At 48.0% G+C, this 71,909-nt stretch overlaps 2 protein-coding genes across 2 annotated transcripts; both read right to left on the minus strand.

Moving 5' to 3' along the window:
• Positions 1-12,316: 12,316 nt before the first annotated feature.
• Positions 12,317-15,738, minus strand: LOC136521577 (calcium-dependent protein kinase 9-like). Its single transcript, XM_066515327.1, has 5 exons — positions 14,573-15,738; positions 13,284-13,580; positions 12,918-13,201; positions 12,597-12,827; positions 12,317-12,512 (listed from the first exon to the last, which is right to left on the minus strand). The coding sequence occupies exons 1-5, from the start codon at positions 15,381-15,383 to the stop codon at positions 12,366-12,368; spliced, it is 1,770 nt and encodes a 589-aa protein (XP_066371424.1). The 5' UTR covers positions 15,384-15,738; the 3' UTR covers positions 12,317-12,365.
• Positions 15,739-18,949: 3,211 nt separating this feature from the next.
• On the minus strand, positions 18,950-24,805 carry LOC136521586 (uncharacterized). Its single transcript, XM_066515338.1, has 4 exons — positions 24,036-24,805; positions 23,749-23,945; positions 19,854-19,931; positions 18,950-19,772 (listed from the first exon to the last, which is right to left on the minus strand). Exons 1-4 carry the CDS (start codon positions 24,718-24,720, stop codon positions 19,344-19,346), a joined length of 1,389 nt encoding a protein of 462 aa, XP_066371435.1. The 5' UTR covers positions 24,721-24,805; the 3' UTR covers positions 18,950-19,343.
• Positions 24,806-71,909: the final 47,104 nt, after the last annotated feature.

Below are 71,909 nucleotides of genomic sequence, written 5' to 3' on the forward strand. Positions count from 1 at the left end.
TGGAGCTCGCGTCGCCAAGACAATGACCTCCCTGCCTGCTGTGCCACCGCATGCTCGAGCAGCGTGCAAATCTCATGGTGGGCCTGATGATCCTCGGGCGTCGTGGCCTCTGGAAGGCCATGGAGCAAGGCCATCGCGGCGGTGATGTTCTGGCTCACCCAGGTGAAGCGAGGAAGGGCTTCATCGTCGGTGATGATCCTTCGGTTTACATCATGGGCCATGGCGCGTGTGCGCCCACCGTCTTCGCGGCGCTCGATCTCCCGATCGAGCTCTGTGCATTCCTGCACAAGCTAGAGTCGTGCTTCCTTGATCTCCCACTGTCGGGCTTTCAGCTGCTCCACCCCTATGCGAGGTGGGGCGGCTGTCTCCACTTCGGTTTTGTCACCGAGGTTGCCCACCGGGGTAGCCTCCTCCACGGGGATGCTTTTGATGTGTCCCTTGGGGGTTCCCATCATGAAGCATTCCCGGGAGGGGTGGTGGCTCCCCCTACTAGAGTTAGAGCCAGAGGATGACCCTGGCTCCTCTATGAGGAGGTTGTGGAGAGATTTCATGACGTGTTCGATCACCCCCACAAACTCATTGTTCATGGGAGGTAGGACCATGCGTCGTGCCACAAAGTGGCTAACGGTCGCTGCAGCGTTGCGGAGACTGAACGGAAGTGTTGTCGGGGCGCTCCGTATGTGGTGTTCCAGAGAGAGGGATGCTCCTCCAGAAAACCACACCATGTCGTTGGCATCAGAAAGGGTGTGGCGGTGCTGGTCCTACCTAGACTATTGGGTTCCTAGGGAGACACCGAGCCAGCGCTCAAGCCTCTCGTAGTTGAGGCCGATGGAGGGGAGAGATTGGATCATGGCGTGAGCCAATGCCAACTCTCCTCCGACCGTGATGATGAAGTATAGGTTCTCGAAGCTCACGTGTGTGCCTGGGACCCAGCTGATTCCATGGCTAGTCATCCGTGGCCTGATGTTTAATGTCGGAACGCATAAAGGTCCCCTACCTAGCGCGCCAACTGTCGGTGTTTTGAGTAAGCACCAACTATTAAATTTGTATTTGTTGCGCGTTAGGCCCGGATGGTGTGCTAAAAGACATGAGGTTTATACGGGTTTAGGCAGAATGTCCCTACGTCCAGTCTACTATTGCTGCTCATGTTATTAACACTGAAAGGTTTGTTGTAGGGGGTACAAACGGTCGAGAGAGGGACAGATCCCAAGTCTCTGATGGAAAGGTCGAAAGGATGCCGAGAGCTTGGTGGCTGCTTGGCTGTGTGTTATGTGATGTGTGGCATGTGGAATCAATCCGTCCTCTTAGTGGGGTGTCCTGCCCTTCCTTTTATAGACCAAGGGGGAGCAAGGATTATAGACAGGAGAAAGAGCGAAAACTAGAGGCAGAGAAGGTCCTTTGAAGGTGCTGGGTCTTCCTTTTCCTTTGAGTCTACCCCGCTGACATGGTAGATGATGTCAGAGGTAGCATGTTCGCTGATCTCGATAGGGCCGTGCTTTGGCCTCGTTCAGTAAGTGGTCACGTCCCATCCTACTCTAGCGGACGGCGAGGCACGCTAGGACGCCGAGCCACCACCCTATGGGGAGCAGATGGCATAGAGGCCCCCACGTTCCTTACTGTAGATGACATGAGTTTCCTCTTAGACCATAGCCATTGTCGTATGCTTATGTTAGGATCCACATCCGAGGGCTGATGGCGGCGCCCACAACATTATAAGACAAAAGTCGACGCCTACAACACAGTTCAGGCTCTGTCATGCCTGGAAGGGCTTAAAGCACCCGTCCAGTCATATCATGATGATACTTTCCTGCAGATGGGCAGAGTATGGTCCTCAGGACTATGGTTGACTTGAGTGTCCTGCCTTACCCTGTGCTCATCATTATGAAGGAGCAGGGCACAGACGTCGGGCGAGGCGAAGCCAGTCCCCGATCGTCAGGCGAGGCAGAGTCTGCCCCTAGACATCGACGCGAGGCAGAGCCAGCCCTCAGACGTCGATGCGAGGCAGAGCCTGCCCCTAGACATCGAGCGAGGTGGAGCCAGCCCTCAGATGTCAGGTGAGGTAGAGCCCACCCCTAGACATCAGACGAGGTGGAGCCAGCCCTCGAACGTCGGGCGAGGTAGAGCCAGCCCTCGGACGTCGGGCGAGATGGAGCCCGCCCCTAGACATTGGGTGAGGCAGAGCCAGCCCTCAGCCGTCGGGCAAGGCAGAGTCTGCCCCCAGACATCTGGCAAGACAGAGCCAGCTCTCAGGGGTCAGGTGAGGCGGAGCCAACCCTCAGGGGCTAGGCGAGGCACGGCCAACCTTCAGTCGTACGAGCAAGAAGTGCAGTTGCGTTCTTGTCTGTTCAGAAGTATCAACGTTTGACGGTTATTAGCTCCACCTCATTAGGTACCCCAGTATTAGGTCCCCAACACTGGTCCTCTCTCTCTTTTCTCTTCTCCAAGCCAGCGCCGCCACACCTCTATTCCATCGATTTGGCGACCGAGTGTTTCCAGCAAGAAAAAGAAGAGAGGGAGATTGGATCGGAGGAGGTTTGCATCAAGATTGAAGGCTCCGGGACTTAGATTTTGAATCTCATCTTCATCCTCTCTCTCAAGGTACCCTAATCCTAGAACCCGTCCGATCTAAGTGGTTAATGCATCAAAGTCAAATTCCTTTGGTAGAGATGCTACATTACCTATCTAGAAGCAATGCCTAGAGTTTGGATTGGATTGGTTGAAGATTGAGCCAAGGGCCCTGGTTAGGGTTGCTGTCCGCTCATACTACATACCGGACGTGTCCGGTATGAGGCAGCAGAGTAGTTTTTGCTCTCTTGTTTTGATCTTCTCAGTGGTTGATTCTTAGGACTAAGTTTAATTGTCTATTATGTTTTGTGAACCTTGTGACCTAGTTTGGTTGAGGTGATTGCAAAGGATAGGATAATTAATCTTATTTCTATATTTCAACCAAAATAAGCTATCTCTTGGGCATGTATCTAAAATTCTTTGCAAATTCATTTGGATACAGGGCAGCAGCCATGAGTGGAAGACAGGAGCCCAGATCCAAGCATAGGCATGATCCAGCATTAGAGAAATACAAGAAGGCAAGGCAGGACTTGCATCCCAGATTTAGTCAGCAGGAGCAGGGCAGCAGTAGGAGACTCTCCAGAGCTACTAGGGGTGCTCCACAGTACAGAGAGGGAGATAGCAGTTCTTCCTCTGACATAGATATAGAGGAGTATAGAGTGGAGCCCAGAGACAGAAAGAGGAAGAGCACTGACAGAGGTTCTAATGGTGGTAACTCAGATGATGAGCAAGAGAATGAGGAGAAGGCAGTACCTCTAGTTCAGCACCAGCCAGGTTAGGGTATGCGCTATGGCTTATTTGAGACACATCCACCTAGTGTACTCTCTTATGTTTCTAGAGTTGACTATCGAGGGAAAGGCATGACCAGAAGAGCTAGAGATGAGAGGAGAATTGATCCAAGGAGTTTGCCTAAGATTCAATTTGATCATCGATTTTAGACAGCCTTTCATATGGACTTCTACACTAGTGTGATCCTCACCAGAAACCCAGTGATTGCCAAATCTCAGTGGATTGACTGATAGTACATTAGAGATTTGTAGAAGTCCTCTATTGATCATGCTATTGCCATTTGTGAGCATACAGGGGTATATGAGATCATGGAGTTCCAGCTCAAGATGGCAACGGGTACGTACCCGATGGGTACTGGCCACCCGTACCTGCACCCGCCAGATCAAAATCTTACCTGTCGGGTTACCCATACCCATAGGCGGGTAGAAAATTCATTCCATACCCACACCCGACGGGTAATTCTTACCCGACAATATACCCGAGTTCACACACCAAAATATAATAGCTTCTAGCAAAACAAATCAACAATAGAGCAGCAAAATAGAAATATGGGCTAGTGGAGTGGAGTGAGGATGAGGATTAGGGTTTGAGGGAGTTCTGGAATATATATACTCATATGCTTATATGGGCCAAATATGGGCTATATGCTTATATGGGCTAAAATTGCAGAGGTTGGATATTATTTATGCGGGTTTTTTTTACCCGCGGGTATGCGGGTATGGGTAGTATACACCCACACCTGTACCCGCATACCCGATGGGTACAAGAATTTGTCCAATAACGTATCCGCGGGTGCAAAATGTCTTCCATACCCGCCTCCTTATCGGGTAAAACCCGTCGGGTACTCGGGTTTCGGGTACCCGTTGCCATCTTGAGTTCCAGCATGACTAGAACACAGATGTGATAGCTCAATTCTATGCCACTCTGTATGTTGAGGAGGATGAGAGGCGTATGCACTGGATGCTTGAGGGCCAGTGCTACAGTGTGGATTATGATGCTTTTGCAGCTCTACTTGGCTTCTCAGAGGATGATCTTTAGAGAGACAGGTCCACACAGAGCAGGTGTTGCCTCCAGAGCAGCTCGCCTACATGTACCCACCAGGAGGTGAGAGAGGAGTAGTGGGGAAGGTTCGAGGTCTTCACCCTACCTATAGATACCTAGATAGGATGTTCAGAAAGACCATTGACTGCAAGGGTGGAGACAAGGGGAACATAGCAGACTATTCCAGGAACTTGCTCCATAGGATGTCACTAGATGCACAACCATTCAGTGTTTTTGATTTTATTTGGTCAAAGATCAGGAGTGTGGGTGAGAGGCCCCTCAAGGGCTGTGGTTTTGCTCCCTACATTATGCAAATGATTGAGCAGGTCATAGGGCATACCTTTGAGTATGACAAGGTATATAAGGCCCTGAAGATAGTTGTAGATCTGCCTAAGATTGGAGTACCTCCAGTAGGTCCAGGGGGAGCAACAGCAGCAAAGGTAGATGCACCTACAGGTGGTGCAGTAGCAGGAAGAGCTTCGCCTCCGCCACATGCTTCTTCTCGTTCTACTTCATGTCGTGGCAGTCCTCCCTCACCCATCCATAGATTCTTCAGTTCTATCTTTGGGATGTGCAGGGACATACAGGTTAGGCAGCAGAAGAAGAGGGAGGCTAGGAGGAAGGACACTCAGACTCTGAAGCAGATTGATGCTAGACTTGAGCTTGATCCTCCTAGGTCTCTACTATCAGATGAGGCAGCCAGTGAGCCTGAGACTGAGGAGCAGCAGCAGGCCAGGTACGAAAGAGAGTTTGCTGAGTTTCTTCAGCGATAGGAGCAGCAGCAGCAGGCACTAGAGCACCCTGACACTTTACCGCTACAGGCTCATGTGCCTACTCACTCAGTCACATCCTAGTGCTGTAGACGAGTATGCTTCAGACTAGTGGGGTGACCTCACAGGCGGCTTTAGCTACTATGGGTCTAGTGGCTATGACCCATCTGGTGAGGGTGGTTCTCGCCCACCTAGTGCTCCACGCTCAGATGATGAAGGAGAAGGCAGAGACGGAGATGAAGATGGTGATGAGTGATCACAACTTTTAGAGACAGCTTGTAGCCCCTTTGTGCTTAGTATGTCATTGTTGGACCTTTGTGGTGACAGATGACAAAGGGAGAGAGAGACTGATTAAAGCTTCAGGATGTTTGTTTCATTTGCTTATCTTTGTACCTAGGGATATGTACTGCAGCTGTAGTTTTTGAGCTTCATTGATGTATCTTGAGTTTGAGATAGATTGTATCATGTGAGAGATGAGACTTATACTTATGCTTTATCTATGTATGTCTTGAGACATGATCTTTAATTATATTAGTGGCTTGTGGACTTGAGAAAATGTGTAATGAGTGCTATGTGTGACATACATATGTTGTATTTATTTTCGTAAGGACCATGCATGCTAGAATGAAAATGTTTGATGTGATGTTTTTATATTTATTCTTGTATGATATATCTTATCATATGCATCACGGTTTTATTTTGTCACACACACTTGCACCCCACGGATGCAATGATTTAGGGAGAGTCTCCTATATGTTTTAATATGTGCAATTGATATTTGAGGTCATTTTGTGAATTCTAATCATAAGCACATATTAAGGGGGAGCCTCTCATAAATCATTGAACCCAAAAATTTAAATGTTTATGTCCTTCAGTAAGCATTAACCAAGTTGTCATAAATCACCAAAAATGGGGAGATTGAAAGTGCATCTAGCCTTTTAGTGGGTTTTGGATGATTGAATGACAACATGATTAAAGGTCTAACCCGTTTGCTAAGTGTGGACAGTTAATAGGTTATCTCACAGGTACTTAATGAAAGCCAAAATAATGTGTTGTTGTATAAACAATCTAGTTCAAGCACAAGACAACAATGCAAATGGAATTCATGCAAAAGCTTATTTATTGTGGGATTTCTATGTACTATGTGAAAGCAAGCTCGGTAAGAAATAATTAATGAGACAAGAGGGATTGCATATGAAATGGTCTCATATTTAAAGCTTGCTAAATTGAAATGAAAAAGATAACAATACAAATGAATGGATGATTCAGCACAAGATGTGACTTGATGACTTGAGATGGTGAAGATAGCAAGGAAAGGCTTTGAGGTACTAAGCAAGGGTGAAGGGCAATCGACGGCTTGGTGGCCGAAGAACCTAGCTAGGGTGAAGAAGGAAGTACTTGCATTTAGTTGAGATACTAATCAAGCTATGATGGTCATGTTGATGTGGAGGATCAAATCACTATTGGAGTGTTTGATGGAAGTGACTTGATACATTTGGGATTATTCATATTTGATGAATAGAATCAAGTCACGTGCTCAAGATGGCTATGCTCGAGTAAAAATATCAATATCGACATGTTGGCATCCTCACTCGATGAAGATTGAAAGACATGGCATCAATTCAAAAGAGATTAACTCAAGCGGTATAAATTCATTTTTTCTTTGATCTTGAGTTTAATAGGTATGCCGTACTATTAAGAGGGATGCATCATGTTGATAGATAATCATTCATAAGTGCTCATGCCAACCCATGTGAGTTTTGAGTGTTTGAGAGACAAAAGAGCTAACTTGTTTGTCGTTGGTCTGGCAATACCATACGTGTCCGGTATTTGCCCATCCACGGCAAAATTCTTGGTGTTCTCAGGTTGGTTCGTCGGGAGTTCCGATGTGAGTCGGGAGTTCCGACGGTCGGGAGTTCCGACAATCGTCAGGAGTTCCGACGTCTCACGCTTCATTGACTTGGAGAGTTGACTGCCTAGTCACACCGGACATGTCCTGTATGATACCGGACGCGTCCGGTATAGCAGGCTAGAGCCGAATGGCTAGTTTTCAAATCAGCTGAGGGTCGGGAGTTTCGACGGTCGGGAGTTTCGACGCCTCACAACGATACTTTACTCAATTACCGTTGGCGCAGTGCAAGTTATACCGGACGTGTCCGGTATTCCAACGGCTAGAAAACGGCTAATTTTTCAAAGGGGCTATAAATACCCCCCAAGCCTTCACCTTTGGTGGCTGCTGATTCTGTTGATCCTCTAGCACGTTTTTGAGCTTTGCCAACTCTCCCAAACCCTCTCTTAGTGAGTGTGGGATCCAAATTGCCAAATTCATTAGTGGGTTGAGAGAAATTCAAAAAGAGAGCAATCCAACCGCTTGAGCACTTGTGCATATTGTCAATCTCGTGATTTGCATTTGTTACTCTTGGACTCTTCGGTCCTAGACGGCTAGGCGTCGTCGGAGAGCACCAGAGAGATTATGGTATGCCTTAGAAAGTTTGTAACGGTCTATTCCGCCGCCTTGGAGTGAACTAGTGGAAGGAGGAAAATGAGTTAGAAAAGACTTCGGCTAGAGTGACCTTCGTGGTACCTTATAGGGCTGACCTTCGCTGGGTCGCCCATAGCCCCCTCAACGGAGAGTAGGATTCGAACGAGTCCGAACTTCGGTAAAACAAATATCGTGTCTCAATTCATATTTTATTTGATATTTGTGTTGCTCTAGCTCTTGTGCAGGTTATCTGCGTGTGACACTATCTTTAGTGGGTGCCTATAGGTTGGTCTAAAGATTGAAATCAAAAGAAGCAAGTTTGGGGCTGTTCTGCAGAACACGTGTATACCGGACACCTACCGGACACGTCCGGTATTAGAGCCCAGTGCTGAATTTATTTGATCCATGTTCTAACTCTTGTGTTGCAGGTGCTAGGCTCCTATGATTATTTAATATTATTTATTTACTTGTAGGCTAACTTGTGAGGCGTGGTATTACTCTTAATTTGAAACTCCCATTACTAAATCATTTCCGTATTTAAAGGTGTTAATTTTCAGAAACGCCTATTCACCCCCCTCTAAACGGCATCCTAAGTCCTTTCAAACGGTGATATTGTAATCACCTTTCGAAGACGGTTACCTAGAGATCTTAGATTGCAATGGGAGCAAATTTGGTCTGATGTTTTAGCCTTTCACCTTGGTAATGATTATGATACGGTGTTGTGGTCTTTAGAAAAGAACAATAAATTTTCTGTAAAATCAATGTACAATGCTTTAACAAGAAGTGATGCTAGGACTTGTCATAAAATGCTTTGGAATGGAAAGATTCTAGCAAAGATCAAACTTTTTGTGTGGCTGCTAATGAATGATGCTATATTGACAAAAGACAATCTTCTTAAACGAAACTGGCAAGGAGACCCTGCTTGTTACTTCTGTGATGACTTTGAAAATATTTCACATCTTTTCTTTCAATGCCATGTAGCAAAATCAATTTGGGCAATCGTGGCTAAGTGTTTTGGAGCTGATACCATTCCTAGGAATCTGGAACAAAGCTGGAGGTGGTGTAACAGATGGTTGCCTTTTGGTAGGAAGTATCATGTTTTAGGAGTTTCAGCTATTTGTTTCAGCCATTTGGAAATCCCGCAATAAAGCTTGTTTCGACAAAATTGTCATCAAAAGTCCATTGGACATTATCTGTCATATATGTGCGCTTATGAAATACTGGTCAGGTCTCTATGCTGCGTCGGACAGAGAGCAGTTGATTGAAGGGATCAACACGATGCTGCGCGTGGCAAAAAGGATCTTGAAGCGCCAGAGGGAAGATCAAGAAGCTGCAGGACGACTTCTCGGCGGAGATCCGGATGAACAAGACGATGCTCCAGCCTAGGAGGCTCCTTCAGATTGAATGTCACTTCATGGAGATGGAAAACCAACTTCACTGCCTTTTGGACTTTGTGTCTCGTTATCTGTTTGGTTGCTGTTAAAGCCAGCTTTTGGTATTTCACAAACTTGTAAGGGTGATGTTCTGTTATTCCCTGGTGGTCGTAGGTTCTCTCTGTTGCTGGTTACCCTTAGCTCTAAGCCAGAGCCTTTAGTAGTCCTTTAGTCATGTCGGTGTGTAGAACTATGCTCTTCCTGCTTTTCTTTCTGTTATCCCTCAAACTCTGTAATTCCGTTATAAAAGTAATGGGAATGGGAAGGTTTCTTGGTTGGAAAAAATAGGGTTTGTTATTTTTGTTTCTCCACGTATAAGTTAAGTTTTAATATCAAGTTTTGTGACGTGATAAGGTACATCATAAGTTAGGTTAGAGGAATATATCTTAATTTTTTGTCACTATTTTGATAGCTTAGGATATGTAGTAATGAATTAACATTAGAGATACAATATCGTACAAAACATAATGATGAAAAATTCTATTTTTTCTAACTCAAAATATGATGTCATTTATCATCTCACAAAATTTGAAACTAAAATACGATCTGTATATAGAGAAATAAAAAAACTTTTTAAGGTGTAAATTAGACCAACTTAAATAGTTGGAGGGAATAAATTGAACCAAATGTTAGTTTTGGGGTTATCTAGACATAGGTGGGACTAATTTAGTTTTTTTTTTCTATTTTTTTTAACAAATGTCGATACCATTTCTAACATGAAGCCCTTTGAAAGCAAAAGGTCTAATTTATAACCTCAACTATCACGGTCATCTAATTTTTCTCCCTAAAATATAAAAGTAGTTTTTTTACTTAAGCATGAAAAGAAATAACAAAAAGAGTTGTATATCAAACATAAACTATATTTATGAAACATGGACTTATCTAATGCCTAATTGTAGTCCACACAAAAGAATATGTTGATGGATGGACCCGAGTTACTAGTGCTTGGATGTTCGGATGCCGCTCAGGACGGCTCCGTCAAATAACATCGCGCGTGTTCCTTCTTGTCCGTTTTGAGGGGTGAACAATGGGCGGTAGACCCCGGGTAAATTATTGTCTCTATTCCAGTAGATCAGTACACACCGCAAGATATGTGACTACGATACATTGAACGTAGTTTTTCTATCGTCTTGATACGTCATACGAAACAGAAGAGAAACTGCTGGAGGACACAACCCAATCCATATCCAAACAGAACATCAGCAAAAATCAGAATTTTCAAAGAACATTTTCAGTACCTATATATAGTTCCTTCCTACGACGCATAATTACAACCAACACGAGTTCACTTCAAAGACACTGATCCGAAACCCCAGCAGCTTTTGTTAACAATAAATATTCCTACCAAAAGTTCATTAGTTAAGGCTTTCTGGAATGAATATACAAACAAGCTGAAGAAAGAAATATATCCATCCAGCCATCCATGAAGTAATGTATTGAAAGCCTAGTTTTGCTTTGGTTAATCGATGAAACCTATTTGGGCTAACCATATGCTCTAAGTGTGAATTTGAGATAGGTTGGTCCAATCCAAGTGTTGGAGCTAGGTGGCACTCATAGATGGAGATGGCCACATGAAATATTGATCATGATGATAGTGATGGCCATAATGATGATCAAGTGCCCATGCTTGGAAAGAAGAAAGAGAAAAACAAATTGGACTGAAGGCAAAGATGATATTTATAGGGCCATTTTGTTTTGGTGATCAAGACACTTAGGGAGGATGATCACATTTAGGATATATGGTCATACTATTAAGAGAGGAACTCTTATCGGACAATTCGATCATCTAATGCCACTAGGTGTTGAATTACTTGCATTTGCACTTAAGGCCTAGTGAGAAGTGATTAACCTTTGAAAAATGATTATGAAAATGCTAATACACTTGCACGTGATGGTGAAACACTTGTGGTGTTGGCACATTTACAAAGGAATCGAAGAAAGGGATGAGGTGGTGCCTCTGGGGGCACCGTCACCCCCTGTCTGGTGCACCACCACCCCTAGGGCAATGACCGACTAGGCTCTGTCTCGAGCGTTGAAGTGAGGGCGGTCACCGTCAGTGACGGTGTACACCGCCAGGTGGACGACGGTGCACCGCCAAGGCTTGTCCGGTGCCACCACCGTTTTTATCCAGAGATTGAGGGAAGAGGGCTTGGTCACCTCCTATGCACCGCCATGCCAAGGACGATGCACCGCCCTAATTTTTCTAGAGGCTGGGGTTTTCGGTGGGTTGGCCTGGGTGGTCACCGTCACCCCTAGGGCGGTGCCACCGCCACTGTCCGGTACCCCAACGGAGTGACCGTTGGAGGGGCACTGCCACCCTCTGTCCGGTGGCGCACTGTCGTGTCCGGTGCCCCTGCAGAAAGCTGCTCCAAGGGGTAACGGCTCTATTTTCTTGCGGGCTTATAAATAGAGCTTGTGGCGGGCCTTGGCCACTCTCTTGGCACTTCTAACACCTGCATACACCCTTTGGGAGCTGAGCGAACACAATCCACTCACTTGCACACTTGATTTCATCATTGTGGCACTAGTTAAACGATTTGGGCTGATGGAGATCTTGTTACTCTTAGTGTTTGCCGACACCTAGACGGTCCGGTGATTGGTGAATTGTTGAGCGGTTGTTGGTGATTGTTGCCGGCTCCGATCGTTGAGCTTGTGAGGGGTTTTTGTGCCTTCCCCGTGGGAGATCGCGAAAGGCAACTCTAGTGGATTGCACGTGGCTTGTGTGATCCTTATCTTGTGTTGGTTGTGCGGCACCCGGTTGCGGGTTAGGTGTATGTTGCCTATTAGCACGTGAGCCACCAAGAGAGTGAATCGCTACAATGGGGACTAGCTTGTCGGCAAGCAAGTGAACTTTGGAGGAAAAATCATTGTGTCATTATTATCTCCTTGGTATTCTTAGGTATTTATTGATTGATCACTTGCCACGGCGATATATATTCTCTATCACTCTTTTACATTACTTTGTGTATTTACCTTGCGTAGAGCTTGTGGTAGTTATAGCTAGTTGAGTAGCTCAGTTTCTTAGCTGTAGTTGTTTTCTAGCTAGCTTAACTAGTGTAATGAGTAGTGACTTAGCCTTTGAGTGCTTAGTGATAATAATTAATTAGAATTATTGGCAGATGACTTGTATTTTTAGTAGTTTAGCGCAACACTCGTTTTGTTTTATATTTATCTAACAACTTAGCTTAAGTGTTGTTGTAGAAATTTTTATAGAGTATTCACCCCTTATTAAAAAAAGCATCTCATCGCATCGATCGTCTCTGAAGCACACACATCGTCATGTTGTCATCGCGCCATGCCGAGCGACCCGTCGTTGATGAGGCTGTTGCTTAGTGTCTTAAAGCGCTCCCTCGAGTACTGCCGGGACGCCTTCCTCCAGTCCGTCCCGGCCTTCATCATCGCCACGAACTCCTCGAAGCTGATCCGCCCATCCTGCGACCATATGGGCCGAGCTCAGATTGCAATTGCATCGTAAGATCTGAGCTGCCTGCAGGTGACACACACCGAGACACGTACCTTGTTGGTGTCGACTTCTTGCAGGACGTTGTTGAGCGCGGCCTCGTCGGTGTGCCCCGCATCGTCGGCGAGCGCGTCGGCCAGCTCGGCGCGCTCGATGTAGCCGCTGCTGTCCTTGTCGAAGAAGAGGAACGCCTTGCGGAGGTGGGCATCGTTGGAGAGCCGCTGCAAGTGTATGGTGATCGCCACGAACTCGCCGTAGTCCAGGTACCCGTTGCCGTTCACGTCGGCCTGGAATTGATTTTCAGTTCTGGGCTTTAAGGTTGAAATGTTCTAGGCCCGTGTCAACTGCACAATGAGATCAAGGAGAGTCATGCTTACGGCCTCCATGAGCAGCTCCATCTCGGGCTCGGCCAGCTTGGACCCGACCTTCCTGAGCCCGGCCTTGAGCTCCTCCAGCGTCACCCTGCCGTCCTTGTCCGTGTCCATGAGCGCGAACATGTCCCGGATCACCTCCACCTCCTCCACGGACAGGTGCTCCGCGATCACCCGCATGGCCTTCTTCTTGAACTTGTTCATGGCGGAGAACTGCTGCAGCCGCGCCCGGACGACGTCGCCCAGCGGCACGTTGGGCGCCTTCCGCGCGTTCTGCAGCCACGGGTGCTCTGCCGCGCCAACAAAGCATCAGCGATTCGGCGTTCACGAGGGACGAGCAAGCAACAGGACACACACACGTAGCGTACGTACCGAGCACTTGCTGCGCGGTGGGTCGCTTCTTGGGGTCCATCTGCAGCATCTGGCGGACGAGGCTCTTGGCGCCCTCGGAGATCCGCGGCCACGGCTCCCGCTGCAGGTCCAGGTTGCCGCGGAGGATGGCGCGCGCCACGCCCTGCTCCGTCTCGGCCCAGAAGGGCGGCACGCCGCAGAGGAGGATGTACAGGATCACGCCGGCGCTCCAGATGTCCACCTCCGGCCCGTAGCTCCGCCGCAGCACCTCCGGCGCCATGTAGTACGGGCTGCCCACGATCTCCGTGAACCGCTCGCCTGTTGTTGCCATTGCATCCACAAAATTTCGTGTAAGCGTCATGGGTCAGGGCGTGGCACCATGCATGCCTGATGCATGGACAGAACACGTAGAGGTGTGATCACCGTTCACGAACCAAGTCACGAACTAGTGTTTGTGTTTGACCTCATTATCCGGTGAAAATAGCGTTTTGCCCAAAAGCCAAAGAGTAGACTTTTTCGTCACTATTTTTTTCTAGAAAAAAATCGGATGATGCTGTCAACTTTCTGAATATACGAGCTGGATCCCTATCACTGTCCAACTGTCTTGATCGTTGCCTTAGCCGCTCGGACGCTTCCACGCGGAAATAAACGTCAGGCACGGCAAATTCAAGACAAAATAAAACGGGCGACAGGACTTGTTCCTCACTGCAGTCTCTTCCTCATGAAAACACACTTTCTTGCCTATAGTTCTCCGAAGCTTTCACAGGAAGTGTGCCAAAGTTCGGTGCAACAGAGTGTAGCGCTGGCAATAATGAAAAATTCCACGACCTAACAAGGTCCCGGTATCACACACTTTCACGTGTTTTATTTAAAAAAAATGAATGACTATTAGCTCTTTGAAGACTGGCAAAATTAAAGGCGCCCTTTTTTGCATATGTTTGGACAAGATTTAAAAATAATCATTTTCCTATACTAGAGAACATTCGCCAACCATCTAAGTATTTAACCCAAAAGGAACGAGTGAAAGAACCCAAAATAGGTTAAGATTATCGTAGAGGCCAAATTTGAGTATTTGACAACCACACGGACGCAAATAAAATAAAAGGAAAATGCTCTCTGTCCCCGAGAAATATGATAATCAGCCGGCCTAGAAGCTCAAAATTTTGACAAAAAAAATCTAACAGTTCGATCTTGAAGGATCTTGTGCTACTTGAATTAGGAGTGATGGATGATATACACTTTATGGAACTGAAGATATCGAATAGTAGAATTTTTTGAGACAGACCGACAACATCAGCAAGCAGGCTGACCTGGTTTGAAGAAGACGGAGAGTCCGAAATCGATGGCCTTGAGCTGCGCATCGTCGCTCTTGCCCGCGTAGAGGAAGTTCTCGGGCTTGAGGTCCCGGTGCATGACCCCGTGCGCGTGGCACGCCCTTACCACCTCGGCCACGGTCCTGGCGGCCGCCGCCGCGGCGCGCTCCGTGTACCTCCCGCGGGCCACGATCCGGTCGAACAGCTCCCCGCCGTCGCAGAGCTCCATGACGAGGTGCACGGCGTCGGCGTCCTCGTAGGCGGCCCGCAGGCGCACGAGCGCCGGGTGGTCGGGCAGCGACGCCATGATTGCCACCTCCCGGCGCACGTCGGCGACGTCCACCGCCGTGCGCAGGCGCCGCTTTGGGATGGACTTGCACGCCAGGCGCTCCCGCGTGGCGCGGTCCGTGGCGAGCCGCGTGACGCCGAACTCGCCCCGCCCCAGCTCCCGCCCGAGGTGGTACTTGTCCGTCACGCGCAGCCGCGGGTGGTGCGGCACCACGCCGTCTAGCACGCGCGGCGCCAAGGCCGACGCCCCGCCGACGCCGCGGGACGCGTGTGCCGGCGGCGGAGCCCGGTCGTACGGGTTGTTGGGCTTAGTAGCCGCCGCCTTGGGCCTCGCCTTCGGTCTGGGCTTGTTGGACCCCGGGCTTGGCTCTTGGCTGTTGCTGCCCTGCTGGCTGCTCGGAGGCGTCGCCGGTCTCTTGTGGCCACCTTGTGGATGTGGCGGCGCTTTGCTGGCTGTGGCGTCGGGTTCGGGCTGATCAGGAGACGTGGAGGTGGTGCCGCAGAAGCACACGTTGCCCATGGCGGCTAGCTAGCTAGCTAGTAGAAACTCAAGGCTGCTCTCTCTCGAGCTTGTATGTATAAACCTGCGGCGGTTGATGCTTCTTTCTCTCTCCTCTACCGGAGTGGTTGTGTTTGTGCATGGATGGAGAAGGGAAATATCTCTCTCCCGAGCTCTGCGTGTGACTGTCTACATATGAAAAGAAAAGATTTGGTTGCTGTGGTGTCGATTGTCTGAACAGTTGAAGCGAGGCGACCTGAGTTATTGAGGTAAGCTCGGGAGCCAGAAGTGGTCGCGGGAGGGAAGAAGTCCAGCTATCCAAAGTACGCAACGACGACAGGGACGACAAAGGGAAGAAGCAGCAGCAGCATATGCAGATGCAGCCTTCAATCATAAAAAAGTGTCAATAGAATATGGAGATGGATGATCGATTGATCCGGAAAGGGGAGGCTTTGCTTCACGCGTACGTTCTTTGCAGGAGAGAGAGAGAGGAGACGGAGACGGACGGATCATGGCCGGGTCGCGAAAAGGCGCGGGCGCGGGTACGGTTGGATCGGCAGTGAGACCGCGCGGAAAGCCGGGTTTGATTTCGGGGGCGTGGAGAGGCACACAGCCTAGCGACCGGCGGCATCCAGCACGCAGTGAAGGAGCGCAGACGCACGGCGCGGCGGCTTTCCGAGGCTGCTGGCCTGCTGCTGCTGCGGCCGCCAGGGGCTCTGGGCGCGGACACCATCACCGTGGCTGGGGGCGATCCAATGAGTTGGTCTGGGCCGGGGTCCGGGGGCCGCCACATCGTGTACGCCGCCCGGAGTGGCGCCTGCCGGGGTATAGCGACAGCTGCGTGTGCCGGAGGAGGGTCAGAAAACGACCCAGCGTTATGGCGCGAGAGTTGTGGAGGGAAACTGTCGGATATTATTAGTCACCACTCGGGGGAGCGTGACGGAGGATTATTGTGAGGTTCCATCTTCCGTCTCTTGTGAACTGGTAGTGCGAGAGTGTGGACACCCACGTTCAGACGTCCGTACTTCCACTGTTTTCCGCGCGTGCCTTCATTCTACGCCCGTGCTCGCGCTAGCACTCCACTGCCAGCGCCAGCACGCCCCCATCGGCGCCTGCGTTTCGCGCGTCCACACGGGCCTGTGCCGCCGGGGCGTCGCCCTCGCCACCACACCACGCACGGGGACCATTCGCGCCCCATCTGTTTCTCGTACACGTTACAACAAGTGCAACACCTGATCTATTTTTGCAAGATACAGATGATACACTTGCAACATATGTCTGAAGTAGATGGAAACACTTCAACATACATCCGAAAAACTTGCAAAACACCTGAAAACACTCGAAAACCATTGCAAGCATATACAACATCCAGATGAAATACCTACAACATATGTGTGAAACATATGCCATATCCAGATAAACATACTTGCAACTTATATCAGAAAAAATAGATGAAACGTTTGAAAAAGACGTTTGCAACATACATGTATAGCCATCGCAACATATGCAGTATCCCGATCTACTTTTGTATCATCTATATGAAGCACTTGCAACATACCTCTAAAAGATCTAAAACACTTGAAACATATTCTTACAACATGTCAGCGTGCGACACTCTAATAGGCGGCGACCACCATGCCAGGCGCGTTGAGGAACTCGATAACCGCCTCGATGGGCAAATCGAGGTTAGGAGGTAGCGGGGCGAAGAGAACCACGAACTTGGCCGCCGCGAGCTTCTTCTGTTGGGGCACTGGGGCGCGAGGAGCCTCGAGGTGGGCGTGAAGTATGGCACGGCCACGACGCCCTCACCGTCTCTGGCCGCAGGAGGAGGTGAGGGAACCGGCAATGAGGGCAGGTGCAGGTGGGAGGCGCTTACTCCGGCTGCGGAGCCTGGCGTCGTGGAGGCGGGTGAGGGTCAACACTGGTTATACGAGCACTCTTTGTTACGAGCACATATGCTTGTTCGTTCAAGGACCACAAGGCGGGCGTTGCGTCGTTGGTTGCTGGACTAATGATGTCGGCTGCGAAAGCAAAGACTACACAGAGCACCGTGCGAGCTGCGATGGAGGTAGTACCAGGAGAAAGAAAGGGAGGCCGCTGTGAGTTGTGACCCTTTCCGCTCTGGTCCTCTTCAAGGAAAGGCGACCGCGCCTTACACTACTATTATAGGCGCCGCCGTCGAGATTACACAGCGGGCTGCGGGCAGGAGCCACGAGGGGCAACCCGGCAAAGCGAGCAGCGGCCGTGGCCAGTCAAACCAGAGCACAAAAGGGATGGGAGCCAACATGATTGCGGCATGAAGCGACGTGCAGCGGCTAATCATGATTCTGCGCCCTGCGATGCCAAAGCGAGCCAGACAAAATTACATTACCGTGTCCTCTTTCTCACAGTACCTACTTAGTAGCCTTTCGTGCGCGATCATCAAATCAAAGGGCTTGAAAAACAAGGTTGTCTTACTTGCTACTCGAGAAATGTAGCATCAGCTAGGGGATAGGTGGGTAAGAAATGGTCAGGTGAGAGCTGGAACCAACCACGTTCCTGTCCGGTTGATCCTGCTGCTACGTCCTCTCTTCTGAGAAGACAAGGAACTTGTGGTTTTTTCTTTGGCATCTCTACTAGGGTACCGTTTAGTTCCATCCATTTTGCAAAATTTTTCAAGATTCTCCGTCACATCGAATCTTTAGACATATGTATGAAGCATTAAATATAAATAAAAAATAAAACCAATTACACAGTTTAGACGAAATTCACGAGACGAATCTTTTAAGCCTAATTAGACTATGATTGGACACTAATTGCCAAATAACAACGAAAGTGCTACAGTACCATTTCGTCAAAAATTTCACCAAATAAACAAGGCCTAGGTCAGCTGTCTGATCAAACCCTACCAAAACGCTAGGCAGACAAGCCAAGCAGGAGTAATAATATATTGACACGACCACGGGCAAGCCAAAGAAAAATAACACAATTGCTTCGTGTCGCCGTCGTTGAAAGCATGTAGCCTCAGCTCGACCTTGTACGAGCCGTTGTAGGTGACCTGGGCACTAGCGTCATACAAAAGTTAAAAACAGAACAACTCACCGGACTGCCACTGTTTAAACAAAGAGGACAAAGCAAGCGTGCAAGCAATCAGCCCGTTCATTTCGTCGTAAACGATGATGAATTATTTACTGTTGACTGGCTTAATATAAAAGAAAAATACTATTTTAACTTATAATCCACGAGTATACGTGGAACCAACAATACGACAATCTCTATAGGAGCCATCAAGCATCCGTGTACCGTCTTAACTCTTAATAACCAGCGTGGTTCGGTTTGGTATAAGCGTTTGCAACAAAAGACTTCGCGGCCAAGCAAAGGGTCAACAATCACCTTTTCATGCTGCGAAGATCCCACGGAACATATACTCCCTCCGTCCTTTAATATCTATCGCCATGTCCTTTAATATCTATCGCCGTACCCGTGCATGCCACAAATTTAACTCAATTTATAAAAAATACATATACTATTTGTACCTCCAAATAAATTTATTAAAAAACTAGATTCAAAAATATTTTTAATGATATTAATTATATACCATAAATATTAATATTTTTTAATATATATTTAGTGAAAGTTGTTTCTTGGAAAGAGCAAAAAACAGAAATTTAGATACAGAGGGAGTGGCAACCTGATGAAACGACAAGATCTGGTGACAACAACGACACCTCCACGGCTGCACTCCTCCAGCACTGAGTATAATAATGAAGAAATAGGGGCATATTAACACATAAAAGGCGTAACTTAGGAGAACGAATATGACCTGAAACTACTTTCCCGGAGTTTTTCCACATTACCGACCGACCATATGCAGTCACTCGAGTAGCAAAAAGAACTCACAGATGGGGCCAACGGTGGCGTAATAACAGGCTAAGTTAGCTCTATAATAACAAAATGGCTCCCCTCCCTCGCTCCACATCCTCAAACAAAACAGTCAGCGAGCTAGGCGTTTGCACCCAGCTCAACTCTCCCAGGATGCCCATGGCCGCCTCCCTGTGCACCTCCACCATGGTTGTTGTAGTAAGAGTTGCCACCGCCCGAGCGACCACCCCGGCCTCTGTTGTTGTAGTTCCTTGGCTGGTAGTATCCAGATTCATAGTAGTACCCACCGCCTCCGCCACGGCCGTTCTGGTATCCGCCACCCCCACGGCCATTCTGGTACCCGCCGCCTCGGCCACCACGCCCTCCACGGCCATTAGGATTGCCCCTCCTGCCGCCACCACGACCACCACCACGCTGGTTCTGGTAAGACCGCCGCTGGGTGAATTGTTGGTCTTTTTGTTCCTGATCTTCCACATCAGCATCAAATGTCTCCTGCTCTGCCTCAGCTGAAGGAACTTCATCAGTTGGATTCACCAGGCCTTCATCCTCCTGAAACAACATAGTTAGTACAGAGAGGAAACTCAAACCAGAGAGAGTTTGCCATCACATCATTTATCATAAAAGCAGTACCACGTGTTCAACGTCAACAACAGGAGGAGCCTGATGATCACTGTAGATTTCAGTTGCCTGAGAATCTTCCTTCTCATCCTGTTAATGTACACATACATCAGTAAAAAAATAAAGATGAAATCCAGAAAACAACGTAGTAAAACCAAAACAATGTACATATATCTCAAGAGAAACAAGAATGTTCACTTTTATAAAAGAAAAAAAAAGGATATGGTACAAACATCACAGTAAATCTCTTAGCATCACAAAAGAATATGCACAATGTCAAGGAAGATAAGACAGATTCCACTTTTTATATAGTTTACATTCTATACACATACGAGACTGGTTTAGTTTCTAAAATGATCAATCTTTGTAATGTGAGGATTAAGGTACCAATGCTATACAACCTTATATGATACTCATTCAAACAAAAAACACATAAAAAACCTTTTAAGTTAGCATGAACAAATAACAAATGTCACAAGTATCTAAAGACCAACCTTTTATGAAGCTCATTCAAGCAATAAATAAATAAATAATGAATAAATTAGCATGAACAATAACTAACATCACTGAACACTGATGTTTCTTTGTTCGGAAAAAACACTCCTGTTCTCTCACTGCACAAATATTCTACAACTAACAACACCCTAGAGTAACTGTTAAAATATTGAGAGAGAGGGAGTATAACTACAGTAACAATCCAAATGGCAAATTACAAGCTATTTTTTTTACTGTTTGTAGTGACTTTGCCAATGTCATAACAAGCTCGATATGAGCATATTCTAGTATGTATAGAATAATAAGGATGAATTTAAACTCTTTTTTACTTTGGCTATTGCTTTTTTTCTCCGACAACACGGCAGAGCTGCGGGTCATTTCATTGATATAGGACTTTGGTTATTGTTTGATGCATGTCCCAGATACCAACTAAAGAACATTCCTACATTCTCAAATAGATACATTCCACTAATCACTAAATATAAAGAATTAACTCATGAGGTATTGAATACTACAAACACTGTTCATCTAAATTGTTGTTTAAACGCCAAATGGTGGCATGCCGTTTTCATTTAATCATCCGTTTGACCCATTTAATTGGTCGCTTAGCTCGTTAAAATAGCCATTTTACCCAAATAATGTCTAAATGGTAGGCCACCAACTGTTTAACATCTAGCATTTAGGTAAACAGTCTACAAATGAATTTGTGCTACAAATTTTCCAGCCACATGGTTCTTAGGGTGTCACCTATCTAGGTCGTTACAAGGGTAGTTTAGCCCTGTTACGTAGCCACGGGATAACCTTGTCCCGTCCATAAGGGCCAAATTTGTCTAGCTCAGTTTCAATCCTACTTACTTATCTGGTACACTGAACACCACAAAAATGCTAGCTGCCTTTCGCCCTATCCACTCTGGCCACAATTTATAAGCTAAGTTTAAAACTATAAATATGCAAGCCAGCAAGGGAATAAAAGCAACAGGGATTGTTCTGACAATAAAACATACAGCAATGAGCAATCTAAGGTACAAATGAATGGGATTAACAAGAAGAATAATGAATTCACATGCTAAAAAATGTTCTACAAAAAATTACTGCTACAATGGTTCTTCTACTGTAATAGGGAGTGATGATGAAGCTAAGTCAAATTTCATGAACAAACTGATGAGCATTATTCTGTATACAAACTTCCAGTTAGATGGCTAAAGCTGATGCCTGATTGCGACATTTTCATCTATGGGTACAATGCTGCATATTTCAGAACTGAATAGATGTGTGTCTACTTTAACAGAAGATGAGAAAAGTGTTCTTGTTTTTTTTTGTCTATATGTTTTAGAACTAAATAAAATGCAAGGCTTACTGAAATGATCTTATATAACTACCATCAAGTTTCATTCCGCACATAAGTTGTTTTATTTATTGTTTACACACAGGTTTTATTCATCTAATTTGTGGACCTATCACGAGGATTAAATCGCATGATCATTGCAGATGAATTTCAGGCCGAAAAAGGAATAACTTTTTTCCTACTACGATGAATGGGCCAGTAAGTGTGTTTCATATACAAACTAAGATTTTGTTTAAAAAAAATACAAACTAAGATGAGCTCTAAATTTTATGACTTCCAGTTAGTTAAGACTGATGGTGGCATCTGACAGATAATTTGATCAGCCAATATCCTGTACCGTATACGAAAAAATTGTGTTTTTTATGAACCTGCCTGTCTCAATACAATGTCGGTGCTATCTAAAGGCAAATACATATATTAGGGATAACATGCCAAACATATTATGAAGGCAGTAGCTATGGGTGTTCAGGGAGTTGGCATGACTGGCAAATATGAATGTTAGGAAATGAACAGGAGGGATCAGTGAACCAAAAATTTCGTAATTTGATTGAACAGAGATAAAAGATGTTTTATTTCAGAACTTCTTGGACCACCAAGTTTCCAGTTGTATGAAACCCTGGTGCTTATGAAAAAAAAAATCCAATCTTTATTAAACAGTTTAGCTATGTCGTCATGGGAACCCAAAACTATGTCTAAAGCAACATGAGATAAGAGCACCAAACACTACAATTTCATTGTCAACAACAACAACAACAACAACAAAGCCTTTAAGTCCCAAACAAGTTGTCATGACATAAAATTGCTGCGGCAATGGAAACTAATGTTGCAAAAATTAAGAAAGTAAATTATCACAAAAAACACTAATCTCCAGAACAAAGATGCTCACTTTGAAGATGTAACCTAAATTTGCAACATCTAAACAAACAAGTGATATTGATTTTCCTGATGAACCCTAGAGCTTACATCACATTTTCAGCTAAAAACTATCATCATTTACGACACTTGACTATTGTAGCTTTGTAACATCCCCATACGTATGATGATACAAAACAGTATCCAAGATATTCCATCCATCCCAAAAAGAATGACACTCTAGTTTTGTCCGAATTCAAACTATTTTAACATTGACCAAGCTCATAGGGAAGATTATTGACATTCAAGACACTAAATAGGTCCACAATAGAACTATATTTCCTGATGAATCTATTTAACTTATTTAGTAATATATAAGTATGTTCTTTGTCAAACTTAAGATAGTGTAACAAATATCATTCTTTTTTGGCTGGAGTTGGAGGGAGTACAGTTTAAAGGATAAAATCAACAAAAACCAGCGTTATCAGCAAGATCATTGAAAATCATTAAACCATTGTATTAAACAAAACAAGTAACAACATGTTTTGTTCTGTGACAAACATATAATATAAAAGAAACTAGCTTCCTGGCATTGCAACTAGACAAAAAAGTAGCATCAAAGTCTTACAAGTGTAGTTCAGCGCTAAGATCCAGGAAACAAAAACACTGACATAGTAGCATGGCACCCTATTAATGAAACCGAACCACCCCCCGCCCCCCAAAAAAGGACTGGCCTAAGTTCCTCCACAGAATACAGGTCTAGAATACTTTAAAACAAACATATTGTTTGGTTCTGAAATCATTTCTTATAGGCTAAATACTCAGGGCATGAGACAAGAAACAAATGAACCTATAAACCATCTTCTAGGTTTCTTTCCAACCAAAGAAACTAACTTTCTGTTCAATGCATTACTATTTACAAAGCATCAAAGTAACATATTGTTTAGAAAAGAGCCCGGAGATGTATCTTCCTGTGGTGTTTTGGTAACAAAAAACCCAGATACTATGAATCAACAATGGATCACTAATCTGGAGTATGGACAGTCATACTAGAAAAGATATAATCTACAGGCAGCAGCCTCATAAATAATTGTATAGTAAAGCAAATCAATCATACATCCACAGCAAGACAAAGTTAATGGAACAGCAATCATTTGGACATGCCAACCATACATTGACGAAAGGACAAAAGCAAAATAACAAGTATGATTTCACCTTGTGCCCTTCAACAGCCAGGTTCTCCTCAACTGCTTCCGGTGCCTGAGGTGACACAACCATACTCTCCTGCACCTGCACACCTCCTCCAAAGCTTGCCACTGCAGCAGCCAGATCCAATGGTGGCCTCATTTCTAGCTGAGCTGTGTAGTAGCCCGATGCCATGATCCTATCCAGCTTTGCCCTCACCCCAGCATCTACAGCCAAAAGGAAATACAGATTAAGTCTAAGTCAGACTATCCTACCATCCAAACAAAATCAAGCGCACGCCCTGCAGAAATACCCACATGTGATGGTGGAGTCAGGGTGAATGGGTTCATCCGCACGGCGGAGCCAGAGGCGGGCGTGATGGGCACAAGCCTGAAGGGCGTCACGGTGCGAGACTCCGGCTGCAGCTGGAGGGCGCGACGCGGCGAGGGAGGCAAGGGCAGAAACCGCGTTCAGATCGGTCTCCGCGAGACTGTCCTCCGGATCATCCCCGACGTAGTCATAAGTGAGGCAGCTGCTCCGCTCGAGCTCGCTCGCGTAAACCAAAGAGACGAAGTCGCTTTGCTGCTTGACGTCGAAGAGGGAGCCGAAGTAGATGAGCGCGAGGAGGTCCTGGACTGACGAATCTGAGTCGGAGGAGGAAGCGGCGGCGGCGGCGGGGGCAGGGGCGGGGGCGGGGCGGGAGGAGAGCTCCTCCGCGACGGCGGATGCGAGCGGGGGACGGAGGCGCTCGAGCTCGTCGATCAGAGCGGCGACGACGGGCTTGGAGCGGAGAACCTCCTCCTGCTCTCGGTTGAGCGTCTTGCCGGCGGCGAGCGACTCCTCCATCTGCGTGATGCGGTTGTACTTCTTCCGCAGCGCGCGGAGACGCTTCGATACTACGCTGAGCACCGGCCCGTCGGTGGCCTCGGCAGCCATCGTGGCCGCAGCGGCGGCGGAGGCGGTCGGAGCGGAGGAGGACGAGGCGGATGGGGAGGTGGCCATGGCGGAAGGCTAGGGTTTTAGTGGCGATTTGTGGCAGGAATGGGGGGGCTCGGCTCGGGGGAGGCGACGAATCGAGGCGTCGGCGCGTCGGATTTTGTGGGACAGGGAAGGAGACGAGCCGGGTAGAGCAATCGGGCGATCGGGGTCGCCGGATGGTCACGCACGAATCGTAAAGCACTGGCTCGATTTTGCTCAGGGCTGGGGCTGGGGCTGGGGCTGGGCTGGGCTAGTCATGCCTACGGTCTTGGACTGACTGACCCCGGTACGTGAGCATTTCCCAGTTTTCCACAGCCTGGTCCGACCGGAAAATCACCTCAAACTCCAACCTTGGCTGAGAACTTGTTATAACTATTCACTGTCCTGAATAAATTATCTCATACTCCCTCCATCCCAAATTGTAAAGTGAAAATACAAAGATTGATGACATCAAATAGGTATAATATGAAAATATAACTAATGAAGAATCTAATGATACTTACTTGGTATGATAAATATTATTATTTTGTTATATAAATTTGGTCAAACTTGAAAAACTTTGACTCTCTAAGATTCTTGGAATGACTTACAATTTGGGATGGAGGGAGTACGAGTTAATATTTTTTATGTTAGACTAGATTTGTAAAAAAAGTACAAACATTTGTGATATCAAATAAGTATATTATGAAAATATAGTTTATGAACAAACTGATTTGGTGTCATAAATTTTACATTTTTTCTATAAGATCGGTTAAACATGAAAATATTTGATTTTGGACTACTTTAGGAATTTATTCATTGTGAAGGGAGTAAGTAAAGTGATGATGCGACATTAAAATTAAAGAAAAGAGAGGAGAAAATAAGAAAATATGTCTACAAGGGAACTAAGATATAAAGAAATGTGATAAGACATATGGTTGGACAAAAAAGATTTTAAAAAACTATATGTTGAAATATAGTTTCTATATGTAGTATCTATATGATTTTACAAGTATAGAAACTAGCTCACACTCCCCTTGTTATATAATATAGTTCATTCCAGAGATTTTAGGATAGGTTAAGAAAGAACAAAAAAAAGCATGTGGCATGTGCCCTCACATTATTTTACAAGATTAGTATCAATGGAGAGTTTCATGACATAGTTATCTAGACTGTCATGTCAGTTTTTGTGATGGTAACTATAACAATAGGTTTCATCCAGATGAAATTCTATGAAACTCTCTCTATCTCTCTCTTCATAATTAATTTGCTAAGTCATCAAATTTGCCGATGTATCAGAGGAGTAAGTGCAAATGAAACTTAAATAAAACTCCCAGAGATTGGTCTAACCAAACACTACCATCAACATGATTAGTGTTTGCTTGGTAAATGACAAGTAATATAATAACTACCAAATTTATACAGCTATTTAGTACAAAATTGTTTTTAACCCTTAGAATCCCTTATAGGTATAAATTTTAAATGCTTGTAAGTGCTATATTACATGATAGGTAGAGTAGTTTATAGGTTGAAATTACCCTTGCCACGTGAGCTCAACTCTTCCGCTCGATCTCTCCACTTCTTATCTACTCCCTGCATCTCAAATTATAAGTCATTTTAATTTTTTTAAATTCACTGATCTCTCGGACCCTAGTCAGGTGCATATAACGATTGTCTTTTAAGTTGTCCCACAGTAGCTAACAATTCTTTTTAAATTTAGGCATATAATAAAAGTAAAGTCGTGAGTTGCATGAGAATAATAATTCGTACAATGAGTACAATAGTTGTCTCATATTTCTAAATTTAATTTAGTTTACGAGGCGGTTTTTTTGCGAAACGGCATATTTCTCTCTCCTATCTCTCTTCTCTATATTATCGATAATTTTACGTGACACTACATGAGACAAAGTATAAGATCATGGATGTGTAGAACGTATTTACCCTAACTAAAAGGGCGCCGCTGTGCACGTGGAAATCTGAGGGGCGTAGGGACTTTTTTGGCAGCAACATTTTCCGTACTTTTTGTGTTTTTTGCAAAAGAAAAAACAAATCTGCGCAGGATCAGATTTAGCAACCTCAGATGCTCTATTAGCATCACTTTGTAGTTTGTACGCCGATCAGACGGACTAGTCATACTTGAAGCATTTTCGGATTCCGAGGACAATGCGCATAGTGCAGAGACTCGAATTAGTACACAAAAGCACTGCAATCAGAAAAATGATACTCCCTCCATCCAAAAAATAATAATATAATTATAGAATTCGTGTAGATCAAAATAACTCAAGTTTAACTAAATTTATAATAAATAGTATTAATATTTACGTATTTACATTATTTTACTATAAAAATATATTATATGGCTAATCTAATAATACTAATTTTACATCAGGAATATTAGTATTTTTATATAATTTTATTCAAAGTTTAAATTGATTGTACTTTTTTGGACGGAGGTAGTACTCCCGTAGTATGTTGTTGTTATTATTATTATTACTAGCTACCATATCCTTGCGTTGCTACAGGACAACTAAACTTTTGTACTAAAAACATATGGATCGCACGATAAGATAACAATACTGTGAAATTAAATACAGACATTAAAGTGATATTTAATCCAAAAAGCAAAGTTCATAAAATTAATATAGTTACGGAGAGCGTGGCGGCGCATGCTCACAAACACTATTGTATAGACCTTTTCATGATGCGGCTATGATAATGTTTTATATTGGCAGGAAAAAATCTCTGATATATGTTTCTTTCGTGCGTCAATAAATCCACGAACTCCATGTCATCCTATACACGTGTTTGAGTATATATGTAAATATTAGTGTCTCTCACATGAGTAATACTATGTGTCGGTGTTTTGGACCGGCGGATCCTCAACCAACTAGTGAAAGTGTACTGCGTGCCTCTAATCCCGGATGGTGATGCAAAGAGATACAAGGTTTATACTTGTTCGGGCAATAAGTGCCCTACGTCCAGTCTAAGAGAGCGATCTTGTATTCCTTGCACCGAGGTGCTTGTAGTAGGGGTTTACAAGCTGGGCGAGAGAGGAAGCTTGTCCTAGGTCTCTGCGTGGAACGGCGTGGGTTGCTTGAGATGTTGGTCTCAGGCAGCGGGGGAGCGTGTGTGTCTGAGTCTACGTGAGTCTATCTGTGCGTGAGCGTTCGTGGCCGTGTCTAGAAACGGCCCCGATCATTCCCTTTTATAGTTGAAGGGGGGACAGGGGCGATACATGTGTTCGCTACGTAGCGTTTTGTGAGCGGAGGCGGTATGTCTGAGCCCTGTAGCTCGTCACTGTGGCGGCATGGTCGATGGAGCGGTCTTGTCCTCGATGCACTGGAGCGACGCGCTGGTCACGCCCGATCCTGTGTGACGTGGGAGCTCCTGTGATGGCTTGACGCAGGGCATGGCGCATACTGTGGACGACATGCCGGTCGCTGTATGTTGGCAACGTAGAGAGCCGAGGCCTAGTTGGTGCAGAGGCTGAACCATCGTGGGGGGCTCGGCGGGCGCGAGTCCCAAGGCTACGGGGGTGCGGAAGCGGGTAGCCGAGGCTCGGAGGGAGCAGTTGGTCTTTTATGCTGATTCCGAGGCTACAGGGACCCGAACATGACTCTCCATGCCGTACTGTCCTCGAAGTAGGTGGGGTTAGGTAGCACAGTGCCGCATGGGTGTCGGTCGTGGGCACAGTGACGAGCACAGCGGTCGGTAACCCCTGCCTCGTCCTATCCCGAATGGCATGGCGTTGATGCGACTCCCACCTCGTCGGTCACTCCGCTGTGTCGAGTCGTCGTTCAGCTGACGTCGCGGGAGTGGTCGGTTGCGTTGGTTGGACGTGACATTTCGGTCAAGGCGGCGGTGACGGGGTAGCTGCCGAGCCGGCCTCGAGCGAGGCGGAGGATCGGTACCTCGTCCGAGGCCTTACGTGTGTGGTCTCGAGCGAGGCAGAGAATTGGTACCTCATCCGAGGCCTTACGTGCAGGGCCTCAAGCGACTCGGAGAATCGGCACCTCGTCCGAGGCCTTACGGGCGGGACCTCGAGCAAGGGGGCCTCAGGCGAGGCGGAGAGTTGGTACCTCGTTCGAGGCCTTACGGCGCGGGCCTCGGGCGAATTGGAGAATCGGTCGAGGCCTTGTGGTTGTCTCTTGGCTTCGATATTTACAAGGTCTAAGCAATTTTCCGATTCTTGCTAGGGTACCCCTTTTTATGGTATCCGACAGTAGCCCCCGAGCCTCAGGGGGAGTGCAAGCACTCTTCCTGAGGTTTTGACGAGACTTGGCTCGTAGCGGCTCCCGTCGGAATTGTGTTTTGTGCTCGAGGCCTCGGTGGGTGCGCGCGAGCGCACCCGCCGGGTGTAGCCCCTGAGGCCCTAGAGGAGTGGATTTACTCCTCCAGGGGCTTTTTCCCTGTTGAGTAAGGGGTTTTGTCGCGTTTGCCGAGCCTTTGAGTGCGAGTTTGGGTCGCTGGGTCTTGGCTTGGTTGCAGGAAGAGCCTCCAAGCCTCTACGTGGAGCATGAGGGTGATCAGGAGTTTCCCTATCTTTTTTGGGTGGCCCTCGCGCATCCTTTTCGTTCGGAAGGAGGGTGGAGTGTGCCAGGCTACCCTCGGTGGGCGCGAGCAGTGACACCTCCAGTGAGCTATTATCGGGTAAGTCCGAGTGGAGGCCCGTGCCCCATTCGATAGGGGTCGACTAGCGGTCCAGAGACGTGCTCCAAAGGTACCAGAGGGCTTCTCTAGTGGGTTCTAGGGCCGTTCGATTAGTCTCAGGGGCTCGAGGCCTCCCTACGGTGGGAACCCATTCAAAGACCTCCCTGCCGGTCTCGGACACGACTTAGGGCATCCCAAGCAATTGCTTGCTTGGGCCTCGGCCATGTACGGGCTCGCCCATAGTCATCCCTGACTCTGTTTGTCCTAGGGCGGCTGTCGAGACCTTTGGGGGCCCAGCCTTTGAACCCCTGGACCGTAACAGGCTCGGTGCCCAGTTCCTTAGTCTGAAAGGAATCGGGTGGGTTGCAGGAAGAGCCCTCGAGCCTCTGCCCAGAGCAAGAGGGCGATCAGGAGCTTCCCTATCTTTTTTGTGTGGCCCTCGCGCATTCTTTTCATTCAGAAGGAGGGGTTTTGTAGAGCCTTCGAGTGCGAGTTCAGGTCACTGGGCTTCGGCTTGGTTGCAGGAAGAGCCCCCGAGCCTCTGCTCGGAGCAAGAGGGCGATCAGGAGTTTCCCTATCTTTTTTATGCGGCCCTTGCACATCCTTTTCGTTCGAAAGGAGGGGTGGAGAATGCCAGGCTACCCTCGGTGGGCGCGAGTAGTGACACCTCCGGTGAGCTGTTATCGGGTAAGTCCAAGTGGAGGCCCGTGTCCTATTCGATAGGGGTCGGCTGGTGGTCCAGAGGCACACTCCAAAAGTACCAGATGGCTTCTCTAGTGGGTCCCAGGGCCATTCGATTGGCCCTGGGGGCTCGGTGCCTCCCTACGGTGGGATCCCATTCAGAGACTTCCCTGCTGGTCTTGGACAAGACTTAGGGCATCCCAAGCAGTCGCTTGCTTGGGCCTCGGCCATGTACGGGCTCGCCCATAGTCATCCCTGACTCTATTTGTCCTGGGGCGGCTGTCGAGACCTTCGGGGGCCTAGCCTTCAAACCCCTAGACCATAACGGGCTTGGTGCCCAGTTCCTTAGTCTGAAAGGAATCGGGTGGGGGATATTCCCCTCCCATCGGCTGACAACGGCGGGCGCGCCTTTTGAGGCGGTTTCTCGAGGAGACGGAACAGCGCCTGCCATCGCTGCGGTCGGATGCGACGCGATGTCTGCGGATGGGACGTTACTGTGCGTGCGCGGTTAATGAGGAAAAGGTGGATGCGTGGGCGTTTTAATCGGATCTGGATTAATTGCGCCAGATCTGAGGGAAACTTCCCCGGTTTCGTCGCCCGTCTGTTTCGCCCCCTTCCCTCATAAATACTGGGAGCTGTGGCATTGCTCCCCACTGCGAGGGATACCTGGGCATTGCTCCCCACTGGGAGCTGTGGCTCCACCTCTTTCGGGTGGGGCTCACCACCAAGCCGATGGGCACGACGGGCATGCGGAAGGCGATGAGGGCCGACGGCTGTACTCTCCAAGTGCGCCAAGACCGGCAGCTCCTCTACATCCTAGCCCAGCTCGCGTCATCCAACCGTCGCTGGTATAACAGCTGGTTCTACCTCCATAATGACGATGGTAGGCTTCCCCCCTATACCGGGTGGGTCACGGAGAGTCAGCCGGAGAAGTGGAGGTACGGCGTCCCGATGGTTGATCAGCCCAAGCTGCAGCCGCTCCTGGAGGCGCTGGAGAGGCTGCGCAGCCGTGGCCTTATGGTGGCTGTGGTCGTGGCAGCCTTCCACCACCGGAGGGTGCTGCCGCTGATGGCTCGGCGGTAGTGCCTGTTCGAGATGATGCTGGACAAGCCGATCGAAGGCGTCCAGATGTCCACCGTCGCCCTCTCTGACGATGAGATTCTACGTCGGGTGAGAGAGACGGTGGAGGGGCAGCTGAGGAGCAGTGGACTGTCCCTATTCCTGATGCGCCCATCGCAGGGGTACCTCTCTCTGGTAAGTCATGCGCCACTACGGCCCCGAGGCCTCCTTGCTCCTTGCATTTTCCTTTTCCCTTATTGGCGTTCGCTGTTCCTGCAGGGGATGAGGGATGTGCGAGCCTCCCCGCCGCCTGTTCCCGAGGACGTAGAGCGGCGGGTGGTGAACAGGGCACATGCCGAGGCGTAGAAGAAGCAGAAGGACGCCGAGGAGGCAAGGCGCAAGAGGAAGAACCTTGAGCGTGAAGAGCTGGAGAAATGCCGCCGGCAGCAGAGGCACAATGGTTTCCCGGTGGAGCCGTCTCCGTCACCGTCGTTGTTGGATTCCTCGAGCGATGACAATGAGAGCGAGGCAGGGTGAGGCACCTTGGACCATCTCCCTAATGTTAGGGGGATGGTGCCCGAGGCGTCGGCGAGCAGCCCAGCGTTCCCAGGAGGAGGAGGAGAGGACGCCTCGGGGCCGACGATCGCCCGCCCCGGGGCCGAGGCCGACACGCCCGAGGCATGGGCACTAGGGAAGCGCGCCATCAACCCGGTGGGATCGATAGTGGGGGTGGAGCAGGCGATGGTGGAGGTGACTCAACCGCCTCCGTAGAGGGTCGAGGGGGCGCCAGACTCCGACGAGGGCCGGTCGGCACCAGCGGACACGGAGGTCGTGCCACTGCCGCCGCTACTACTGTTGTAGAGGACGAGGGACGCATTATGGAAGCGGTTGTGTCCTCGTTCGAGGTAGGTGTTTATCAGTGGAGTTGTAGCATTTCCTACTCGTTCTTTGGCAGTATGCTAACCCCGTGAGTGCTTTGTCTTCAGCTAGAAGCGTCAGGCGGAAGCGCCTGCCTTGGCGCCACATAAGGCGCTCAAGGTGAGCACTAGCTCCCCCACCCAATGGGTGGTGGAGGCGCAAGCCGCCATAGAGCATGGCACAGCGTCGGCTAGGGCCGACCCGAAGGAGCCGGTCACCCAAGGAGAGGCTACCGAGGCGGCCACGAAGCAAGCGGGGGAGGAGGCGCCTATGCCCCGTGAGGCCAAGGCTCGCGCGTCAGACGAAGCCGAGGCGTCCCCAGTCGCTGAGGCCACCGAGGGCGAGGCCGAGGCCCCTAAGACCTCTGAGGCCGAAGCGACGGAGGCTGGCATGGGCGCGGCAAAGCCGCTGGCCCAGGATATGGAGACAGAGGCGGGGCAAGCTTCAGTACCGCCCCTAGTCCAAGACCCGCCGCCGTCGTAGGGAAGCACCCGGGAGGTGGAGGTCCATTCGATCTCCTCCGATGATACTTCCTAGGGGAAGGAGGTGGCGGACGCCGAGGCGGCTAGCACCGCGGAGCAGCCAGCTCTGACCTCGGGCAAGGGGAGCTCCGTCCTCATTCGGGTACAACTCGAGCCCCGCGGGTGGGATAGCCCACATGTCTTATGGCAGAGCCGGGATGACCATGAGGGGGAGCCTCTGTTCACCCTCGAGGACACGGCCGAGGGGGGGGGCGTTGGGACTCCTTCAAGCAATTCTGTCGTCTGGCGGAGCAGTCACTGTGGACAATGCTGTCCATCATGGCTGATGATCTATCCAACGTCGCCCAGGTGCGTGCTTTCTTTTTTCGTGCTATGTCATCTTTTCCCGAGTTTTCTTGCAGTGCTTGACGTTTGTTCTGCCTATCCAGGAGCTCGAGGCCTGGTCCCTTGGGAAGTCGTTGTTCCTCCAGCGGGTGAGGGGCGTCTAGGACCAGCTCTGGTAGTAGAAGGACCTGCTCGCCAATGCCAACAAGCTTCTGTCAGCGTGGAGCATGGAAGTGGAGGACCTTCACCTTCGTTGTGCTGACATGAAGGCCGAGGCGGCCACGGTTTGGGAGCAGGCCTCCCCTTTGGCGGCGTGGATCAAGGAGCTGGAGGAGGAGTTGACCCGGGCGGCCGGCGAGCGGGACACCTTCAGGTCCCGGGCCAAACAAGCGGAGGTCTCTGCCAAGGCCATCTTTGGGCAGCTAGGGGCGGAGCATGGCGCGCACCTGCTGATGAAAGGTGCCTTGGTGGAGGCCCTCAAGGTGGCCGAGGCCTCTCGGGTCGAGGTCCAAAGCTGGAAAGAGAAAACTGAGGGTGAGTCCCATAGGCCTTCGCCCTTGTTCGGCTTATTTCCTTTTGTGCTTAACCCCATCTTGTTTGTCTTGGTGAAGGGTTGGAGAAGGAGGTCTCCTCGGCAGCTGAGGCCTCTGTTGAAGTGCAGGCGATGCTCGAGGCCGAGATCTAGGAGCGCAACACGCTGCAGAGCGCCGCCCATACCGCCTACGAGGCCCTAGAGGTTGGGGGTCGAGCCAAGCAGCTCCCTCGGGAGCCGTTTGATCACGTTGAGCGACCGAGTCCGTGAGTGACTCCGAGGGGCGCTGCACACAGGCGTCAAGCATGCCCTGGCTGTCGTCTCCTCGCACTACGCCGGCGTCAACCTCGAGGCCGTCAGCGATGGTTACGTCGTGGTTGAGGCCGACGAGGAGGTCATGAAGCTGATGGAGGCGGCTGAGGCCCCTGGCACAGCGCTGGCCGAGCTGTTCGAAGAGGAGGTGGTTCCTCCTACACCGACCACCGATGCCGGCGACCCTGAGTTCTAACCTAGGCCAAAGGGGCCATGTAAATGGATTAGGATTATTATTGTACCGTAACGCTTGTGGTCGTCGAGGCCTTTTTTAAGTACTTATGCGTCTACGCTTTTTAATTGTTTTTTATTGTATTTCTGAGCCTCTGCCCTCTGTCTGGTCTCTGAACATATCACTTACAAAAAACTTCCTTGGAGCCTAAGCTGCCCCTCGGGCAAAAGGTGGCGAGGGAGTTGCCGTAGCCCGGAGGCGTAGGCCATCTCGCGGCTCGGCCGGCCTTTTGGCCCTGAGACAGACTTTCGGTCCTTAGGTTTTTTACAATCGATTTGTCAGAGAGCACGAGAGAGTTTGGCGTAGAAATTTTTTCAGAAAACGACTAAAAAATGGTGCCTGGGACTTAGGGGGGGTCCCCCTTCTAGCCCCCGAGGGAGGCTCAGTTCTGCAGAGGCAGAGCTGAGTCTTGTTCGAGCCCCGCGATGGGCACCTCTGTAGAGGTAGAGCCGAGTCTCCCTTATAGCGTTATCGTAACATTGATCCCCCATCGATAGGTTCAGGGGGTTTCTCGAAAATTAGAATAACTAAAGAACGCTTCTTTATTGTATTTCGAGAAACAATGTATACAATGCTTGGAAATTTAAGGGTAGAAGCGATGTAGCTGTTCTATGTTCCAAGCGTTGGTGAGGATTTTGCACTTGGGCGATGATGTACAGCCCTTCCCATGGCGGGGTCAGCTTGTGGTGGCCCTTGTTGCTCTGCCTCAGTCTCAGCACCAGGTCGCCCACTTTCAGGTCTCGGCCTCGAATGTGCCGAGCTTGATAGCGTCGTAGGGCTTGCTGGTACTTGGCCGAGTATAGCAGCGCAACGTCTTGGGCTTCCTCCAGTTGGTCGAGGGCGTCCTCACGGGCAGTGCGGTTGCTTTGCTCGTTGTAGGCCTATAGCCTCGGGGAACCATACTCCAAGTCAGTGGGGAGGATGGCCTCGGCTCCATAGACCAGGAAGAATGGTGTGAACCTCGTGGCTTAGCTCAAAGTGTTCCTCAGGCTCTAGATGACCGACGAGAGTTTGGCAAGCCATTTCTTGCCAAATTTCTTCAACCGGTCGTATATTCTTGGCTTGAGGCCTTGTAGGATCATGTCGTTGGCACGTTCTACTTGGCCATTTGTCCTTGGGTGTCCTACAGCCGACCAGGCCACATGGATGTGGTGATCGTCGTAGAATGTCAGGATCTTGTGGCCGGTGAATTGTGTCCCATTGTCAGTGATGATGGTGTTTGGAACCCCGAACCTGTGGATGATATCAGTGAAGAACAGCATCGCTTGCTCAGATTTGATTCGATTGATCAAACGAGCCTCGATCCACTTAGAGAACTTATTGATCATTACCAGCAAATGAGTATAGCCCCCGGAGGCCTTCTGTAGAGGCCCAACCATGTTGAGCCTTCACACGACGAATGGCCATGTAATGGGGATGGTTTGGAGGGCTTGGGCCAGGAGGTGCGTCTGCCGCGCATAGTATTGACATCCCTCGTAGGAGCGTACCAGCTTGGTGGCGTCAGCAACCGCCGTCGGCCAGTAGAACCCTTGGTGGAAAGCGTTTCCGACGAGCGTCCGAGGCGCTGCATGGTGCCCGCAGGCTCCCGCGTGCAAGTCCCAAAGTAGGGCTTGGCCTACCTCGGTGGTGATGCATCATTGGAGGACGCTAGATGGGCTTTGCCTGTACAACTCACTGTCGTTGAGGACGTAAGTTTTGGCTCATCGTGCAAGCCATTGGGCTTTGGTCCTGTCTGTAGGAAGCTCTCCTTAAACGAGGTAATCAAGGAATGGGACTCGCCAGTCTATGCCCTGGTTGGCCTTGGGAGGCTCTGCATTGATTGACCTTGGGCTCGGCCGAAGGGGTCTCAATGACAGAGGGGGCCTCAGGCCCTGCGGTGGGCTCGACCGGTGGGCCCTCTTTCGCCGCCGAGGCATAGTCGATGGAAGGCTTGTGGAGGTCTCTGGCAAAGATGTTCGAGGGGACCGGGGCCCATGCCGACACCATCTTTGCCAGTTCGTCCATGGCCTCGTTGAATTTTCATGCAATGTGATTGAGTTCGAGACCGTCGAACTTGTCTTCTAGGCGACGCACCAACTTGCAGTATGCCTCCATTTTGGGGTCATGGTAGTTCGACTCCTTCATCACTTGATCGACGACGAGCTGTGAATCACCCTGTATGTCAAGACGCCGTACTCCAAGTTCTATGGCGATCTGCAAGCCATTGATGAGGGCTTCGTACTCGGCTACATTGTTGGAGGCGGCGAAGTGGAGCCGAATCATGTAGCGCATGTGTACTCCGAGGGGTGAGATGAAGAGCAGACCCATGCCTGCCCCGGTCTTCATCAGAGACCCATCAAAGTACATGGTCCAGCATTCCGCTTGGATTTGAGCAGGTGGTAGTTGGGTGTCGATCCACTCAGCCACAAAATCGACCAAGACCTAGGATTTAATTGCTTTTCGAGGCGCAAAAGACAGGGCTTCCCCCATGAGTTCCACAGCCCACTTGGCTATTCTACCCGAGGCCTCTTGGTTTTGGATTATCTCTCCCAGGGGGAAAGACGAGACCACGGTCATCGGGTGGGACTCAAAGTAGTGACGCAGCTTGCGTCGAGCCAAGACTATGGCGTAGATCAACTTCTAGATGTGGGGGTAGTGTGTCTTAGTCTTGGAGAGCACCTCGCTGATGAAGTAAATAGGTCATTGGATGGGTAAGGCATGCCCCTCTTCCTTTCTCTCGACCACTATGGCCGCGCTAACCACTTGGGTCATTGCGGCGACGTAGAGCAAGAGGGCCTCGCCCTTGGTTGGTGGCACCAAGATGGGAGGATTGGAGAGCAGTGCCTTGAGCTTGGTGAGGGCTTCTTCGGCCTCAGGAGTCTAGGAAAAGCGTTCGGATTTTCTCAAGAGGCGGTACAGAGGCAAGCCTTTTTCACCAAGGCATGAGATGAAGCGGCTTAGGGCCACAAGGCATCCCATAACCCTCTGCACTCCCTTGAGGTCTCGAATTGGTCCCATGTTGGTCACATCCGAGACCTTCTCTGGGTTGGCCTCGATGCCACGTTTCGAGACTATGAATCCCAAGAGCATGCCTCGGGGGATCCTAAAGACACACTTCTCGGGGTTGAGCTTGATGCCCTTCTCTCTGAGGCATTTGAAGGTGATCTCCAGGTCATCGACGAGATCACTGGCCTTTCTGGACTAGACCACGATGTTGTCCACGTAGGCCTCGACAGTTTGCCTGATGTGCTCACCAAAGACTTGGGTCATGCATCGCTGGTATGTGGCCCCTGCGTTTCTGAGGCTGAATGGCATAGTCATATAGCAGTACATGCCGAATGGGGTGATGAAAGAAGTCACGAGCTGGTCGGATTCTTTCATCTTGATTTGATGGTAACCGGAATACGTATCAAGGAAAGATAGGGTTTCACATCCCGCAGTGGAGTCAATGATTTGGTCGATTCGAGGTAATGGGAAAGGGACTTTTGGACATGCTTGATCCAAACCGGTGTAGTCTACACACATTCTCCACTTCCCATTTTTCTTCTTAACTAATACAGGATTAGCTAACCACTCTGGATGGGACACTTCCTTGATGAATCTGGCCACCAAAAGCTTCTGCACCTCCTCGCCAATGGCCCTGTGCTTTTTCTCGTCGAATCGGTGTAGGCGCTGCTTCACCGGTCTGGAGCCGGCCCGGATGTCCAAGACGTGCTCAGCGACCTCCCTCGGTATGCACGGCATGTCCGAGGGACTCCATGCGAATACATCAGCATTCGCGCGGAGAAAGTCAACGAGCACGGCTTCCTATTTGATGTCGAGGGTGGCGCTGATCCTCAGCGCCCGGTCGTCGGAGCAGGTGGGGTCGACCGGGATGAGCTTGACGGCCTCCATGGGCTCGAAAGTCCTGACACGACGCTTGGATACAGGCACCTCGCTACCAAGTCGGTTGAGGTTGAGAATGAGGGTATCGGCCTCCATGAGAGCCTCAGCGTACTTGATGCATTCGATGTCACAGTCGTATGCATGCTCGTACGTGGACTCGACAGTGATGACGCCACTGGGGCCCGACATCTTGAGCTTGAGGTAGGTGTAGTTGGGGATCGCCATGAACTTGGCGTAGCACGGGCGCCCCAGGATGGCGTGATAGGTCCCCTTGAACCCAACCACCTCGAAGGTGAGGACCTCCTTACGGTAGTTGGAGGGAGTGCCGAAGTAGACGGGCAAGTCGATGCGCCCGAGGGGTCGCGTGTGTTTCCCCGGCACGATGCCATGGAAGGGCGCGGCATCGCCTCGGAGCTGTGACTGGTCGATCCCCAGGAGTTCCAGGGTGTTGGCGTAGAGGATGTTGAGACCGCTGCCTCCGTCCATCAATACCTTGGAGAGCCGAGTGTTGCCGATGATCGGGTCGACGATGAGTGGTGTCGATGAAATATGGTCGGCAGTCCATCTAGGGGTATGCCCATGATGGTAGATTGTCGGTAGACGGTGCGTGTAATCTAGAACCAGCTGGTTACAGAGGCACAAGACACAAGATTTATACAGGTTCGGCCGCTGTGTTGGCGTAATACCTACGTCCTGTGTCTTATTATTCTGTATTAATTGAGGTGATCCCTGAGGGGGACCCCTGCCTCTCCTTATATAGTCTAGAGGAGGGTTACAAGTAAAGTATCATATTTGGTACTATTACAATATCTAGTACAACTTGTAATCTTGCCGTGCACGCCTCGATCTTACGGGCCGGGCCACCTCGGATGGTGCGGCCCATGTACCATATTGTGGTACCTAGGGGTATATCCCCCATAGCTAGTCCCCGAGCGCCATGTATTCTGATGCAACACGCCATTTTAACCTTCTTCGAACAGTGAGGCTTGAGTTCTTGACATCTCTGACCACCGTTGTCGCCGGAGAAGTAGGTTGTCCGAAGAATGTATGGTGCTCTAAAGAAGAAAGAAAAAGATTTCCGTCCTAGGAAGTGTGCCCACTTGGGTTTCTGTGAAGAAACGTAAGGGTGTCTTGAAGCGTAGCGTCTTTGATCATCAGAGGCGTAGGGGTCGAAAAACAAACACATTCACCGCAAGGTGAAGTGTGCCCACTTAGTAGGTGACGTAGGCACGTGGTGCCAAGGTCTAAAAAGAATTCCCAGTTAAGTTGAGAATCCAATCGTTGTACAGGCGATATGAGATGCACCGGCAGGTGCATCATACCGATGTAGTCCCCGAGCTTGCTGGAAGGTGAGGTATGAGCCTTATAGCAAGGTCTAAAGGAGAAAAAATATCCCAACTATATGCGAGTTGACAGTCGCATGTAGTCGAGACGCAAAGTCCCCAAGCCGTGGTCGGAGAGTGGTCGAGGCAGTCCCCGAGCACAGGTCGAGGAGCGAGCGACGAAGTCCTCGAGCTATGATCGAAGAGTGATCGAGGCAGTCCCCGTACGTAGGTTGAGAAGCGAGCGACGAAGTCCCCGAGCTATGGTCGGAGAGTGATCAAGGCAGTCCCCGAGCATAGGTTGAGAAGTGAGCGACAAAGTCCCCAAGCATAGCTCAAAATTCCTACAATATTAATATGTAGAATGGTAGTACATGATGTATAAAATAATAAATTATGGAGAAAAAATCAACGGTGAAGAAATAGCATATGATGCTGAGCAGTCATTTGCAAATGAGCATGATGTGATAAAGCAGTTGGTGCTTTGTAAACATCAGTGTTATTGTGAAATTTGTGTTTATACTTAATATAAACTGCCCGACCAGTTAGTATGTAGCTGAGTCTCCAGCCCTAGCTAGCCATTTAACCATAACACGGGGCACGGAGCCCGTGCACATGTAGGAAGAACAAAGCATCGCTAAGGAGCCACGGCCGACCACCCATAACGCAGAGGGTAGACGCTCGTGCACGTGTAGGGAGGAGCCGGAGACAGGGCCATTTCTGGAGACATCGAGCGTCAACATGACTAGTCGAGGATTTGCATTAAGTATAGCTGTATGTTATATTTAATATTGTATACATGGACAAACGTTATTTGAAGAATAATCATGACGAGAATGTTGTGGAGAAACGTCGTAATGAAAATTATATTAAATATAAATATTATAAGTGTACTTATCTTTGGATAGAAATCTGGTCGATGGCGATAAAGTTGTCCAGTCCTCGTGCTTTTTGGCCTGTTGTGATGGTGGTCGCGGTTGTCATAGCGCCGTTCTTCGTGGCAATCATCATTGCGACGTGGTCTGGTGGTCGAGGTGGTCGGAGCTCGGTAGAGCCGCTCGGGACATGGTCGACGTGGTCCGTGGTCGATGTGGTCGGAGCTCGGCGGAGCCGCTCAGGACGTGGTCGACGTGGTCCGTGGTCGACATAGCTGCTCGATCAGTTCGGTGGTCAGAGGGCATATACCTAGTTCCATCGCATGGGGAGGCAAAAGCCCTCGGGCATGTCTAGCCGAGGTCGGGCACAGTCGGAGATCTTCCTTGCTTGCATGAAGGTTCGCCGAGCAGGTCGTAACCTTCTTTTGTCAGGCATCTCTGCTTGTATGCCTTACATGAGCACATGCGAGCCTAATGGAGATCTAGACTCTCTTCAGCTTGCATGGCACTGTAGATCACACAGCCTTTGATTTCTTGCTTGCCTGATAGCTTGCACCTGAACATTGATGCATGCGACGGACTGGTAGCCAACAACAACCAACATGCAAGTCCAATCTAGTCCTGCAGGGTCACGATGAACCAACATGCCAAATCTACGGTAGTAGATTCTGAACGCCGATGACACTGCTAAAGCTGGGAAGCAGATCCGATCTCATTGAAATCTCGGCTTGCTTCCTAGGTATACGACGCTGGAGACAACACCACAGATGGCCAACTTGACGATGCGTTCGCATAGCGACGTCAAGCCGCTGCAAGAGCCTCAAGATGATGACTCCATCGTAGGTGAAGGACGTCGCCGCCAGAAGCTAAATTACCACGGATGGGATTGATCTTGAGGTCCATCTGGTTCGCCATGGATCAACATGCACAACCCCTACCTGGCACGTCACTGTCGACGAAATATGGTCGGCAGTCCATCTAGGGGTATGCCCATGATGGTAGATTGTCGGTAGACGGTGCGTGTAATTAGGAACCAGCTAGTTACAGAGGCACAAGACACAAGATTTATACAGGTTCGGCCACCGTGTTGGCGTAATACCCACGTCCTGTGTCTTATTATTCTGTATTGATTGAGGTGATCCCTGAGGGGGACCCTTGCCTCTCCTTATATAGTCTAGAGGAGGAGGGTTACAAGTAAAGTATCATATTTGGTACTATTACAATATCTAGTACAACTTGTAATCTTGCTGTGCACGCCTCGATCTTACAGGCTGGGCCACCTCGGATGGTGCGGCCCATGTACCATCTTGTGGTACCCGGGGGTATATCCCCCACAAGTGGGTACTGCCCGGGGTTTGGGACGTAATCGTGGTGGTCATCCCGATCAAAGGTGATCATCTCCCGAGACCAGTCGAGGTACCGGGGAGTGGCCACCTTAACCGAGAAGACCTCCCGGCGCTCCCTCTTTCGCTGACATGCCATGAGGCACGCTGAAGGCCCAATGAAGATCATGAAGGCGTTGAACACCTCGGGGAACCTATTGTCCTTGTCGTTGTCCCTATCGCCGGCGTCGCTCTTCTTGGCCTCGTCGTTGGGGAGCCCGAGCCTAGCGTAGTAACACTAGAGCATGGTGCACTCTTCGAGGGTGTGCTTCACTGGGCCCTAGTGGTAAGGGCAGGGCTTCTTAAGCATGTCGTTGAAGAGCCCGAGGCCTCTAGCGGGGCCTCGAGGATTCTTGCGTTCTATGGCGGTGACTAGACTGGCCTCGAGGACCTCCTACTTCCCCTGGCGACCCTTTTTCTTTTTCTTGGGGAGATGGGGGGCCGAGGCCCCAGGGGCCTCATCCCTCTGCTTCCCCTTGGCATCGCTGTCGGGGAAGATGGCCCTGATAGCCTCTTCGCCCAAGGCAAAGTTGGTGGCGATGTCGAGGAGTGCGGCTGCCGTGGTCGGTACATTTTGGCCCAACTCCTGGACCAGGTCTCGGCAAGAGGTGCCAGAGAGGAATGTCTGGACAATTTCTGAGTCACCAACATGGGGCAACTCGGTGCATTGCTTGGAGAAGCATTGGATGAAGTCTCGGAGAGACTCATCTGGCATCTAGCGACAACTCTTGAGGTCCCAGGAGTTCCCGGGGTGCACGTACGTGCCCTGGCAATTCCTGATGAAGACCTTTACTAAGTCACGCCAGTCGTGGATCTATGAGGGAGGGAGATGTTCGAGCCAGGCTCGCGCCGAGTCTGATAGGAACAAGGGGAGGTTGCGGATGATGAGCAGGTCATCGTCCACGTCGCCTAACTGACAAGCCAGGCGGTAATCGGTGAGCCATAGTTCGGGGTTGGTCTCGCTGCTGTACTTTGCAAGGTTGGCCGGTTGCCAAAACCAAGTTGGGAAGTGAGCGCTACGGATGGCCTTGCTAAAGACTCGAGGGCCAGGTGGCCTAGGAGAAGGACTGAGGTCCTCCCCACTATCGTAGCGACCGCCTCGGTGTGGGTGGTAGCCTCAGGCGGGCCCCTCATTGTCGTGGCACCATCGCCTGCTGACCACATCATGGTCGCCTTGCACCTTGCATTGGTCGTTGAGGCAGTCATGCACCGAGGGGGCCCTATTGGCCGTTGGTGCCCGAGCGAGCTCAGGACGAACCGAGGCCTCTCTATCCTACCGAGGCAATGCCACGGGCAGTTCCGAGGCACGCCCATGCCGTCGAGAGGCGGAGCTTTTGGCCTGCTATACCGCGGCGGTCTCAAGGAGGTCTCAAAGCTTGTCGTGGACCCGTCACCCCTCCATGGTAGAGGGCTCGGGCATAGCCCGGAGTAGCATCGCCGCTGCCATGATGTTCTGGCTAGCACGATTGAAGATAGGGGGTTGCTCGCCCCCTTCGTCGTTGTTGATGCGGTGGTTGACATCGCAGCCCTATGTCGGGCTGCTCCGCCATCACCACGACCCCGCTGCTCTTGCTCGAGAGTGTCTCGGAGCTACTACAGAAGGAGTCGATCTTGTTCGACCTTGGCCTGAAGCTCACGGAGCTGCTCCAAGTCAAGATGTCAAAGTTCCTCATGGGCGAGGTTCTTGTTCCGCACCGCCGGGGGCTCGACGCGTGGAGGTGTGGCATCACCTGCCCCCTCGTGGGGCGGGGAGCGATTACCTGCCCCTTCGTCCTCATCGCCCGCTCTCGGCATCCCGAGCTCGACGTGGAAGCACTCACGAGTGGGATCGTAAGTGCCTTCATCATCGGAGTCAGAGTAGCCGAAGTAGTAGTCGCTCGCGGCCATGAAGCGGTGCATGGCTTCAGGGTCGCGAAGCCCAGAGAAGTTCGCTCTGGCCCACGCCTCATCCTCCTCCGAGGAGTCAGCGTGGGTGTGGGTCGAGGTCATGGCAGAGAGGTCGAGGGCAAAGCATTGGTGGTGTCCTAGGGGCTCCGCGTGAATGGAAGCATAGGTAGTAGCGGCACTGTTCAACCCGAAGGGGTACGGGGATGGTGCCGTCGCCGGGCGCTGCTCTGCCGGAGTCGATTCCTCAGGAGGTGGTGGGGCAGAGCTTGATGACGGTGCATCACTGCATGCCACCGGCGTCTTTCCCTTGCCTAGGCTTAAGCTAGACAGGTCCCCAACCAGGGACCCTGTACCAACAGCCGGGCATGGGGTACTGACGGAGCGTAGTGCGTCGCCCCGAGCTTGCGTGGTGTCGAGGTGGTCCCACCCACGTCGTGCCTAGCGAGCGTGACTAGAGTGGCGGCTCGGGCGCCGCCTGCGCCTGGGCTGCTGGGGCGTGATGTCATCGTCGGTCGATGGGGCTCTAAGTGTGAGGAGTACCATATCGTACTCACATCCTAGAGACATGAACTCTAGGCTCCCGAACCAGATCACCGTGCCGAGACACAGTGGTCGCACGGGGTCTGCCATCCAGAACTTGTTGGGATGATGAAGCTAACACGTAGTAGTTCCCCTACCTGGCGCACCAACTATCGGTGTTTTGGACCAGCGGATCCTCAACCAACTTGTGAAAGTGTACTACGTGCCCCTAATCCCGGATGGTGATGCAAAGAGACACAAGGTTTATACTGGTTCGGGCAATAAGTGCCCTACGTCCAGTCTGAGAGAGCGATCTTGTATTCCTTGCACCGAGGTGCTTGTAGTAGGGGTTTACAAGCTGGGCGAGAGAGGGAGCTTGTCCCAGGTGTCTACGTGGAACGGCGTGGGTTGCTTGAGACGTTGATCTCAAGCAGCGGGGGAGCATGTGTGTTTGAGTCTACGTGAGTCTGTCTGTGCGTGAGCGTTCATGGCCGTGTCTAGAAACGGCCCCAGTCATTCCTTTTTATAGTTGAAGGGGGGGACAGGGGCGATACATGTGTTTGCTACATGGCGTTTTGTGAGCAGAGGCGATATGTCTGAGCCCTGCAGCTCATCACTATGGCGGCATGGTCGATGGAGCGGTCTTGTCCTCGATGCACTGGAGCGACGCGCCGGTCACGCCTGATCCTGTGTGACGTGGGAGCTCCTGTGATGACTTGACGCAGGGCATGGCGCATACTGTGGATGACATGCTGGTCGCTATATGTTGACAACATAGAGAGCCGAGGCCTAGTTGGTGCAGAGGCTGAACTATCGTGGGGGGCTCGGCGGGCGCGAGTCCTAAGGCTACGGGGGTGCGGAAGCGGGTAGCCGAGGCTCGGAGGGAGCAGTTGGTCTTTTATGCTGATTCCAAGGCTACAGGGACCCGAACATGACTCTCCACGCCGTACTATCCTCGAAGCAGGTGGGGTTAGACAGCATAGTGCCGCATGGGTGTTAGTGATGGGCACAGTGCCGAGCACAGCGGTCGGTAACCCTTGCCCCGTCCTGTCCCAGACGGCATGGCGTTGATGCCACTCCCACCTCGTCGGTCACTCCGCTGTGTCGAGCCATCATTCGGCTGATGTCGTGGGAGTGGTCGGTTGCGTTGGTTGGACGTGATGTTCTGGTCGAGGCGGCGGTGATGGGGTAGCTGCCGAGCCGGCCTCGAGCGAGGCGGAGGATCGGTACCTCATCCATGGCCTTACGTGCGGGGTCTCGAGCGAGGCGGAGAATCGGTACCTTGTCCGAGGCCTTACGTGCGGGGCCTCGAGCGAGGTGGAGAATTGGCACCTCGTCCGAGGCCTTACGGGTGGGACCTCGAGCGAGGGGGCCTCGGATGAGGCGGAGAGTTGGTACCTCGTTCGAGGCCTTGCGGCGCGGGCCTCGGCCGAGGCCTCGTGGTTGTCTCTTGGCTTCGATATTTACAAGGTCTAAGCAATTTTTTGGGTTCTTGCTTAGGGTACCCCTTTTTATGGTATCCGACACTACGTGTCTTGAAAAATCTCTCACAAAACCTTAAAACAAAGTATGTAATACTCATCATATAAATATGTGTTGCTTTAGATCTATTCCACGCAAACATATACTATAAAATAAGAAGTGAAAATTTATATAAAAAATAAAATAAAAAATTAGATTTATTAAGATTAGTGTCTTATATATTGTATAACTAAAAGTAGCTTTTAGCGTGTTCAAATTTCACAACACCATCAGCCCGACTTTTGGGTGCGTTTGGTTGAGGAGCTATGACTTCTATAAAAACTACCGTCAGCCTCTTTCAGTTACGAGTGGACCCTAAATGTACTGCCCCTCGTCCAAGGTAGGACATTCTCGTTGGACACCAGATGATCAGTAGTTTCGATGCCTCTTTGGCCTGGTTGAACAGTTCACAAAGCCCAGACCGCATTTATGGTGACTCTCTTTCCTTCATCTTCAACTACAGATGGTATGCCGATAAAACACTAACAAAAACAAGCGTGTCAGCAGATTCCATGGATGATATTCTAACTGCTGAAGTATTAAGTAGATAACCCATCCTCTCGTGCTGACTGAATAAACTGAACTGTACTATATTGAAGTGTTCTACACCTTCTGAAATGTGCAACTATAGAAGCCAATGACCCAGTACACGGATAGGAAGAGCACCTGCATAACCAAAATAGATAGATACTGAATGAGAAAGTATTTTACTTCTATACTTTTATACACAAGTAGCACTAAAAAATATGCTAATATGCGGTACATGATTTATAATCCCAACATTCAAAAATGATATTTTAGTAGAATCTTCTTACCACCCAAACAGTGTTAGAAAAAAGGGGTTATGTTGATGCTGAAAACATACAGCTCAACTCAAAAGGAATTGACGTTTCGTTCCTGCTGTTGATATAAGTTGATATCTAAGTATTGTGCTGTTGATATCAGTTAATATCTAAGGCTGAAAAATTCTCTGTATAATATTTTCCTTATTTTTCATACCTTAAGGATCCACGTTCACCACCTATGTGCGCGGTCGCGCGATGCCCGGACCGCCCTTGCCGAGCTTGTCCTCGTCGCGCCGTCCTCAAAGCTTGACGTGGACACTAAACACTGAACATCTCATTCCTGCAAAAAAAAGATGATGATATAGCTGTCTAGAGAAGCACCTTAATATAATTCATTAATTGGATCAAGATCCAACTATCCAAGAGCTATCCAGTCTACAAATTTAAAGACAATATATGCAGTCACCCTGAAAACAAAATACAACTCACTTCCATCAGCTTGCTTAGGAACGTTCCCCGGAAAACTTCTATAAAGTGCAGTGCGCCACTCAAACTGAATTTAGGAACACACCATTTTTCACGCAGCGTGTTTGGCCAACGCCCACTTCATCAGAAAGCTACAATTTCATCATGGAAGCAATCGAAAAATCAAGGCACACAAAACTATGGATCAAGGGAAAAATCCAAGAGACAAAAAAGGTAATCAACGCTTAATCATTCTCATGGCATGGCAGTGGTGAGCTCACTTGGCACTGGGCGTGCGCCGCGGTACCTCTGGTTTGGGGTCGGCGGGGAGGCCGAGGAAGCCTCCGAAACAGTCGTAGGTGATGTGCGAGACGTGTGGCACGTCCGTGGGCTACCCAATCTCGATCCGCTCCTTGTCGCTGTCCTCCTCCTCGTGGTCATCGTCATCAACACCCACGGCGCCGGTGCTGCACATCACCAGCGACTCCGTAGCACCCCCATGACGATGCCCGCCAGCCCTCCAACTCCTCCTCCCCTCCCCGCCTAGAGCATCATGCCATCATCTAACCATTATTCTGCTGCAGAACCTAACCATTTTGAAAAACATGTTATATTGATTTTTGAGTGAACTCAAGTAATCACAATCTCAACAAATATTTAATTCAAACATCAGGAAGGACTTAAATTGGATGTACCTCGACAGCAATCAAACAATTGGCAAGATAACTACAACAACCGAGCATTTCCAAGAAGCAACAAATATGACACTAAGTCGACAGAACTAACCAAAGGACATAGATGTCATGAGGAGACAATGACAAACATGGCATACATTGGCGAGTATAGAATCACATGCCCCACGACAGGCAGCAAAGAACCAGATCAGTTTCAATTCTAAATACCCTGCTCAACAAGGTCACGAAGCACCATCCCCAGCCTATAAGCACTACTTATAGAGAAGTAATCTGATTTTCATCAATCCATGCCTCAAAATCCTGGTGAGCAAGCTATGGAAATGGTCCACATCTGCCTTAGGACACCTTGCCTATAAGCCCATAATTCTGTTTCATGGGATACTCTTCAGTTTTGCTAGAATGGGAGTTGTATTTTCTATTAACAGACATTTATGGTTTTAAATGAAGAAGTTATATCAGGACACCTTAACCGATGATGATCATTTCTCATTCAGATATAGCTATAAATGCACTATATTTATTCTGTCGACATTCAACTCTAGCCTACCCCAACTTGCTTGGGACTGAAAGGCTATGTTGTTGTTGTTGTTGTTGTTGTATTTATTCTGTCGACAGTTGAGGAGAAATGGAGAATTTTGCAAGAATTTTGAGCTAAATGTTTTTAGGAGGATGTTGGAGCATTCATGATTCAACCCTTACTGAGTGATAGATGGAGTAGCGGTGGTAGTGCCTAAGCGATGGGATTAGGGGAGGATTTTGAGTGATGGGCGCGACGGAGCAACCATGGTAGTACCACAACGATAGGATTAGGGGAGGACAGGTTTGATGCAGCGGCATTGAGAGCCATTGGTCATCAGTTAAGGAGGAAAATGTTACAAAAAACGATAATGCGAGCGTGATGTTCGTAATGTGAATATTACAAATTGAATTTTGTGCATAGCTAAAATTCTCATTGATGGTTTGCAATCATCAATCTATGCATTCATACAGGACTGGTATACCAAGGTCACTCTTCTTCATATTTTAAATAATAGGTTCGTGCCCGTGGTTGCTACGGGTTTTCAAATTGAACGATCCTATAAATTTTTCAGCTAATACATATCAAATTCAACGATCCTATAAATTTTTTAGCTAATACATATCAATTTCTAACGATTCTATACATTTTTCAGCTAATACATATATGAAAGAAATGTCTTATGTGCACCATGGTTTCCATTTGACAACATGCATAAATAACAGAAACACTTTGTATGGTCAAACGTCTTGCAAGAACAGCTTGTAGTTCACTTCAATGATTGTCCACCTTCAATACCTAAGCTATTTAGATTGTAGTGGATAGGTTCGTGTGCATGTGTTGCTACTGGTTTTTAAATTCACACGATCCTTTATATTTTTCAGCTAATACATATATGAAAGAATGTCTCATGTGCACCATGGTTTTGATTTGAGTACATGCATAGGTAACCGAGAGACTTTGTATGGTCAAACGTCTTGCAAGAACAGCTTGTATTTCACTCCACCATCAATACCTAAGCTGTTTAGATTGCAGTGGAGATATGACCTTTGTGAATTGCAAACCTTTTGGATCCACCTTCAAACTAATAGTGCAATATATGAGGAAATCTATGATGCACTGCCATAAACATACATGGTCAAATCCAATCTGTAAGCTAGGATCTTTTACCAGGGCCATTATCATTCTCTATAACTAAATCTACTAAAAGCAATTGACTTATTCAAAATATGGTTCGGTAAATTCAATAGGAACTCATGCAAGGGGAAAACTTTTTCTTGAACCATAGCAATTTACATTTGGAACATGCTCATTCAACCTTCCTCTTCGTATTTCCATTGCTTTTTTATTTGCACTCTGCAGCCAGCAAAGGACATCTACATACATGCAAATTTGAGAGGGCATCACTAAGACTTTCTTTAAATGGGCCAACGAAATCGAACCATCCTACAAGGAAGAAGCACTTTGATAAGACACATGCACATGTAAGGGCTTGAAAAAAGTAGAAGATTATTTTCTAGTTCAAAACTCATGGTCCTCCTAATACCATATGAATCTCTACAGAAATACAGAAGTGCAGGTTTATAGACACAAAATTCCCAACCTAGAACATACTATGTGTGTGCACTATAACCTTGTATGTGTCATCAAAATTTTTAGGGCTATTAGGGCGTTAATTTAGAGGACTATAGCTGAATCAAAACCTTGTTAATGTGATGAAACTATAGCAAATTAACTTCAAAATGTGTGACTATGCTTAGCCAATGACAGATAGTTTAGCAGAACCATATATTTGTTTTGGAGTCCTCTCCAAAAGTCCTATCGTGCAAATCTTTTTGGACTTTTTTTCCTAGCGCAATCGAAATAGGATTAGATATTTGGTTGACACAATAGCTGGCAGGTCTTTATACAAAATCATAAGGCTGTCTCCAACAGGAGACCCATCAGGAGATCCAAACCCAAAATGGATCTCCAACAAAATACCTATAGCCTCCAATAGAGTGCCTATATAGAAGAACCATTTTGGGTGTCAGGAAAGATATAACTCAAATCTAAGTATTCTCTCTCCTGAAGACCCATTTGCATAAAGAGTTCTCTTTTGGGTCTTGTTGTTGGAGAAGATCGAAAATGGGTATTGAACCTTTTGCCTATAGCGCTACCCAAATATAGAATGGGTCTTGTATTTTGGGTAACCGTTGTTGGAGACAATGAGCAGGGTTGAGGAGAATACCTAAGGTGCAGAAGATGAAGTGACACTGTTAGATGCACCTTGCTGGATAAGGCCTCCAATGTTTGCCTTGATGATGCCCTAGCTACTGATATGTCAGAATGGGTGACAATAGCATTCTGTTACTCGAGCCAAAAAAACAACATGCATATGAAAGCAATGCCACGGTGCTGTCAGTCTACCAAACATACAAATGGACTAAAAAACCTCAATGTGTATTTGGTGTAAATTCCTATTGCAGGCAGTGTACATCAACCCAACTCTTGTACATCCCTTATCAGTAGCAACACTTAACCAAGGCATATACATCAACCTATCCTGTTGCTATTAATGACTGCAACTATGACTAATAATTGTAGGGTATAATGGGGTATAATGATCTTGATTTTTTCGAGAGAGAGTCTATTGACTCTTGTCGGCACGGAATTTTCGTTTCGTGCCAAGGACACACGAACAAGCCGAAAGGGTCTGCTCGGTGGAGCTGTAGATCCGCCTAGCTTCAGCGCATGGAGGGTCAATCCTGCGCAATCCTCCCAAGACGTGCCAGTCAATTTGACCCTATAATTGACAAGGAGAGAAAGTTTATTAGTAATTAAGGGCGAAACATGCCAATGTTGTCAGACAGTCCCAAATGTGCGGCTCTGAGAGCCGATATGAAAGGAGATCGACTAAATAGTCGATTCCAGCATATTCGTAAGAATAAATCGGTTAAAGCTCATGGGGTTATGTAAGAAGAATCGGTTATCATTCTGGATGAATATCATTGTTTAGACAAATATTAGTCAGTAGCAAAAAGATATCGATAGTAATTAGTTCATACTAAGCTAATGACTGTAAGTAACTGAACCCCTTTTATGAAAGAAATAGTTCATCATCATTCAACCATTTAATAGAGATAGATCTAATGAACATATTAGATCTCATCTATCGCTATGACCAGTGGGGCATGAGGCAGAATCATGCAGGCCATAGAAACAACAATAGACTCGACGACCCTAACATATTACTAATATCAGTGGGGCATGAGGCAGAATCATGTAGGTCGTAATACAATAATAAGATCATGGGGCTAACACATCTTTCAACCTATCGCTACTTCAACGATCTCATGATGTGAACTGTTCGTGAAAGCGCTCGATATCGGCTAAAACAGCCGATTCAGGCATAGCGCACAGTTAAGGTCACATCCTCTCAGGAACAGATCTACCAAATAACGATCCCACTCCATGGTGCTAACAGTGGGGTGTGAGGCAGAATCACATAGGCCATGATAACGGAACAAGGAACAATTTTCACTAGCCAATAGATCTACTCAAGATCAAACACGCCTTAACCGCACGCTATGCAGGATCAAGATTAATGTAAAACAACCGATAAAACATAACTCATCGTTTAAAGCACAGATTAGATCAGTTTTAGATTAACAAACAATGGGTTAAAAAGGATATAAGGCCGATCTAGATCAATCCCAATCAGGCAAAGTGATATTGCTGTAATTAAATAAATAATGGAAGCAATAAGCAATATCGGTAACTTAATGAATCTATCCGAAGGAACGCTGTAACACCGAGTGTAACACCCTCGGTGTTACATTGTACTATTTTGTTAAAACACTGCATGAGCATCATACTTGTTTGTACCTGTGTGTAATTTGGAGTATAAATCAATATACATCACTTGACACGTTTATCTGAAACAAGAAACAAATGTTACATTTCATGTCGTTTAATATTGTTTAGTATTATGAGCGAATTTTTATCGAGTGAAAATGCTATAGAACGTTTATGCGAACATTGATAGAGTTGGTAGTATGTACTTCCTAGGAAACAATGAAATATGTGCGGACGAGGTTCGTTAGCAAGCATACCCAGTAGGTCTAAATTGAATTCGACGTGAAACCATCGCGGTTTGTTCGTTTCACGTTAAGTCCGTAATTGGGTCGACGAAGCCACTTTTGGCAATTGTTGTAGAGCGATCGGCTTAGGAAGTGGTAGGATGTCATGACTTCGATAGATAGCCCTACGTACCCTCTTGTGCATCGAACAACTGGTTTGGCGTTTGGGGTATCAGGTTCGAGTTTTTGAGCTGCTTTAAAGAGCATGCACGGCATAAGGTTTAGCTCCGGGCGCGGTCACCACCCTCTGCTGGCCTGGCACCGCTGCTGGCTTGCTAGTGCATACTGTCACGCCGGCCGCGTCCCACTACCGTGCCTGTGCGTGTACGCACGCGCACGGCCTTTGCGTTGTGGGCCAGGGCCGCCTACCACTACGCGCTAGCCGTGACCACCGCCGCTGCTCGGCTTGGCGCCGCTGCGGGCTCGCCCAGCGTGCACGCTGAAGCGCCGGCCGCATCCTCACTGCCGCCGTGAATGCACATCATGTGCAGGGTCCTGGTGCTGCTGCCTTGGCTGCCTGCTGCCACTCGCTGGCGCACGGGTCACATCGCCGTAGCTGACGCGCTACGTTTAGGACACTGACCGTGTCCTGCCCTTCCCTGCCCTGCTCTGGCCGAAGGTGCACCGGGTCCTGCGCTACACGCCGCCAGCTGCCACGCCCGGCACTGCTCCCGTTGACTCACCGTGGCTGCTCACGCGAGGGACGACCGCCTGCTCCACCATCACCTCGGTGTCACGTTGCGATGTGCTTCTCTTGTCCGGCGCTGTCCGCTGTGGCGCCGTACTGAGTTTCATCGGCGTGCGGGTTCGGCCATGCAGACAACCGCCTAGAGCACGCCCTGCTGTTCCCCATAGTTGTGCGGGCTTGTATTTTGCATTGACGTCCATAGCCGAGCCGAGCCAAGCCACGCCATGACCCCCCTATCTCCGCTATCGCCATGGCCGGCAGGGCCATCTTTCAAATTCACCGTGGTGACAATACCGTGTTTCAAATTGGTCATGACCTCAGCTCCACTAGGTAGCCAGTCACCCAACCTACCCCACCGCGCTACAGGTACCGCTGCACGGTGCCTCAATTCCAAATCACCGCTCCACTAGGTCCTTAAGACCGGACAGGTGCACGCCATGGGCAAGCCTCCTACTCATAGCACCCCATGGCGATTCATTGCACCACCAGCCTAGTCTTACCCTCCTGAGCACCCTACGCACCTCAGTCATAGATTTACAGCAGCCCAGCCTTCCCCGTCGTGGTCGCGCCATTGCCGTGCACCGCCGCATCGTCGGTGCGCATGCGGCCAGCTCGGCTCAGGCCATCTCCAGCCAAACCGACATCTCAATGGTCTCCGTGGGTAGTTCCTTGAGCTCGCTAGCTAAATTGTTTGCTTCGTCTTTGCTGTCGCTCATAGGAATGCACCCGCCATCATAGGGAAAGGACCACAGCTAGGGAGGAAGCTCAGGACAATGCCCTTGTTCGCCATATCGCCTCCAGTCGCTGCACATTGTCGTCGAGGTAACCATCGGTCCCTTAGATAGGACATGGAGGGTCGGGTGACGCCGGCGTGGCCGCCCGGTGCCCATGCCGTCGTGCCAGTGCGCGCACGGGTGTCGGGGGACATCGCCGCGGTGAAGAAGAAGGGGAGGGCGTAGCTATAAAACCATAGACTAGAGGAATAGTGCCTTAACGCTTGTAGTAAATACAGAGTAGTTCGGGGGTGTTTTTGCATGTTTGCCGTCGTGCGTGGGTCTCTCTCGTCACGGGCCGTTGGCCGGCTGGGCCGCGCGCCCGCGTGGGCCGTGCTTCGCTGGCGCACGCCATGCAGTTGTGGGCCGAGCCGCGCGAGTTGGGCCACGAGTTAGAATTCGGTTTCTTTAATTTCCAGTAAAATAGAAATGCTTATTTGCTTTAGTTATGAGTTGAACTTTGATAAATTATAGTAAATTGTGTAGAGATTCAAAAATAGTGAGACTAATTTTGTTAGGTTCGCAAATATACCATCTACTTCATAGTATAGTTAGATTGCAGTTAGCTATGGCAAGTATTGGGTCATAAATTTAAAACTAGAGAGCTAATATTAGGTAGATTGATACTTGTAGAGATAATTGTGGATAATTAGTGATAGCTATCGACACAAAAATTTTACAGTAGGTTCACTAGGTTGTTATGTACTTGCTGTAAATTTTGTAGCTTTAAGATGGGTTGTTAAATAAGGTAGCTATTACCCTTGCTTTATTGTATATAGCGTAAATCGATATTAGGAGTAAGAATACCTGTACTTGCTATAGTAATAATGAATGTCATATTTCAAACTTGTTATCGGTAACAATAGGTAGCTTAGCACCATGGTCGATAGCACTAGCTTAGTAGTTAAATCGATGTACTTTTATTTTAAGAGTTGCTGTTGTTATATTCCTAAGTATTGCATCATCATTTCATGCATGTAGGTAGACTTCGTGCCCATCGGTGAGCCAGAGTACAACAAGGTGATCGAGGAGTACGAGGAGGAGATCCTCGTGCAGGAGGGAGCCCTAGAGCCTGCTGGTGCTGACCTTGCTGACCTGTCACCTGCCCAAGGAAAGCCCCGGTGCATAACCCCTATTTTAATGATCACTGAATATATATATGTGATGTGCATTTAAGTTACAGGGATTTTATGGAAACTACATGAATAAATATATCTACCATGAGTCCTAGTACAGGTCGAGTAGCTGCTATGCTCAGGATATCGGTAGCGTGAGTAACCTACCATTAGTCGCACATAGGTGATAAAATATGATCACTCATGATAAAATGGTGGAAAGGTAAATGGTGACCGGACAGGGATATGGTTTGGGTATTGGTGGGTGTAAAGGGTTGTGTCTTACGGCCAACAGGGCATAGCTCGGTTACACTTTTTTCCTGTCTGTGTCGATTAAGGACCGATCATTGCATATGACTCTAGGCAAGTCACAGATTTATTGTCCTGAGCGCATACTTGGGTATGGGCGCAGGGAAGACTTGTTGCTTTCTTGTCGCGGATCCGGCTCTTTCCGGACCGACTGATTGGAGGCGGAGATGGTGGAGGTCCTTGCACCACACTGAGTCCGGGACTCAGGAGTGGGGGCTTGGAGTCCAAGTTTGGATGAAGACCTGGACACCCGGGACAGGAGAGTGATGGGTTAGTCCTACTTGTGCCTGGGATACAAGCGGGGCGTGTGTTTTCGGGGCACCCTGCTGGGCATATTGATTCACGAATCGTCGAGCGATCTGGTATGGCTTGTCTACGGTTTAGCACCGTAGTAAAAACTAGAAGTTGAAAGGAGAAGAAATGGAACTGATTGCTCAACTCTTACTTGAAAGTAGAACAGGTGCTTATATAGATTGGCTAGATGATAACTTAATACGGCTATAATAATATATAAATAAGGACTCACTATTAGTATTGCTTTCTGCCAAAAGAAACCAGCATCCCATAAAGCTTATCATATTCCTTGGAGTCGGGAAATTATTCCCACTAGTCGGATAAGTCTTGCAAGTACATTGTGTACTCAAGGTTTATTTACCCCTGTTGCAGGTGATGCATGAGAAGTACCTTGTGTGGAGGATTCTTCTGGTGGGCTCAGACGGATCCTTGTCCCTATCGCTAGATGTATATTTTTAAATTCCGCTTTTTATCATTCCACACTCTGATATTTGGTATTGTAATAATGTACTTTTTAAGAAACTCTGATGTATGAAATGGACAAGTATTGTAACTCGTTCTCATTATTGGATCCTTAGGGAAAAATGTGGATCTTTCGGGTTCTCCCTTGGGGTGTGCCTGACGGATACCGCCCGCTATAGCTTGCTTTCGGGGTGCTTAGTGTCTGGTGGAAGACGAGCTCCTCCGTAAGTGTGCTATTTCGGGCGGTTTTGCCATAGTTGGTACCAGAGCCAATAATGGTTACGAGTTCACCAACCTTTTCAAAACTTAAAAATTTGACCAACAAAAGTTTTGCGAAAAGTAGGATGCGATTATATTAGGTAAATAAGTATAAGCCCTACCAATATGGTCTATCTAGGATAGCGGCACTGGTTTTATCTAATCAGTTTTCTGCAGGTACACTGACTTACGTTGCGTAAGAAATCGCTTAGTATCGCGGAAAGTGAGTGTGTGATGTGCCAAAAATTTTACGAATGCCGCTATATTCTGGCTTGAGTGAACATATAGGTCGAAGCATGCATCATGATAATAGCATCTTACTTCAAATGAAATTCCCCCCTTCACGTATAATTGAATTAGTAAATTGGTAGGACTAACTAACGCAATGCTTTAATAAATGTGCTGTCATCCCTCTGATTCCTTGCTTCTGATCGGGAAGGTTGTTCTAAATGGATGGTTTCTATCTCTTATAGATGAATCTGAGGTCTGGACGTGGGAGCACCAGTGCTGGGGTGGCTCACGGTCTTGGCGAGGGCCACGGCGAGAGTGGCCTAGCCCATGAGCCTAATGGGGAGAGCCATAGGGCTCCACTTTTGGCTCCTCCTCCGCCACCACCGCCTCCGATGACCCACACCAAGATGATGGCAGAGTTGTTGGCTGCTCGCTGAGAGTCAGCTCGTGCCATGGACATAATGGCACAAGCTGTCGTGGGCCTCGCCCGCGGAGGCCCTGGGGCAACGGTGGGAACAGGTGTGGTGCCCGCCGTCCTAAGGGACCATCCTCTTACTAAGACTTCCTCAAGACTCACCCACCCACCTTCACCCCATCTGATGAGCCTCTAAATGCAGAGCACTAGCTTCGCATTATGGAGCAAAAGTTTCTGCTGCTCGACGTGGCCGACGAGCAGAAGGTGCGCTTTGCAACGCAACAGCTTTTGGGTTCCACAAGTGCATGGTGGGACACCTTCCATGCCATGGAGTAGCCTGATCATCCGACAACCTAGCAGGAGTTCACCACCACATTCCGAGAGTTCTTTATCCCTACCGGTGTCATCAACCGGAAGGTGACTGAGTTCCTAGAGCTGTGTCAGGGGAGCATGACAGTGATGGGTTATGTGAATTAGTTCAATCACTTGGCTTAGTATGCTGGCATCCATGTGGACTTTGATGACAAGAAGAAGGACCACTTCTTTCATGGTCTCGCTCCCATCCTTCAAGAGAAGCTGTACACGGCGAACTATCAGACCTTTGGGGCACTAATGAACACCGCCATTGCCATGGAGGGTTTTCAGCGGGAGTCTCAGGCCGAGTGGAAGAGGAAGCGGGTGGCAGCTGGATCCTCTAGCCACCCTCACACACATAAGATATAGGTTGTCCAGCGGGGGGCCTATCAATCATCAAGCGGGCTTTCATTCCGACAGACCCAGTAGACTTTGCAAACTTCCTCCACATAGTACCATGCACCCCCACAGCAGGTGCAGCCCCAGCAGTCTTAGGGACAGCAGGTTCCACCTCGTCAGGGGTTTGGGAACAAGCCAGGTGCTTGCTTCAAGTGTGGCAAAGATGGCCACTATGCTCGAGCTTGCCCCTAGAACCAGCCAGCTCAGTCCGCTCAACCGTCAGCAAATTCCAGGCTTGTCAAGAGGACCATAATCAAGAAGAAAGTGCCCAGCAGGTCCGGCTAGGTGCAATTCATAGATGCTGAGCAGATTTTGTAGTAGGAGCCGGTGATGGCTGGTATGTTTACCATCGACTCCCATCCAGCTTTGGTGTTGTTCAATTCTGGTGCGTCACATTCCTTTATGAGTATGGGGTTTGTAGAGTGTCACAACTTACCACTTATGACTATACCATATGCCTATAAGATCCTTACTGTGGGTTCACAATTGTTCATCAATACCCGTATAGATATGGTAAGTTTGGTATTAGCCACCCACACTTATCGCCTACAGTTCATGGTCATGCCTGGGCAAGGCATTGATGCTATTCTTGGAATGAACTGGTTGTGGGTGTATGGGTAGTATTGGATATGAAGAGAAGAAGTGTGGAGTTACGCTTCCTTCTTCCGAGGATAGGATGTCTCTTATTGTACCCTCAAATCCAGTCTTGCTTGTTGCTGCCCATGCTAAAGCCTCTCCTGATCTTACCTCCATCCCGATAGTATATGAGTTCTTGGATGTTTTCCCTAAAGATCTTCCTGGGTTGCCACCGGACAGAGAAGTGGAATTCTCCATTGAGCTTTAGCCTGGTACTGCCCCTATCTCAAGATGCCCATACCGCATGGCTCCAAGGGAACTAGCTAAAATGAAGAAGCAGTTGGAAGAGTTGATGGACAAATGTTTCATCCGTCCTAGTTCTTCGCCATGGGGTTGCCCGGCTATTTTCATGAAGAAGAAGGATGGTACTTTGTGGATGTGTGTGGATTACCACCCTCTGAATGCGGTAACAGTTAAGAATAAGTATCCTTTGTCCTGTATAGATACTTTGTTCGACCAATTAGCTGGTGCCAAGGTGTTCTCGAAGATAGATCTTTGATCAGGCTATCATCATATCAAGATCAAGCCACATGATATACCTAAGACAGCTTTCTCTACTAGGTATGGGATGTATGAGTACCTAGTGATGTCTTTTGGTCTTACCAATGCTCCTGCCTTCTTCATGTACCTGATGAATTCAGTTTTCATGCCACAGCTGGATAAGTTTGTGGTAATTTTCATTGATGACATACTGATCTATTCTAAGAATGATGAAGAGCATGCACAACACCTTCAGATAGTACTGACTTGACTAAGGGAGCACAAGTTGTATGCTAAATTCAGCAAGTGCGAATTTTGGTTAGATCGAGTGTAGTTTTTGGGGCATGTGTTGACACCTGAAGGCGTTTCTGTAGATCCCAGCAAGGTGCAAGATGTATTGGATTGGAAGTCTCCTAAGTCGGTGCATTAGATTCGTCAGTTCCTTGGTCTAGCTGGATAGTATCGGTGTTTCATTCCTGATTTCTCCAAGATAGCCCAGCCAATGACCAAGCTGCTCTAAAAAGAAGCTAAGTTTGATTGGAGCCAGGCTTGTGAAGAAGCTTTCCAAACTCTGAAGACATTCCTGACCACTGCTTCTGTGTTGACCCAACTAGATATGGATAGGCCCTTTGATGTATACTGTGATGCCTCGAAGATGGGGTTGGGGTGTGTGCTTATGCAAGATAGGCGTGTGATAGCTTATGCTTCGTGCCAACAAAAAAAGCATGAAGTAAATTACCCCACTCATGACTTAGAGCTGGCCACTATTGTCCACGCTCTAAAGATTTGGAGGCACTATCTGTTGGGCAACAAAGTGCATATCTTTACAGATCACAAGAGCCTCAAGTACATTTTCACTCAGTCTGAGCTAAACATGAGGCAGAGGAGATGGTTAGAATTGATAAAGGATTATAACTTGGAAGTCCATTATCACCCAGGAAAGGCCAATGTTGTAGCTGATGCTTTGAGCCAAAAGTCACATCAGGTTGAAGAAGCACCTTTGTCTCTCAACGATGCAGAGGTATTGGCTCACATTGCATTGACCTTAGAATTGCTGGAGCGGATTATTCGGGAGCAAAAGGAAGACCCCGAAGAGATTCCTCACATCAGGAAGTTGATGGCTGAAGGGCATGGCCCTCATTTTAGTGTTGATGATCATGGAGTGGTGAGATATAAGGATAGACTGGTGGTTCCATCCAATGAAGAGCTGAAAAGAAGGATTTTGAATGAAGCTCACCATTCAAAACTATCTATTCATCTTGGCAGTAACAAGATGTATCATGATCTGCGCCACTTGTACTCGTGGTCTAACATGAAGCAGGACATCACCCGGCACGTCGCAGAGTGCGACACTTCTGATAGGGTTAAAGCAGATCATATGCATACCCCAGGATATTTGCAGCCCTTGCCCATTCCTGTTTGGAAATGGGAGGATATTTCTATGGATTTCATTGTGGGTTTACCCTGCACATCCACGGGCTTTGATTCTATTTGGGTCATTGTGGACCGTCTCACCAAGTTTGCTCATTTTGTTTCGGTGGACACTAGATACACTGCCAAGAAGTATGCGGAGATATATTTTGATCAGATTGTGACTTTACATGGAGTTCCTCTTACTATCATCTCTGATAGAGGGTCGGTTTTTTGTCTCTTGTTTCTGGGAGCGACTCCAGGAATGTCTGGGTACTCATCTTCTTAGAAGCTTAGCATACCACCCACAAACTGATGGTCAAACTGAAAGGGTGAACTAGGTGCTCAAGGATATGTTGAGGGCTTGTGCCATCTCTTTTCTTGAGAAGTGGGATAAATGCTTGAAGTTAGCTGAATTTTCTTACAATAACAGCTACCAAGAGAGCATCCGCATGGCACCATTTGAGGCTCTATACGAGCAGAAGTGTAGAACACCACTAAACTGGGTCAATGTGGGAGACCATGGGTACTTTGGGCCGGATTTCATAAAAGAGGTTTGAGAGAAAGTAAATATTATTCGAAGCCACTTGAAGGCAGCTCAAAGCCGACAAAAGGCTTACGCAGATAAGCAAAGGAGGCCTTTGGAGTTTGTAGCTGTGGACTATGTGTATCTCAAGGTGTCTCCTATGAGAGGGGTGCATCGGTTTGGTGTCCATGGCAAGCTAGCCCCTCAGTATGTGGGCCCATACCAGGTGTTGCAACAATGCGGCCCCGTTGCTTATCGTCTCCAGCTTCTTGATATTTTATCTACGATACACAATGTGTTTCATGTATCACAATTGAAGAAATGGCTGCGTGTTCTTGATGAAGCTGTGGAAATTAAAGAGCTTCCCCTCTAGCCAGATTTGACTTATGTGGAGCACCCTATCAAAATCTTGGATGAGAAGGAGAGAGTGACCAGGAACAGAGTGGCAAAACCATTCAGAGGATGAAGCCACCTGGGAACAAGAGAGTTACCTATTGTAGCATTACCCCCACCTTCTCGCTGGCTCTTATAGTTAGTTGCTGCGCCAAAAATGTATTCCCTATCTCCTTCTCACACTAGGCACACGAAATCTTGGGTCGAGATTTTATTTTAGGGGGGTAGATTTGTAACACCCTCGGTGTTACATTGTACTATTTTGTTAAAACACTGCATGAGCATCATACTTGTTTGTACCTATGTGTAATTTGGAGTATAAATCAATATACATCACTTGACACGTTTATCTGAAACAAGAAACAAATGTTACATTTCATGTCATTTAATATTGTTTAGTATTCTGAGCGAATTTTTATCGAGTGAAAATGCTATAGAACATTTATGCGAACTTTGATAGAGTTGGTAGTACGTACTTCGTAGGCAACAATGAAATATGTGTGGATGAGGTTTGTTATCTAGCATACCCAGAAGGTCTAAATTGAATTTGACGCGAAACCATCGCGGTTTGTTCGTTTCGCGTTAAGTCCGTAATTGGGTCGACGAAGAGACTTTTGGCAATTGTTGTAGAGTGATTGGCTTAGGAAGTGGCAGGATGTCATGACTCCGGTCGATAGCCCTACATACCCTCTTGCGCATCGAACAACTAGTTTGGCGTTCGAGGTATCGGGTTCAAGTTTTTGAGCTGCTTTAAAGAGCGTGCACGGCATATGGTTTAGCTCTGGGCGCGGTCACCACCCTCTGCTAGCCTAGCACTGCTGCTGGATTGCCAATGCGCGCTGCCATGCCGGTCGTGTCCCACTGCCGTGCCTATGTGTGTACACACGTGCACGGCCTTTGCGCTGCGGGCCAGGGCCACCTGCCACTGCGCGCTGGCTACGGCCACCGCCGCTGCTTGGCTTGGCGCCGCTGCAGGCTCGCCTAGCGCGCGCGCCGAAGTGCCGGCCGCGTCCTCGCTGCTGCCGTGAATGCACATCATGCACAGGGTCCTAGCGCTGCTGCCTTGGCTGCCTGCTGCCACTCGCTGGCGCGCAGGTCACATCGCCGTAGCTGATGCGCTGCGTTCGGGACACCGACCGTGTCCTGCCCTACCCTGCCCTGCCCTGGCCGGAGGCGCACCGGGTCCCGCGCTACACGCCGCCAGCCACCACGCCCGGCACTGCTCCCGTTGACTCACTGTGGCTACTCACGTGAGGGTTGACTACCTGCTCCACCATCACCTCGGCGTCACGTTGCGCTGTGCTTCTCTTGTCCGGCGCTGTCCGCTATGGTGCCGTACTGAGTTTCATCGGCGTGCGGGTTTGGCCGTGCGGACAGCCGCCTCGAGCACGCCCCGATGTTCCCCATTGTTGTGCGGGCTTGTATTTTGCATTGACGTCCACAGCCGGGCCGAGCCAAGCCACGCCATGACCCCCCTGTCTCCGTTGTTGCCATGGCCAGCGGAGCCGTCTTTCAAATTCACCATGGTGACAGTACCATGTTTCAAATTGGTCATGACCTCAGCTCCGCTAGGTAGCCGGTCACCCAACCTACCCCACCGCGCTACAGGTACCGCTGCATGATGCCTCAATTCCAAATCGCCACTCCACCGGGTCCTTAAGACCGGACGGGTGCATGCCATGGACAAGCCGCCTACTCATAGCACCCTGTGGTGATTCATTGCACCACCAGCCTAGCCTTACCCTCCTGAGCACCCTGCGCACCTCAGTCATAGCTTTACAGCAGCCCAGCCTTCCCCGTCGCGGTCGCGCCATCACCGTGCACCGCCGCATCATCGGTGCACACTCGACCAGCTTGGCTCGGGCCATCTCCAGCCGAATCGACATCTCAACGGTCTCTGTGGGTAGTTCCTTGAGCTCACTAGCTAAATTGTTTGCTTTGTCTTCACTGTCGCTCACGGGAACGCACCCGCCATCGCAGGGAAACGACCACCACTGGGGAGGGAGCTCGGGACAACGCCCCTATTTGCCATATCGCCTCCAATCGCTGTGTGTTGTCGTCGAGGTAACCATCGGTCCCTTAGATAGGACATGGAGGGTCAGGTGACGCCGGCGTGGCCGCCCGGTGCCCACGCCGTCACGCTAGTGCGCGCACGAGTGTCGAGGGACGTCACCGTGGTGAAGAAGAAGGGGAGGGCATAGCTATAAAACCATAGACTAGAGGAATAGTGCCTTAACGCTTGTAGTAAATACAGAGTAGTTCGGGGGCATTTTTGCATGTTTGCCGTCGCGCGTGGGTCTCTCTCGTAGTGGATCGTTGGCGGGCTGGGCCATGCCCCCGCGTGGGCCGCGCTTCGCTGGCGCACGCGCCGTGCCGTTGTGGGCCGAGCCACGCAAGTTAGAATTCGGTTTCTTTAATTTCTAGTAAAATAGAAATGCTTATTTGCTTTAGTTATGAGTTGAACTTTGATAAATTGTAGTAAATTGTGTAGAGGTCCAAAAATAGTGAGACTAATTTTTTTAGGTTCACAAATATACCATCTACTTGATAGTACACTTAGATTATAGTTAGTTGTGGCAAGTATTGGGTCATAAATTTAAAACTAGAGAGCTAATATTAGGTAGATTGATACTTGTAGGGATAATTGTGGATAATTGGTGATAGCTATCGACACAAAAATTTTATAGTAGGTTCACTAGGTTGTTATGTACTTGTTGTAAATTTTGTAGCTTTAAGATGGGTTATTAAATAAGGTAGCTATTACCCTTGCTTTATCGTATATAGCGTAAATCGGTATTAGGAGTAAGAATACCTGTAGTTGCTATAGTAATAATGAATGTCATATTTCAAACTTATTATCGGTAACAATAGGTAGCTTAGCACCGTGGTCGATAGCACTAGCTTAGTAGTTAAATCGATGTACTTTTATTTTAAGAGTTGCTGTTGTTATATTCCTAAGCATTGCATCGTCATTTCATGCATGTAGATCACGAGCTGGTAGACTTTGTGCCCGTCGGCGAGCCAGAGTACGATGAGGTGATCGAGGAGTATGAGGAGGAGATCCTCTTGTAGGAGGGAGCCCTGGAGCCTACTGGTGCTGACCTTCCTGACCCGTCGCCTGCCCAAGGCAAGCCCCAGTGCATAACCCCTATTTTAATGATCACTGAATATATATAGAGACTTTTCCCTGTGTGCCATTATAAAAGATCGTAATCCCCTGTGTGCCCCTAAAAAAATTCAGCGGTCTTCAGCGCCACTACTCCAACTTTTTCGGGTCCTCCATGCCACTTCCGTCAGTTCAGGCTCTAACGCCGTCAAACTGCAGGTGTGAAAAGACGAAAATGCCCTTAAGTTCAAATATGTTAATAATTTTTTTTGAGCATCTTAACGACTTCAAATGAAAAAACTCAAAACTAGAAAGTTGTAGATCTCGTCGAGATCTATAATTTTCATATAAAAATTATTTTCATTTAATTTCGCAAAAAAACTATGATGATTTTTCTAAGATATATTAATCATATCAAATCATATTTTTTTTGCGTAATTAAATGAAAATAATTTTTATATGAAAATTATAGATCTCGACGAGATCTACAACTTTCTAGTTTTGAGTTTTTTCATTTGAAGTCGTTAAGATGCTCAAAAAAAATTAATAACATATTTGAACTTAGGGGCATTTTTGTCTTTTCACACCTATAGTTTGACGGCGTTAGAGCCTAAACTGACGGAAGTGGCATGGAGGACCCGAAAAAGTTGAAGTAGTGGCGCTGAAGACCGCTGAATTTTTCCAGAGGCACAGAGGGAATTACGATCTTTTATAATGGCACACAGGGAAAAGTCTCATATGTGATGTGCATTTAAGTTACAGGTATTTTATAGAAACTACATGCATAAATATATCTACCCATGAGTCCTACTAGTATAGGTCGAGTAGCTTCTATGCTCAGGATATCGGTAGCGTGAGTAACCTGCCGTTACTCGCACATATGTGATAAAATATGATCACTCATGATAAAATGGTGGAAAGGTAAATGGTGACCGGGTAGGGATATGGTTTGGGTATTGGTGGGTGTAAAGAGTTGTGTCCTACGGCCAACAAGGCATAGCTCGGTTACACTTTTTCCCTATCTGTGTCGATTAAGGATCGGTCATTGCATATGACTCTAGGCAAGTCATAGATTTATTGTCCCGAGCGCATACTTGGGTATGGGCATAGGGAAGACTTGTTGCTCTCTTGTTGCGGATCTAGCTCTTTCCAGACCGACTGATTGGAGGCGAAGATGGTGGAGGTCCTTGCACCACACTAAGTCCAGGACTCAGGAGTGGGGGTTTGGAGTCCAAGTTTGGACGGAGACCTAGACACCCGGGACAGGAGAGTGGTGGGTTAGTCCTGCTTGTGCCTGGGGTAGAAGCGGGGCATGTGTTTTCGGGGCACCCAGCTGGGCACATTGATTCGCGAATCGCCGGGCGATCCAGTATGGCTTGTCTGCGGTTTAGCATCGTAGTAAGAACTAAAAGTGGAAAAGGAGAAGAAATATAACTGATTGTTCGACCCTTGCTTGATAGTAGACATGTGCTTATATAGACTGGCTAGATGATAACTTAATATGGCTGATAATAATAATACATAAATAAGGATTCATTATTAGTATTGCTTTCTACCAAAAGAGACCAGCAACTGATAAAGCTTATCATATTCCTTGGAGTCGGGAAATTATTCCCACTAGTCGGATAAGTCTTGCGAGTACATTATGTACTCAGGGTTTATTTACCCCTGTTGCAGGTGATGCATGAGAAGTACCTTGTGTGGAGGATTCTTCTGGTGGGCTCAGACGGATCCTCGTCCCTATCGCTAGATGTACATTTTTAAATTCCGCCATTTATCATTCCGCACTCTGATATTTGGTATTGTAATAATGTATTTTTTAAGAAACTATGATGTATGAAATGGACAAGTATTGTAACTCGTTCTCATTATTGGATCCTTGGGGAAAAATGTGGATCTTTTGGGTTCTCCCTTGGGGTGTGCCCGATGGATACCGCCCGCTGTAGCTTGCTTTCGGGGTGCTTAGTGTCTGGTGGAAGACGAGCGCCTCCGTAAGTGTGCTATTTCGGGCGGTTCTGCCACAAACGCCACCCTTAGATAGATCCGATAACTTGACCTTAATCTAATTTGAGCAGTGGAGGTCGACCGGATCGATGTAGCCGTACTTGAACTAGACAAGAGTCGATAACTAACTCATACCAGAGTCGCAGTGGAGGTCAACCGGATTGATGCTGCTGTACGAACAGAGGTATAAGCCATGATGGTACTTACAGACAAGCAGTGGAGGTCGACCAGATCGATGCAGCTATACTTGCTGAAGAACTCGTCGAAATCTACTCTACTCCTACTCCTAAGGGGTGGCCGGAGCCGAAAAAAGTAAATAACTTGTGTTTGATTGATTGTGTGTCTTTTATAATAGCTGAGGTTTGGTATTTATACCCGGAGCCTAAAAACGAATCATACTCGAGTACGACTCAGTACAATCTTTGGTACGAAGAAAACATTCCTATTTTAAGATAACTTGGACTCTAATCTTTCCCCTTTTGTAGAGTTCGATAGGTATCTTCTCGATGCCAATCATATCTCGTCATCGTTATCTGCTGACATCATTCGAAGATAACTGATCCCAGTGTCGTAGTTGACCTAGCACATATTAATTCTTACTCAATCGACTCTTTGATTGGCATAATCTTGGAAGCCTGCGAGTTCACGTGCTCTTCTCCCAAATTTTGGTGTAAACACATGCTCCCAATTTTGGGATAAAATGATTTTATCCCAAAATTCTAGTTCATTGGTTTACCATGCCACAACTGTACTATCCCAAGATATGCGCACGACTCCTGACTTTCTGGCCTGAGTTTTATATAACATCCCAACAGTATCTTTTGCAACCCACTCGGCCTGTTCGCTCTCTCCTTCTTTCTCAAGCCAACTTTAACAGCCGACGCCGTCATCGCCAAGGCCCCAAACCCTAGCAAACCATCTATTCTTACAAGTCATCATCCAAGCGATCCTCGCTAGATTCAAACCAATTTTCGACCGTGATGGCGACCATCGACCACATCCCTAAGGTATGTCTCCAAGTTTCCATTCTCCAATTATCGGCCGCTACCTTGTATTACTTTTCTTCTCAAACTTATTTCGCCCGATTTCTTAGGAAATGAGGAACGAAATCTTGATTCCATCAGCCGTTTCCCCCAATATCTATTTTCTTGGGCCTATGAGTGATCCTGATCCATCCGATTTCATTCGCCAAGAAACCAACCAAATCCCCTTCAAACAATCTGTAGTGAATTTGTCCTCTTGGAATACCAAAACTCTCTTCAGAATTTGGCCAAAGATGCCTAAGGGATGGAGAAATTGGTTCTGTAGGGTGTCTGAGAAAAAGGGTGGAGATTGGGAACTTTATGATCTGAATCAATGCTTGACTCTTTCATTGTCCGGGGTGGAGAGGAACGACTCACTTCTGATTGCTGCATCTTATTTCTGGTCCAATGCCCTGAATGCTTTCATCTTTGGTCACGGCCCAATGACCATCACCCTGGCTGATGTTTACATGTTGACCTTCCTTCTGTCTTCTGTGATCATCAGTCCTGATAGTGCAGTTGGAGTCTCTCCAACTGGCGGCTGTAGCGGCGGACGCCGTCAACGCTTGGGGTACCCTCATAGACGCTCGGCTCCATAATATTCTGGCCCGCGTTCAGGAGATCGCCCTTCATGGTGTTCGTCATGGTGCGGCGGTGGCGCTGACCGTGGCATAGGTCCAAACTGGGTATGAGCTCCATGCCATGGAGACTGGTTTCCCAATGGGCGACGGCCCTAAGGAACATGAAGCTCTTCTTGAAGAATTCATCATGGCAGCGGAGGCCATAGTGGATATCTCGGGATGTGGTGAACAAGGTCTTCGACTAGGTTGTATTTAGGGCAAACTGATGAATGAAATCTTCTGCTTTTCCATGATTGTCTTAGTGTAATGCCCTTGTGTATGACTGTTTTTGCTTTTTGTTTTTGCTCTATAGGCGATACATATCGTATCAGCTTTTATTGTCTTTGAAGATTTTTATTTTTTGAACTAGAGGCGATACCCTCCTGGTATCGGCTATTAGAGCCAAGAACAAATTGGCTATCAAATGTTGATCAGATGTTAGGATAACATCCTAAAGAACTTTTCATATCAAAGGTCAAACGATTAATCAACCCAGGTCAAGCATCCTATTAAGTGAAACAGAACTTCTTTAAGAAATCCATTAACTCTAAATCGCACTTAGGACTCCATTTAGTATTCATATGTCAGCCTAAACCCATACTCAGAACTAATGCTTATTTTTCCTTAATCCAATGGCCGACATGAAGCCGTGACTTTTTATAAAAATAAACTCTCAGAGCCGATTGCTTGCATCGACTGTTGGATTTCATTGCTGATCTTAATGAAGCCCCCTTCCCATGACTTGCTAGAAAAACATTCGAAGTCTCCTAGTTCCCAAAAGACTGGATCGGCTGTTGTGATGCCCACGGACTCATCAGCACGAACCAGTTCGACATCATCTCCATGCCATTGAATTAAACACTGATGCATGGTCGATGGTATACAATAGTTCACATGAATCCAATCACGACCGAGGAGCAAACTGTACGACCCTTTGCATCGATGATGAAGAATGTGGTGAGCAGAGTCTTGCTCCTAATTGTTAGTTCGACGTTTATTGCCCCCCGGGTCTTAGACGTATTACCTCTGAAGTCCTTAAGCATTATGTCAGTCTCCATTAGATCTCCTGGTCCTTTGCCAAACTTACGAAAAGTGGTGTAAGGCATAAAATTGACAGAAGCACCTCCGTTCACCAACATCTTGTTCATCGGTTTCCCATCAACAAGACCTTTCATATATAAAGCTTTTAAGTGCTGATGTTTGACTGGTTTGTCAAATATTGCTTGCTGTATAACCGTTAACTTGGCAACTATCCCCTCATACTCTGATTCATCAAATTCCGAATAAACTTCTTGATCTATCAGAGCTCTGAATTCTGATGGCAACAGAAAAGCCATTTGGATATTAGCCAATGGTTGCTTTCTATCGGCTGTTTGCTTGGTACGCCATGCTTGAGGTGTACCGGATGCCTGAGCCTGTTCCATCTCTTTATTCCTTAGGTGTTACACCCTTCTCTTCTAGCTTCTTGTTAAACCTCCTGAACACCACTAGCCTTCCTGCCAAATATATTTTCTTTCGTTGCCTTCTTCTTTATAATCAGCCCAGTCCTGGTCAACAACTCTTTTTTCAAGCCGATCATGAACACTTTTATTTTTTAAGCATCGATCCATGTTATTATGATGATAGGCATCTTGAGCATGAATAGACCAGCGGTTGGTTCGAGATTGCCTAAACTCCCAATACTGATTGCTGCATTCTGGACAGTCATGTCTGGTAGGCAACTTCAAACCTTCATTCCAGCAATGTCTAAAGAAAGGACAATTCTAATGTGATTTAGCTTGTTTCCTTTCATACCTCTCTCTTTCCAGTTGATGCTGGTATGCTTGATCCTTTAACCAACGCTGATAATCCTTTTCCTTTTACCGCTGCCACTTATTCAACAGGATCCGCGATGTAACTCACGGCTTTATTGCCCCATTTTTTTATGTCTCCCCCTGCTCGTATCGGCTCTTTTGCTCGGTGTGACGTCTCTTAATTTCCTTGTATTCGTCGATTGATATTTGTATCTTGGGATCGACTGTTCCAGCTTCTTTTGATTTGGTTGATGTTAGGACTTTAGTCTTTCCTTTGATAAGTCTAGCATCAACCATATTCTGATCTCCTGGAAAAGGATTATCATCAACTTTTATTTTTCGAGACGTGTCAAATTTGAGCCACCCTTGCTGAATAGCCCTCTGTATATGCTGCCTGAAGATTCTGCATTCATTAGTGGAATGAGAGGTAGCGTTATAGAACCTGCAGAACTTCTTATTCTTCAATTGATCAGGGGTCAACATAACATGACCATCGGACAACTTGATCTACCCCTTCTCAAGTAAGAAATCGAAGAGCTTGTCTGATTTGGTGACATCAAAGTCATAGCTCTCTTTGACTCCTCTTCTCTAAGGATTTGGCACCATTACTGTCTTCTTGCCCCAATTCCATTCAGCCACAGCAACCTCTTCTTCTTCATCTTCATAGCCATCATCGACTGAGTCTGGATCATAAGCTTCGGCTACTGTGGTACTCTTCTAGAATTGGGTATCTCTACGCATACTCTAGAATTGGCTATTGAACGCTACCACTTGTTGAGCCAATTGACCCAAGTTGTCAAATTCTTGTTCCAGCAGCTTTTCTTTGCACATTGGCAGCATTCCTTGGACAGCTAAAGCAGCTAGTTGATCATCAGCCAAGTTTAAGGAGAAGCATAAGTTTTTGGTTTCTCGGAACCTCTAAAGAAATTCAGTACCTGATTCATTAGTCTTCTATCTTATAGTTATCAGATCGGTAATTTTCTTTTCTCCAGTCCCAGTGTAAAAATATGTATTAAACTTCTTCTCTAGGTCAGCCCAATTGGCAATGGAATTGACTGGTAGTGATGAAAACCAAGTGAAGGCTAGCTCTGACAGGGACAAGGAGAAGAAACGAACTCGATGGACATCCTCAACTGATGCTTCACCCAATTATGTCAGATACCGACTGATATTTTCTATCGTGCTTGTACTATCTTAGCCAGTGAACTTAGCAAACTCTGGGAGCCTGTAATTTGTGAGAAGAGCGACCAAATCATACCATTCTAGATATGGGCGTTTGTACGAAAAGGTCAACCCTTTTGGCTTCAGACCGAACTGATTTTTCATCATCTCGGTCACCCTCAGCAGCAACTCATCAGCATTTGATTTTGGATTTCTCTGCACCTGCTGACCCATCTGTGGATTGAAATCTCGTGTGCCTTGATATCCTAGATTTGGCATCATGTGAAGGGTGTTATGATCCATGCCATAGTGATACCCGTGTGGAATCTCGATCTGCTAGGTTCTTTGCTGGCTTGCTACTTGAAGTCTCTGATTATAGACATAAGGATCTATATCTCTACGGATCCTTTGAACTGATGGTGCTATTTTTGAGCCGACAACGGTATGTGGCCTGATGTGCCAAAATTGATCACCTAGTTCTGTCCTTGCCTCGCCGGCTATTACACATGCTATACTGGCGGTCTAAGATTATACTGTATTTGATTAGCAGTAGTTCCTTGAGCCTGTTCAGATGAACACTGAACTGCCTGGACATCACCATTACTAGCTAGTGCTGCTTTTTGATTGCTGGTACCAACTTGATTAGTCCCTTGGGTCGACGGATCTAGAATATTGTAATAAGCCAGCCCACCTTAACCAACTAGAAACCCATGAATCGCCTCTCTCATGGCGTTGTGGAATATGTCCAAGAAAGCTTTGTTATGGCTTGATATGGCATCACAAATAGATTTGTCTATAACTTCCTTAAAGAAACGCCTGTCTTCATCTTCAGTTGTATCTGTCTACCCGTGTAGTAGAACTCTTGGTAGTAGAAATTTCTGAGCAATTGTGTTGTCACGTGTTTTAGTGTAGGACAACAAACACTTGTTCTAAAACTCTTCTATAGCTTTGCTGATGATACCCTTATCCTCATCAGGTAGATCTTCATAATGCAGTATAAGGATGTCATTGTTGTTGTGAACCGCCATGACGATTGTGGTGTCCCACCGGGCGTGCCAGAAACGTGTGTCGACATGGAATTTTTGTCCCGTGCCGAGGACACACGAGCAAGCCGGAAGGGTCTGCTCGATGGAGCTATAGATCCGCCTAGCTTCAACGCAGAGATGGTTGATCCTGTGCAATCCTCTCGAGACATGCCAGTCAATTTGACCCTGTAATTGACAAGAAGAGAAAGTTTATCAGTAATTAAGGGCGGAATATGCCGGTGTTGCCAGACAGTACCGAATGTGCGCCTCTAAGAGCCGATATGAAAGAAGATCGACTAAATAGTCGATTCCAGCATATTCGTAAGAATAAATCGGTTAAAGCTCATGGGGTTGTGTAAGAAGAATCGATTATCATTCTGGATGAATATTATTGTTTAGACAAATATTAGTCACTGGCAAAAAGATATCAACAGTAATTAGTTCATGCTAAGCCAATGACTGCAAGTAACCGAATCCCTTTTATAAAAGAAACAGTTCATCATCATTCAACCATTTAATACAGATAGATCTAATGAACATATTAGATCTCATCTATCGCTATGACCAGTGGGGCATGAGGTAGAATCATGCAGGCCATAGAAACAACAATAGACTCG

Source organism: Miscanthus floridulus, chromosome 2 (genome assembly GCF_019320115.1).
Source record: "Miscanthus floridulus cultivar M001 chromosome 2, ASM1932011v1, whole genome shotgun sequence".
Lineage (NCBI taxonomy): Eukaryota > Viridiplantae > Streptophyta > Magnoliopsida > Poales > Poaceae > Miscanthus > Miscanthus floridulus.

Coding starts and splice junctions, on each gene's coding strand:
- LOC136521577 (XM_066515327.1), bottom strand. CDS start 15,383: ATGGGCAACGTGTGCTTCTGCGGCACCACCTCCACGTCTCCTGATCAG. Junction 13,581..14,572: donor CTCCGTCTTCTTCAAACCAG/GTCAGCCTGCTT, acceptor TGGCAACAACAG/GCGAGCGGTTCACGGAGATC. Junction 12,828..12,917: donor TGGAGCTGCTCATGGAGGCC/GTAAGCATGACT, acceptor AATCAATTCCAG/GCCGACGTGAACGGCAACGG.
- LOC136521586 (XM_066515338.1), bottom strand. CDS start 24,720: ATGGCCACCTCCCCATCCGCCTCGTCCTCCTCCGCTCCGACCGCCTCC. Junction 19,932..23,748: donor TGGCTGTTGAAGGGCACAAG/GTGAAATCATAC, acceptor GTACATTAACAG/GATGAGAAGGAAGATTCTCA. Junction 19,773..19,853: donor TTGTTGACGTTGAACACGTG/GTACTGCTTTTA, acceptor ATGTTGTTTCAG/GAGGATGAAGGCCTGGTGAA.